A 64,195-nucleotide genomic window follows, 5' to 3' on the forward strand; every position below is an offset into this window, starting at 1 on the left:
GACTATACAGACCCCATAGTGGTACATAATGAGACCTTGACTATACAGACCCCATAGTGGTACATAATAAATGAGACCCTGCCTATACAGACTCCATAGTGGTCCATAATGAGACCTTGAATATACAGACCCCACATTGTTACATAATGTGACCTAGACTATATAGCCCCCATAGTGGTACATAATAAATGAGACCCTGCCTATACAGACTCCATAGTGGTCCATAATGAGACCTTGACTATACAGACCCCACATTGGTACATAATGTGACCTAGACTATGCAGACCCCATAGTGGTACATAATGAGACCTTGACTATACAGACCCCATAGTGGTACATAATGAGACCTTGACTATACAGACCCCATAGTGGTACATAATGAATGAGACCTTGACTATACAGATCCCATAGTGGTACATAATGTGACCCTGACTATACAGACCCCGTAGTGGTACATAATGAATGAGACCTTGACTATACATACCCCACAGTGGTAAATAATGAATGAGACCTTGACTATACAGATCCCATAGTGGTACATAATGTGACCCTGACTATACAGACCCCGTAGTGGTACATAATGAATGAGACCTTGACTATACATACCCCACAGTGGTACATAATGAATGAGACCTTGACTATACAGATCCCATAGTGGTACATAATGTGACCCTGACTATACAGACCCCGTAGTGGTACATAATGTGACCCTGACTATACAGACCCCATAGTGGTACATAATGAATGAGAACTTGACTATACAGATCCCATAGTGGTACATAATGAGACCTTGACTATACAGATCCCATAGTGGTACATAATGTGACCCTGACTATACAGACCCCATAGTGGTACATAATGTGATCAAATAGTGGTATGTAACACATTGCCTTACCATCCCACATACACTGCACATGTATATCACTTAAATGTCCTTGCTCTCTTCAGCAAGTCAGAAGTTATGTCCCCAAAATCTTATTTGTGAGCACAAAAAGGGAGGAAATAGTCCTAAATAATCCTATAGGGTATCAATAGATAAAACAACAGACTTCTGATTAACGTCACATAATTTATTGGTAAAAAAGGTTGGCTACATTTACAATGAAAGAGTGAATATTGAAGTTATCATCAAACGATGACATCATAATCACTCCAGATTGCAAATATGCACATTGATGATTTTCCTCTGTTGTGTAAATTTACCAGCCTGCAAAATACAAGCACCACACTATCTTTAGCTTAATGATTCAATACATAAAAGAAATCAATTGTATGAAGTTAGTAGATCAATGCTGGCTAATGTTGGCAGTACCCCCACAGCTACATACATTTAATAACTACAAGTCTGGTTTCATATACAGCTGACAGAACAATCATGTACATATTCAACTCTAGTATATGAAGTTAAATAAATAGATCGTAATATTCTCAGTTCTAAATCATACTAATAACTATAATGGCTTTAAATCTGTATCAAATGAAAATTTTGAAATGCCACTGATAATTAAAGTTTAGATAGGAAGACACTTAATTACAAGTCAGGGAGTCAACAACATACAACTAGTATGATACCTTTGGTATTTATCGGTAAATCAATCCAACTGAAACTGACATTATTGAGGTATATCTGGTTGCCAAGTCCAGACAGATGGACTCCATATTTTTTATAAAGATGAAGCTCCTTATCTACTCTCTATATCGCCCGTAGATGGTCTGGTATTGGTGCTGGATGCTTGTCCTCTGTGGGAGCCACTCTCCTGAAGCGCTGCCAATCACAACGGGAAAGAGAGTCAGCGATTACATTATCTCTACAAGGAATGTGCATCAGCAGGGAGCCGCATTTGCAATAGAATAGAATAGAATAGTATCAAACTCAATACCCAAAAATGTGAGTACCTGTGTAGGGCCGACAGTTTTCTCCTGTGCCAAGGGAACAGCCCATAACGCACAAGAGTCTTGAAATGTTTTCAAAGAATGAGCACACTGTTCTGAATTGTTTTCCCCACCCATTAAGAAGTCATTTAAGTAATGCAAAATATTAGAATCATGACTCCTTGAAGTACTAAACCAATGAAGGGCTGTGGCAAATTTCTCAAATAAAGTACAACTAATTGAGGCTCCCATGGGGAGGCATTTGTCAAAGTAGAAATTATCCTCAAAACAAAAACCTAACTGGTCAAAATCTGCCGGCCAAATGGGTAGTAGCCTAAAAGTTTCCCTCTCATCACTTCCGGGGCCTCCTTGACACTTTTAAAATTGTTAGAAAAAAATTGGGACCCGTAGGCCACTATACTGGAGTTTGAATCCAAATTTAAATCCCCTGACTACCTCCTGTGCTTTGTCTTGTAAAGGATAATTTCTCAGAGAATGTTCCATCATGTTCACTTTAATTGGTGTTTTTGGCCAAAATAAATAAAGGAGACAATACATGTAAATCGTCTTCAGATTTTAATCTATTTGGTACACTTTGCAACCGGAAGGGCACTGACAGATTTTGAAAAGGTGTGACTAAAGCGGCACATGGTGCCGAATCGACATTTCTCACCCTTGTCATAGGCCCAGCAGACTGGTTTATCCCATTTTTGAAAATGTTGATCCTTGTTGGTGGGAGTTACCCCCCTTTGACCTTTAGAATACTGGCCATGGGACCCTTGACTTTGATTAATGACTGATTCTGACTTGCGGCCACAAACATAAGCCAAAGTTCATTATCCAAGACCCCCAAGATGTGTGAGGTTGCCGGACTTTTCGGAGTCTGTATTGCTCGTCAGACTTTGCCCACCCGAGACCGGAACCCCGTTCAGCGGCAAGACGGGCATCATGCATGTACTTGACAAGTTCTTGAGCTTTATCTGGCCATTTTTCTAGCACAATACTCATAAAGAACATAAAGGTTTTTGTCCAGACATGAATAATAGTTATGAGTTTGCCTTTTTGTTTGACAGCGGTTAAACAACCATCTGTTACCACCAAATCGCCATCAAAATCAGACACGTGCTGTACCAATTCATCCCCGGTTTTTACTAGCAGCCAAAAATCAATGTATTCACCGGTCAATTTTGTTTCCCTAATTTTGTGTGGCACGTGACCACCAACTGGGTCAAAAATACCTGTAGGGATTTGACATGTTCAGTAAGAAATTGTTATATTATAAAAACATGGCCAATGCTCACCTGAAAAGTGTGATTTTTTTAAATGAATATAATCGATACATGAATATTTCCGCTTATTCCCAAACTTTTCAAACTCCTAAACATAGCTGTCTTCATTCGAAAAATTCCTTTTGGATTTCGTATTCCAGGTTATTCAAATAAACAATAATACTATTTTATTTCTAAAACCACATTGATTCTTTAAAAATGATTTTTGTTTATCACTTATACACCTGTAAGGTACTAATAAATACTTACATATTTGGTTTCCTCAGTAAATGACTAAGATATATACTAATATGCGTGTTGTGAAATTTAATTAATTGTGCTTTATAATTAAGTTATTCATCTATTATTGAAAGATCAGTTCAATTGATATTATATCAAATAATATATAGATCAGCTTGTTAATATCTTCAAAAATATCAAACTTAAAAAAATAAAATATCAAAAAAACAATCCCAAAATGTTGGCTGTTACAATATGGTCAAATCCATTCTCGACAGTCAGTGTTACTCGTTACTCCATCTTCAAGTCTCATAAAAAAAAATCAGGTGGCATAGGTCTAGTGGTTACTGATTGTATGAATTATATTTCTATGTAAGTGTAAAGCGCTTTAGAGTGGCTTAATCTAGCTAGATGGGGCGTTATATAAAATGTCGATATTATAACCATCATTATTATTATAGTATATATAATCTGGGGTCAGTACAGCCTATTTTATAGTGTAGTCAGTAAAGCTTACTTTATACTGTAGTCAGTACAGCCTACTTTATACTGTAGTCAGTATACATGTATCTTACTTTATACTGTAGTCAGTATATATTATCTGGGGTCAGTACAGCTTACTTTATACTGTAGTCAGTAAATAAAATATGGGGTCAGTACAGCTTACTTTATACTGTAGTCAGTAAATAAAATATGGGGTCAGTACAGCTTACTTTATACTGTAGTCAGTACAGCTTACTTTATACTGTAGTCAGTATATATAATCTGGGGTCAGTACAGTTTACTGTATACTGTAGTCAGTAAATAAAATCTGTGGTCAGTACAGCTTACTTTATACTGTAATTAGTAAAGCTTACTTTATACTGTAGTCAGTATACATGTAGCTTACTTTTTACAGTAGTCACGACAGCTTGCTTTATATTGTGGTTAGTATATATGATCTGTGGTCAGTGCAGCTCACTTTATACTGTAGTCAGTATATATAATCTGGGGTCAGTACAGTTTACTGTATACTGTAGTCAGTAAATAAAATCTGTGGTCAGTACAGCTTACTTTATACTGTAATTAGTAAAGCTTACTTTATACTGTAGTCAGTATACATGTAGCTTACTTTTTACAGTAGTCACGACAGCTTGCTTTATATTGTGGTTAGTATATATGATCTGTGGTCAGTGCAGCTCACTTTATACTGTAGTCAGTATATATAATCTGGGGTCAGTACAGTTTACTGTATACTGTAGTCAGTAAATAAAATCTGTGGTCAGTACAGCTTACTTTATACTGTAATTAGTAAAGCTTACTTTATACTGTAGTCAGTATACATGTAGCTTACTTTTTACAGTAGTCACGACAGCTTGCTTTATATTGTGGTTAGTATATATGATCTGTGGTCAGTGCAGCTCACTTTATACTGTAGTCTGTATGTTTTTCTTTATACTTTAGTCAGTATGTTTTTCTTTATACTTTAGTCAGTATAGCTTACCTTATACTGTAGTCAATACATATAATCTGTGGTCAGTACAGATTACTTTATAATGTAGTCAGTATATATCATCTGTGGTCAGTACTGATTATTTGATACTGTACTCAGTACAGCTTACTTTATACTGTAGTCAGTACATATGAGTGCACACTGTAGAAATACTGCAATGTAGAGTTACAGTCTGAGATAGACTTACACTGTAACTTCAAATGTTTGGCAATTGTTTAGCACTTTACTAAGTATATTATTCTGCATGAATCTGCTGACCATATCTACGTACACACATTCGGATTGTAAATGATCATCCTATTGATATTTAAAGAAAACCCAACCCAACCCATCTTAAAACAACGTTTACTTAATCGGTCATTCATATTTATAACCCTCCCGATAACTTGACCAATATTTATAAATTCAAGAAACATTGATTATGAATTTCAGAATTAAAGGAGTAACCTATCCCCCTTTCTCTTAATTAGGAAACAGGATAGCAATCCAACCAACTACCCCCAAACCAGGACCGGCGTGTCCTCCAATTCAACAACAACAACAACCGGTGTACGTTAACGTTCTCCCTGGCCAATCAGTGGATTATCATCCTTCTCCGACTACACACCAAATACCCGGACAAAGCTCGGCGTACCATCAGCCTCACCAACCTCCGACTACACACCAAATACCCGAACAAAGCTCGGCGTATCCTCAGCCTCACCAACCTCCGACTACACACCAAATACCCGGACAAAGCGCGGCGTATCCACAGCCTCACCAACCTCCCACTATACACCAAATACCCGGACAAAGCTAGGCGTATCCTCAGCCTCACCAACCTTCGATTACACACCAAATACCCGGACAAAGCTCGGCGTACCCTCAGCCTCCCCAACCTCCGACTACACACCAAATGCCCGGACAAAGCTCGGCGTACCCTCAGCCTCACCAACCTTCGTTTAATTCTATACTAGAATCTTGTTATTTTCCTTTTAATTGGTCGTCAGCCATAATTATTCCTGTCCGTAAGAAAGGTGTTTTAAATGACCCTAATAACTTTAGAGGTATCAGTTTAATTAGTTGTCTTTGTAAACTGTTTACCTCTGTACTAAATAAACGTATTTTAGATGTGTGTACAAAATATGACCTTATTACTGATGCGCAATTCGGATTTCGTCCAGAACTTAGCACGATTGATGCAATGTTCGCATTACATTCTATTATAACGAAAACTTTATCTTCAAAGAAACGTTTGTACTGTTGCTTTGTGGACTTTCGCAAAGCGTTTGATTTTGTTGATAGATTAAGCTTATGGCGTAAGCTGACTAAGCTTGGTATTCGAGGGAAAATGTTATCCGTCATAAAATCATTTTACAAATCAGTTAAATCTTGTGTATCAACTAACGGTAAATGTTCTAATTATTTTGAGTGCAGTGTTGGAATTAATGCAAGGGGAAATATTATCGCCTTTACTGTTCTCAGTTTTTGTTAATGATTTTGAAACCTCATTTATTGAAAATGGTGCAACGGACTATGACTTTGGTGAATAAAGTTTGTTTTTGTTAATGTATGCAGATGACTTAGTATTGTTTTCCGAAACTATTGAAGGTTTACAGAGTCTTTTAGATAATCTGAATGTGTATTCTACTAAATGGAAATTAACAGTTAACACTGAGAAAACCAAAGTAGTTGTATTTAGAAACGGTGGTAGTATACGAGATAGAGAAAGATGGATGTATAATGGTTTGGAGGTGGAAGTTGTAGATGTTTTCAGCTACCTAGGAGTAAAACTGAAATTCAATAATAAATTTAATCATATACAGAAACAGTTATCTGACCAAGGAAGAAAGGCCATGTATGCTCTTTTTTCAAGCTCTTCTAACTTGAGCCTAAACTGTACAACGTTATTGCATTTATTTGATACGTATGTTTGTAGTATATTGCATTACGCATGTGAAGTATGGGGATCTACAAAAGGTACGGATATTGAGAGGTTACACCTACACTTTTGTAAGAAGATTTTAAAAGTTAAGAAGTCGACTTGCAACGCAATGGTTTATTTTGAATTAGGTCGACATCCTTTGGAAAATATAAGAAAATTCAGAATGATAAAATATTGGTTAAAACTAATGGATTCGAAAAATTGTATTTTGCAAACTGCGTATTCCTTTTTAAGTAGTAGCAATACAGGCAATTGCTTTAACTGGGTTAAGTATGTCAAACATTGTCTTTTTTCTCTCGGATTCGCAGATGTATGGACAAATTATTATTCATATAACCATAAAAGTATTTTGTACATGATAAAGCAAAGAATATTTGATCAAAGTCAACAATATCTGAGAGGGCTATTAGAAACCTCACCTAAATGTATTTTATATAAGCACTTAGCAAATCACCATACTCTTCAATACTATTTGACAAAGTATATTCCAATGAAATACCGGATCTGTTTATCTAAACTTCGTCTTTCTGCACATAATTTAGCTATTGAGACTGGTAGATACAATAACATAACGAGAGAACAAAGACACTGTATGAGCTGCATTTCAGATATTGAAGACGAATATCATTTTATTTTAATATGTAACAATTTTCATATTCTGAGAGTAAAATACATAAAACCATATTACTGGCGAAATCCTTCAATGTTTAAACTTGTACAGTTACTAAGTGCTGATAATATCAGCGTTATTCGTAAACTTGCTAGATACATTTTTGAGGCAAATAAGGCACGAGTGACGTAAACATGCACATCAATATAATTTATATAAATGTCTATTTATGTATTATTGACATTTGTATCATTACGGAATACATGTTGTTGTTGTTAATGTCAGATGTAAATGATGCTGATGATGATGATGATGAAGAGGATGGTGATGATGATGATGATGATGATGATGATGATGTGAGAGCGTTAATGATTGTTGAGTGCACAATAATGATGTGGGAGTGATAATGAGTGTTGATTGCACAATACATATACGTATATATCATTTGTAATTTATTGTAAGGTATAGTTATCCAATAAGTTGTCAAACTTAAGGAATAAAAGTTGAATTGTGTATGTGTGTGTGTGTGTGTGAGTGCTTAGGTGTGTATGTGTGTGTGTATCATATTGTATGTTGTCTCTGTATTGTTTTGTATATATGTTATGACTTGAACTTGTATCGTATTACGCAGTCCCGCTACAGACGTATGGACGAGTATTACAGGATAGTATTACGCAGTCCCGCTACAGACGTATCAACGAGTATTACAGTATAGTATTACGCAGTCCCGCTACAGACGTATGGACGAGGACTGCTACAGAAGTATGAACGAGTATTACAGTATAGTATTACGCAGTCCCGCTACAGACGTATGAACGAGGACTACAGTACCGTATTCCGCAGTCGCGCTACAGACGTATGAACGAGTATTACAGTATCGTATTACGCAGTCCCGCTATGGATGAGTAGTACAGTATCGTATTAGGCAGCCCCGCTACAGACGTATGGACCAGTATTACAGTACAGAATTCCGCAGTCCCGCTACAGACGTATGGACGAGTATTACAGTATCGTATTACGCAGTCCCGCTACAGACGTATGGATGAGTAGTACAGTATCGTATTAGGCAGTCCCGCTACAGACGTATGGACCAGTATTACAGTACAGTATTCCGCAGTCCCGCTACAGACGTATGGACGAGTATTACAGTATAGTATTACGCAGTACCGCTACAGACGTATGGATGAGTAGTACATTACCGTATTCCGCAGTCCCGCTACAGACGTATGGATGAGTAGTACAGTATCGTATTACGCAGTCCCGCTACAGACGTATGGACGAGTATTACAGTACCGTATTCCGCAGTCCCGCTACATACGTATGGACGAGTATTACAGTATAGTATTACGCAGTCCCGCTACAGACGTATGGAGGAGTTTAACAGTACCGTATTCCGAATTCCCGCTACAGACGTATGGACGAGTATTACAGTACCGTATTCCGCAGTCCCGCTACAGACGTATCGACGAGTACTACAGTATAGTATTACGCAGTCCCGCTACAGACGTATCGACGAGTATTACAGAATAGTATTACGCAGTCCCGCTACAGACGTATGGAGGAGTTTAACAGTACCGTATTCCGAATTTCCGCTACAGACGTATGGACGAGTATTACAGTACCGTATTACGCAGTCCCGCTACAGACGTACATGTATGGACGAGGATTACAGTATCGTATTACGCAGTCCCGCTACAGACGTATCGACGAGGATTACAGTATAGTATTACGCAGTCCCGCTACAGACGTATCGACGAGTATTATAGATCAGTATGGTAGAGTATTACAGTACCGTATTACGCAGTCCCGCTACAGACATACATGTATGGACGAGTATTACAGTATCGTATTACGCAGTCCCGCTACAGATGTATAGACGAGTATTACATAACAGTATGGACGAGTATTACAGTATAGGCATTACGCAGTCCCGCTACAGACGTGTGGACGAGTATTACAGTATAGTATTACGCAGTCCCGCTACAGACGTATAGACGAGTATTACAGTATCGTATTCCGCAATCCCGCTACAGACGTATAGACGAGTATTACAGTATCGTATTCCACAATCCCGCTACAGACGTATAGACGAGTATTACAGTATCGTATTCCACAATCCCGCTACAGACGTATAGACGAGTATTACAGTATAGTATTACGCAGTCCCGCTACAGACGTATCGACGAGTATTATAGATCAGTATGGTAGAGTATTACAGTACCGTATTACGCAGTCCCGCTACAGACATACATGTATGGACGAGTATTACAGTATCGTATTACGCAGTCCCGCTACAGACGTATCGACGAGTATTACAGTATAGTATTACGCAGTCCCGCTACAGACGTATGGACGAGGACTACAGTACCGGATACCTCAATCCCGCTACAGACGTATGGACGAGTATTACATTACCGTATTCCGCAGTCCCGCTACAGACGTATGGACGAGTATTACAGTACCATATTATGCAGTCCCGCTACAGACGTATAGACGAGTTTTAAAAAACGGTAATGACGAGTATTGCAGTATCGTTTTACGCAATCCCGCTACAGACGTATAGACGAGTATTACAGTATCGTATTACGCAATCCCGCTACAGACGTATGTACGAGTATTACAGTATCGTATTCCGCAGTCCCGCTTCAGTCGTATAGACGAGTATTACAGAACAGTATGGACGAGTATTACAGTACCGTATTCCGCACTCCCACTATAAACGTATAGACGAGTATTACTGTATCGTATTACGCAGTCCCGCTACAAACGTATCGACGAGTATTACAGTACAGTATTACGCAGTCCCGCTACAGACGTATCGACGAGTATTACAGTCGTATGGACGAGTATTACATAACAGTATGGACTAGTATTACAGTATCGCATTACGCAATCCAGCTACAGACGTATGGACGAATATTACAGTACCGTATTTCGCAGTCCCGCCACAGATGTATCGACGAGTATGACAGTATCGTATTACCCAGTCCCGCTTCAGACCTATGGACGAGTATTACAGTATCGTATGCCGCAGTCCCGCTACTGATGTATAGACGAGTATTACAAAACAGTATGGAGGAGTATTGCAGTATCGTATTACGCTGTCCCGCTACAGACGTATGGACGAGTATTACAGTATCGTATTACGCAGTCCCGCTACAGACGTATGGACGAGTATTACAGTATCGTATTCAGCAGTCCCGCTACAGACGTAGACGAGTATTACAGAACAGTATGGACGAGTATTACAGTATCGTATTACGCAGTCCCGCTACAGACGTATCGACGAGTATTGCAGTATTGTATTACGCAGTCTCGCTACAGACGTATGGACGAGTATTACAGTACCGTATTCCGCAGTCCCGCTAAAGACGTATAGACGAGTATATATTTTAATGTTAAAAAAGGAGACTTAATCCAATTTTCCTGCGCTGTAAAGGGCGGGGGAGGAAAACGGATCCATGTTAACATCCACTGTAGTAGGCGCAGACAGTCACGTCCGATCATGGTAAACTTCCGCTTTAGTAGGCGCAGACAGCCACGTGGGATCCGGGTAAACATCCACTGTAGTAGGCGCAGACATCCATGTGCGATCCAAGTAAAAATCCGCTTTAGTAGGCGCAGACATCCACGTGCGATCCAAGTTAACATCCGCTTTAGTAGGCGCAGATCTTGACATCCACTTGCGATCCAAGTAAACATCCACTTTAGTAGGCGCAGATCTAGACATCCACGTGCGATCCAAGTAAACATCCGCTTTAGTTGGCGCAGACAGCCACGTGAGATCCGGCTAAACATCCACTGTAATAGACAGCCCCTTGAAATAAATGTCACGTCAAGCCAGGCCTTACCTTAAATGTAATACGAACAATTATAATTGACTATTTTTGTTCTTATTTATATTCATGTGGCCACAAGAATGTCCTGGATTTGGCGCGAAAAAATATGTATACAGTAACAATTTACGCGCTAAATAGAACGTTGTGATTATGACGTCATTTTCTTATGACGTAGTGTTTCTTGAATACAGTGAAAAGAATGCAAAAAACCCGGGTCATAAATCGAGACTCGTGAATAGAAACAGCGCAGATACAAAATGGCCTCTGTCGGATATCTACTGGGAATTTTATGTGAGTATTAACTCCAGTCTCACTATTGACATTTACTAAAATGTAATGGCCGTATGATGTGCAGAGAGTCTGTCATATTTGTCCCGTTTTAAATAATAATTGTATTTGATAATCAACAATTAATATGTTGTGTCGGATGTGTGATCACAGGAATCTTACAGTTGTGGGATCGCACAACGTTACACGATGTGTGGTGTGCGCACGATGTGTGCACGATGTGAGAACGATAAATAACTAGACGATCATTGCTTGCGCAAATCTGTGCGCACGATAGACGAACGTTGTGCGATAACAATCGTGGTTGGTGTAAATTGAGGAATGCCTTAACAATATATACGGTTTCGTGTTTAAACATATAAACTGGATTGTTACGTGTGTTTCTATATTCTAGCTACATCTACATGTATAAGCTTATCTTTCTGTCTATTCATTCTTATATTTATAAATTGTGTTTTCGGCGTTTTTGACCTGTATTAATTTTAATGCTTATTCACGCTTTTGGTCATTTTCAAGGGCTTTTTAAAGACATATATCTAATTTAAGGGGTTTTCAAGACCTGTGCGACCACTGTTTTTAAAACAGAATTAGGTACCTGAACTCAAACTATTTCATGATTTATGAAGAATGAATAGTTTATGTAAACTATTACCTGTTGGTGTGCCGAATTATTTCCTTCATCAGTGTCTCGGGAAAAAGAGTCATGAAATATGAAAATGGACGAGTATCACTGGGTGGCACATGAAGAAGCCTAGGAGCTTCGTAAAAGCCAGGACCCCTGTCGGGTTCAGGTGGAAACATCCGCATCCATGGAACGGCAATTACTACAGATGCTTTCGAAACAATAATGACGTCACTTTGACTAAAGATGACGTCAATATTACATACCTTTTACTTCATCATTTTTCGCGATGAAAGACGTCATGTAACCCAACGTCATAATTTTGATACCAATCAAGAAGAGGTGACATGTGATATAGAAACATTCAACAAAATAAACAACAAACTCTATTTATATACATGTAGAATCGGCCCCATCGGCCCCTGGCACTCTGAGACCTTTGTAATCGGCCCGATCGGCCCCCTGACACTCTGAGACCTATGCAATCGGCCCCATCGGCCCCCTGGCACTCTGAGATACATGTGATCGGCCCCCATCGGCCCCCTGGCACTGAAAAGGTTAAAGTTACAATATCACTGTCGTATCATCATATATTTTAGGTGTTGCTTTACAGGGATATCACAACACAGCATATCTGTTTACATACACCACTTCCCACAAGTGTATTTCTAACACTATTGCAATACAAACAATGTAATAAAGAGAAAATATTGTACTTATAACCTTGATCGACAACTGTGTGTAAAGAAGGAAGAATCCAAGTTTCACGGGTTCTGTGATGAGTACGTCTATTGATTGTTTATTCAACCTTATAGATATGTATTTTGGCTATAGATATTATATTTTCTGTACAAAATTCGCATGCTACCCTGTAAGTATATTTACCTAACAAAATGTAACGTGCCGCCATTTAAAAAAAAAACATATATATATTCTTCTCTCATTTTTCAACTGAATGATCATTACGTAACTTCACCTTATTTTTAGGTTACCTTAGGTCTTACGTGTCCTCAATCATATATTTGTACCATTGTCACCTCTAGAGACCCGTTCTCTATCATAATGAGACTATTAGTTCTACCGTCTTGACCCTCGCGACAGATGAGCGCCCACAAAATAGACAAACTAATCAGCTCTGTCTTGGATAGAAAGGAGGTTGAAACAAACAGGCTGAGATCTAAACCGATACTTGTTTCAGACAGCAAAGGTCTTTCGCTACGTAATGCCTACATAGCTAAATACCCCGAGGTCTACGTTTATCCATGTGAATTATGGTGCTCACCTGGAGCCACTACTAAGCAGTTGTGTGCTACTATCAGGGATCGTATACACAAGGCCAGAAGGAGACACTCTAACATTACGATGTATTTATGGAGCGGAACATGTGATCTATCCAACAAGGACAACCATAGTAAAAAACTACATTTAGCGTGTTGGGATGATTCGGTCGTCGAAAATATTATTGACGAACTTATAAAAATTAACTCGTCTCTAAATTGGACTCGGTAACTCTGAAAATTATCGACTGTCCACAATACTCAATTTCAGCCTGGAATGAGTGGAAGGGATACCCAGCAGACACGGACCTAGCAACACTCCAGGATCGTGAATTAAACCGGCGAATTAACCAGCTGAAAGACACAAAAAAATGGAAAACAATGTCAACAGCCTCCTCTTCAACAATTGTCTTACCCGCTCACGCGGTACAGCATCAATTTGAAGCTTTATAGGGACGGTATCCATCCCGGAAATAAACTAGCAGACGCTTGGACGTCTGGTTCGTGATGTTGATGTCTACTGTTGCGTCTCCACAGAACAGATAAAGGGTGATGTATTGGACATCACTGTAGGGTGTGACCAGGTTTAGTCTAACCATTTTCAAAACCGAGTCGGCAAGGTAACACTCTCCCTTGAAAGATGAGGCTAGTACACAGTGTTTACCTGGTTGGTTATAATCGGGAGGGTAACCCTGCCATAACTAGACCTTTCTCCCAGATTTAGACAACACTGTAGGGTACGATCTGGTGTACATTGATCATATTCAAATTTGTGAGTCGGCAAGGTAACCTTGCCACTCTCATATGAATTGATTGATCACGTATACAGTGTCTACTAAGTTGGATGCACTCGGCAGGGTGACCCTGCCAGTTCTAGTTCTGACTCTCGTAGACACTGTCCCTCGAGACAACACCTGTAAGATTATAAACAGTATCCCCATAGATAGACTAACATCCACCCTCAAATATGGAGTGTGCTTTGAAACCAAGTACCCTTACACATGAACTTAAGGTTAGGAAAAGACAAAGAAAACGATAAGTCTTTGTTGGCCTGCAACAAATGTGATTGCATTCTAGACATTAAACTCATCGAGTGTAACATGTGTAATCTGATATATTGTTACAAATGCAAAGGGCTGTCAAATGGACTTATCCAGTGTCTCGAGGCAGGGGACTTAGAGGACTTCAAATGGTTGTGTAAATGTTGTAACCAGACGGAACCCACACTGGCTCGGATTGAAACCTCCCTTCAGAAGATGCAGATCCAAACAGAGACTAGAATGATCAGAAAAGAGAAAAAAAAACAGCGAAGTAGAAGCAGCTCAAGATACTAAAATTGAAGAAGGTATAACTGACATGAGAGGATCTGTTATGGAAGAACTCAAAAAGGACATAGTAGACCTGGTTGATAACAGAACCAAAGAGCTACATAATCGTAAGCAAAGGCAGACAAATATAATTCTTTTTAACTTCCCAGAATCGAAAAAAGAAATCGGATTAGAACGGAAATCACCTAAGGAGGCTGGCATCACAACTTCGTATTGAAGATTTAGAAATTGCGACTCAATTCCGAATTGGCAAACAATCCACAGAAAAAAATCGTTCATTAAAGGTGATTCTAGGTAGCAAAAGCCAACGTAAAATATTACTGGAAAAAGCACCATCAATAAAAACAAATGTCAATCCCAGATTCAAACCTTGTTATCCTCACCAGGGACCTTAAAGATGACCAGCAAGAGGAAAGGAGGAAAAAAGAGGCCTAACAATCCCCCCAAAAAGTGACAATGTAGAAATAAAAAACAACGGACCTAGAAGAATGGAATCCGTAGATGTGTAATGGAAACAACCAACCAAGTACCTCCAAGTCCCATACCACTATCTCAAGAACTGTCACATTTGATGAGTGAGTCGAAATACGACCATGGTAAGGAAACTACTCTGGTTTACAGTCATCCCACTGTAGTTTACAGCCATCCTACATCTCCTTGCATCAACAGAGACTAGGATACTTGTTTTAACGAGGATTTTAAATCTGTAAATAGCGGAAATTTTAGCCATCTTGAAACACAGAATTCTCTCCACATTTTTTATTCAAATGTTGATGTATTGACACAGAACAAGATATCTGAACTTGAGGAATTCATCACTAACAACAACTCTGACATCATAGCCTTGACAGAGATCCATTACAAAAATCCAGGTATGACAAATAACTCAGACTTCTATAATATACCAGGATACGACACCCACCTAGATATGTCCATTAAAAAAGGTATGTGTGATCATATTCGCCAAATCTAAACTACAAGCAATAACAGTCCAACCAATGGTCGTTTTTTCAGAACAAGTTTGGTGCAATATTGATCTCGAGAACAGCGACAATCTCCTAATTGGAACCATCTATAGAAGTCCCAACAGTGACATTGATAACTCGATTGCTCTACACGATGTGATTGCCGGCATGAGCCGTCAACGTCATAGTCACATAGTCATCATGGGGGACTTTAATTACAAGGATATCAATTGGACAAACACCTGGCTACACATTTTTTAGAATGCACAAGAAATGAATTCCTTTATCAACATGCTACCAAACCTACTAGAATTAGAGAAGGTTATCAACCCACCACCTTAGATCTTGTTTTTACTAATGAGGAGGGAATGCTAGTAGAAATAAACTATGAACCCGGACTTGGACTAAGCGATCATCTCTCTCTGAACTTCGAACTTTGCCTATACACTGAAAATGTTACCAGCAAAGTAGAGAGATTGAATTACCACAAAGGCGACTACACAAAGATCAGAGAGAAAATCAATGATGTTAACTGGCCAGATCTGCTGTCTGTCAAAAATGTAGATGAGTCATGGAAGGTCTTTGCAGAGACTTTATCAATTATCATAACAGAACACATACCAGTGAGAAAGACCAAAAACGACAAGTTTACCCTTAGATCACCACTTGACAGGGAGGCAGTACATGCTATCAGGCACAAGAAAACCAGATGGAAAAAGTACCTTCATTGTAAAAACGATAAGAACTGGAACGAATACAAAAAAGCTAGAAACCAAGCTCTGAAACAAATTAGAACATCTAAATACAACTATGAAAGGAGCATGGCCATGGACATCAAATCAAATAGCAAGACATCTGGAAATACATTAGATCGAAGACCAAGAACAAAAATACAATAGGAAGTATCAAAGACGCCAATGGTGACTTGACATCTAACAACAAAGACAAAGCTGAGATCATGAACAAATACTTCACAAGTGTTTTCACTGTTGAAACAAATGAACCACTACCAGTGTTCAACAGAAGAAACTATCGGGAACCAATCAACGATATTGACATCACGGAAGACAAGATATTATCGGCAATAAAGCTACTAAATCCAAATAAGACGGGAGGTCCCGACCTATTCCATCCGAAACTACTATTAGAGTCGGCTAACGAGCTTGTCACACCAATTCATCATCTTTTTTTTAAATCTCTGAATGAGGGGAAACTACCTCAGGATTGGAAAAATGCCATTGTGACCCCCATACATACTTAATCCGGATCCAAAACCAGTCCAGAAAATTACAGACTAATCAGCTTAACATCGGTTCTGGGAAAACTAATATCCAATACCAGGAATGTAACCAGTGGTGTCCCACAAGGGAGTGTCCAAGGACCTCTTTTATTCCTGATATTTGTCAACGATATGCCGGAAGTCGTACAATCCATAATTAAACTATTTGCTGATGACACAAAATTATACTTCGGAATTTCGAACGACGAAGATAGGAATTCTCTACAGGATGATATCCACAGATTATGTGACTGGACAAAAGTCTGTAACATGAAACTAAATGGGAAAAAATATAAACACATGTCAGTAGGAAATCAAACCATAGACTCGGCTTATACAACATCAAATGGACAAATCGAAGTAACCATTGACAAAGTGATCAAAGAATAGAATTTGGGAGTTATATATGACCATAAACTAAATTTTAGTGACCATGTCAACGAGTGTGTCTCTAAAGCTAACAGAATCCTCGGACTAATATTTCGGTCATTTTCATTTATAAACAAAGACATGTTTATTCAATTGTATAAAAGTTTAGTGCGGCCACACTTGGAATATGCCACCTGCATATGGTCTCCAATGCTCAAAAAGGATCAAATTGCCATTGAAAATGTCCAACGTAGGGCAAAAGGACGCCTACCATTCCTAACAGGAAAATAATATTGTGAAAGACTTTGTATGCTGGGCCTCCCAGTCTAGAGTACCGACGATTGAGAGGAGATATCATGCATTTTTTTTCAAAATCAGGTATGACATTGACATTCTGGATAAGGACAACATTATTAAAATGGCAACATTGGCTACAACAAGAGGAACTTCCAAAAAACTCTTCAAGAGAAGGATGATGCTCAATGTAACGAGGAACCCGTACAGCAGTAGGGTCGTGGACGTGTGTCACTCTCTACCAAATAAAGTTGTAGAGGCCCCCTCCCTAAATATTTTTAAATCTCGGTTAAACAACTACTGGCGTCATCATCACCAAATATTTGTACCAACCTGTTACTCACAACCGAACGTGATTAGAGAACAGTATATAGATGCGTCTCAAGAAGCTGGATCAGCTTACGTCGACGTCAACATTACATGAAAACTACATGAAAACATGTAAAATTACAACAGAGTCCCGTATACAGGTAAACATAACCACTAGGCAAACGAATGCAAATAACAAATAATATTCATCAGGGTCATACGGTATCGAACATCAGCTCTGTGTTAGGCACAGGCCAGGTAAAACTCCGGTCACTAATCATTTTTTTTACCTGCTCTGTTACCTTGGAACCAAACCCATTCTTGACAGCATTACTGTCGCTGTAATACACCATTGTAAAATTTTACATAATTATTGTGATGAGAAATATACACAGTATACATTATTGCCTACGATCCTTCCGTATTTTTGTCAGTCCGTAATATTGATCTACAAATTGTACTGTTATGTATATGCTATACATAATGTGCACACTAGATACTGTGTAAGGGGAAGTAACTCCAAAATATGTGTTTATTGTAAGTCTTCATGTGAGGAGGCACATTTGAAAGCGTAAGAAATGATTAAAAAGGAGCACATGTTAGACATGTTTCCGGTATGTTATTTCTACATAAAACCGGAACATGGTGGAGAATCCAAGTCATAAAACCAGCTAAAGGTAAACAGACATATTGTACTGGTTTTTTTTTCGCGAAGGCTGAATTCCCCGTCAGTTGACTACAGTTTTATGAAAGAGGTGGATATTGAATCTTCGACTCCTCATCAGGCGCGTCATCCCACAAATATGGCGGCTGCATACGGCGGAAACATGCCATTTTTTGCCAGACCTTTACAAACTTTTCATGATTATGCTCATGAGGATTCATCCAAATTTTTACAAGAATTTACATCATATGTTGTGTTACAAGGACTGGAAGACACGGATGCCCAGATTGTAGCTGCCTTTAACCTACAGTTAGGGAGCCCGGCACTCACGTGGTTCAACCAGTTATCGGAAACAACTGTTGTTACATGGAGGCGAGTGACTCAAGCTTTCGAGGTGCAGTATTTGTCAACAGACCCCAGTCTCAACCCACAGTTAATTGCAGACAGTGAACCTTTCAACACCCTTGTTGAAGGTAGGGCATCCCATAGAGGACTTTCATTCAATATTGGTGCAAAAAGGCCAGAGATTAAGGAAAACAGATATTGATATTATGAACAGATTTATTGATGGACTTACCGATCAGCTCAAACTGAATGTTCGCACAGGAAGACCTACATCTTTACATGAAGCATTGTCACAAGCGAAAATGGGGGAAGCTTACAAGTTGAGGTACTCGCCATATCCCTTTGCTACCACCACCCCGGTTCAATCAGTACCAACACAGGCTTCCCCCGTTACACAACCCCAACAACCAGCACCACCACTGGTCCAGGCTGCCATGATTCTTCAACAGGAAACAAATAATGCTTGTAAATATCTGGAGAAAAGGATGAAGGTTTTAGAGTCCCAAATCTCATCTTTTATTTCCCAGTCATCTCAGCAGTCATATCAAGGCAGTTCTAACAGGCGGACATATTACAAGTGTAAGGGACAGAAAAATGACCAAATCAAAGCTAACTGCAAATGGAATGGTAAAGAATTCAGTAACCCGGATGTGCAGTGTCAAATATGCGACCAATTTGGACATGCAGCACCAGCGTGTTTGGGAAACTGAAAGATCCCAGGCGACTACAGGCGCCATTGTTTGGGGAGAGATTTTGTAACTCTGAGCGTCATGATTGTCGCCAAGTATTGGCTGACCAGAATAATGCAAACATTTCTTCGGACACTGATGTACAATATGGTTATATTGATTCAGATGATAAGCAAGACAATTTTTCACATCTTTTGTTTATGCCTCTTAATATTGGTTGCATGAGAGTGTCAGCATTGTTAGATTCAGGAAGTTCAATTAACTTGATCTCTAGATATTCGTTTGAAAAAATACCCCATCATTGTAAAGGGGTAATAAACAGTTCAGCACATGAAACTATGAGATTAGCCAACAATCAGGTTTTTAATGTTAAAGGTCAAGCCAAGGTCAAGGTTAATATACATAGCCAGTGTAAATGTACAATTACAGTGTATATTATTGACCAGATATCGCATCAGCTTATTTTGGGTACACTTATTTGAAATCAAACAACATTATTTTAGATTTTTTTGAAAAATGTGTGAAATCATCAGAGTTTAATATCAAATGTAAACAAACAACTGAAATATTGCACAATAGTGAGGTGATTCTATGGGGCAAGACGCCCGAGGTACTAGGTTATGGCACCCAAGGTGTGTGTACTATAGGTTCTCATGTGTCAAAAGCAGGCCTGTTGGTGACCAATGCTGTAGTTACTGTTACTTTAAACCATATGGTTCCAGTGAAACTATTTAACCCTTCAAGTTATGTTGTTACTATGTATAGGGGTATCAATTCAGCTAAGTTAGCATTACTTGATAGTACGCATGGCATAGTATTAATGAACCACAACAAACATTACATGATGATCAATTGTGTGCACATGTACAAGAACATCAAAGTACTGAAAGTCCTGAAAGTGTTGACAGCAATGTAAAAAAAAGGTTTTCAGGAGTTTATTGACAATCTTGGTTTGTGTTATGACAATTTAAACAATGAATAGAATCAAAGTTTACAAGATTGTTTGTATAAACACAACGATTTGTTTGTAACCAAATGTAATCTGGATTTAGGATTTACCAATGTAGTTCAACATACCATACACTTGAAACCAGACACGAAAACCTCTTACCAGAGAGCACATCGCTTATCCCCAGACAAACGCGAGGTTTTGAGGCACCAATCAGAGAAACTGAACTGAACAGACAAGGTATCATATCACCTATAAGTGATGGTGAGGATAAGCCAATCACAAGTCCGTAGGGGTTAGTTTCCAAAACTAATAGGCAAGCTAATGGACACAACTCCTCAAAAACTAAGGGAGAAGCCTTGCGGTCATATCGTTTCTGTTGCGATTTTCGTTTCCTAAATTCACAGATGAAGGATTTCGTTTTACAATTCCTGATTTACAAGATTTAACAGAATAATTTACCGACCGCTTACCAAACTATTTTACCTCAAATGATTTGTCGTCTGGGGTTTTTCAACTATGGGAATCTCACCCGAACCAACCAAATACACTGCGTTTAATACATGTTTTGGAACGTACAAATTCCTGAGACTTCCAATGGGATTACGAACTTCTCCCAATTCTTTTCAACATTTGATGGACAAAGTGTTAAGTTGTCTCTCGTTTCTGGCAGCACTATGTTACCTGGACGATGTTGTTATTACTTTTGAACAGCATCTGACTGGAGGAAGTATTAAGTCGGTTACGTAAAGCCGGACTTAAATTAGGTCCAAGGAAATGCCGTTTTGCCCAGAATGAAATTGTGTTTTTGGGTCATTTGATTTCGTCGTCTGGTGTGTCACCACCTCCGGATCGTGTTGCTGCCAAAGAATCTTACCCACCATCAACCGATGTGAAATCGCTTCGTCGTTTCTTGGGATTGGTAGGTTGGTTCCGCAAATTATTTCCTAACTTCAGTGCAATAGCCTCACCACTCCATCATCTTCTCAAAAGAGATGTGAAGTTCACGTGGTCATATCAACATCAGTCATCATTTGAAGAGTTGAAGAGCCTGTTGCTCAAGCCACCAGTGTTGGCTTTTCCTGATTTAAACAAACAATTTCGTTTAGCGGTTGACACCTCCAGTCAAGGTATTGCATATATGTTGTATCAATACCACAGTGACAATTACATGGAAAATCCACGAGTGGTACGGTTTGGATCCAAAGCTCTTTCAAAATGGCAGCACTCCTATGGACCCACGAAACTCGAACTTGTATTGACAACAACTATTTTAGATTGTTCTTCATACTAACGAGGGAACAGATTCATCGGTGAGTGTGACCATCAGACATTACGTCCACTATTCCAACAAAAACTAAAAGGAGCCATTTCTGAACGTTGGTTAACAATTCTCCAACAGTTCAAGTTTGACATTCAGTACAAACTGGCATCACAAATGATAGTGGCTGACGCTTTATCTCGTTGGATGACCCAAACAGACAATGTCATGTTTGAAAGTCCTGATGAAGAAGATCCACACTTCTCATATGTTCAAGACTCCACTGGACACATTCGACTCCCGTATGGTCAGCAAATATCAGATTTGTTAGGCAACAATACTATGGTATCTACTACCAGTGGTAATTTGGTTAACAGTGGTGACCCCAAAGGTCACGAAGCAAACCTTGTCACTGCCCTACTACTACAAGTGGCATTGCAAACGGACATTGATTGTGGATATGATGGGGATACAGATGAGTGTTCAGTTGAGCAGGAAAGTTGTCATGTAAAACGTCGACACATGCATCAGAAATGTGTAAATGATTTTAATGTTGGACCACACTTGAACATTAGCAATAGTTTAACTGGTAGAAATGGAGTGAAACTGACCGGACCAAAGAAATTAAGAAAATTTAGCTTGTCTGCGTGGGAACGTCGACTTCAAAGTGTGACTGAAACTGAACGAGAAGAATATTGAACACTTCTAACATTAACCCTGTATCTCGGTCAGTGCCAAAGGTCAATACGCATGAACTACCAGTCTTCTACTTTATCTGTGAGGGATTATGCGGACAAAATGGATATAAATGCTGCTCCAACAGATGTGGACGTTAAGAATGATACTCATTCAGACTGTTCAGAGGTTGATAACAATGTAAAATCATGGTTCGACAAACCTACAGAGGTTGACTCAACTACTGAACCGGACCAAATTACTCCACAGGCCAGTGAGAGTTCCATTTCTGACGCGGGTAGTGTGTCAACGGAAAATGTACAAAAAGTGCTTGATTTGGCATCTAGGCTCCACATGACGGAACAACAAATCGGAGAATTCCAGCATTTGGATCCAAAGTTAAAACCATTGATTGTATATTTATAGGAAGGTACGCTTCCGTCATCTCAGAAAGTATCTCGTCAGACATTGTTGGAGTCTAATGACTTTATTTTAGTGAACAATGTCTTGCTTTATTCACGAATACCAAAGTCGCGGCGTGCTAAACAGCTTCAAGCGTATCAGCTGGTCGTCCCATAGGTGTTACAAAAGACTATTCTTAATCTATACCACGACTCGTCACTTGCTTGCCATGGGGCTATCCAAGATACCTTGGATAAGGTGAAAGAACATTATTTCTTCAAGCAAATGTACATTATCATTCGTAAATATGTGCGGTAATGTCAGCGACGAAAACTCAAACGACGTCGGACTAACAACAGCATTTCGGCTTTTCCTTCTCCTCATGCCCCATTTCAAGTGGGGGAAGCTGATCTGTTTGGACCCTTGCTGATTAGTGACAAAGGCAGTTCTTACATTTGTTCTGCGTTGGATATGCATAGCAAATTTCATTGATATAAAATACTGATAGTGACGTTTATTGTAACTGTGGAATATGTATCTGTGAGTGATGTAACGGTGATATAAATCAAGTACTGGTAGTGACGTTTATTGTAACTGTAGAATAATATATGTGAGAGGTGTTAGAGTGATATAAAATACTGGTAGTGAGTTTTGTTGTAACTGTGGAATATGTATCTGTGAGTGATGTTACAGTGATATAAAACACTGGTAGTGACGTTAATTGTTACTGTGGAATATGTATCTGTGAGAGGTGTAACAATGATATACAAAACTGGTAGTGACGTTTATTGTTACTGTGGAATATGTATCTGTGAGTGATGTCACAGTGATATAAAACACTGGTATTGACTTTTATTGTTACTGTGGAATATGTATCTGTGAGTGATGTCACAGCGATATAAAACACTGGTAGTGACGTTTATTGTTACTGTGGAATATGTATCTGTGAGAGGTGTTAGAGTGATATAAAAAAAAAACTGGTAGTGACGTTAATTGTAATTCTTGAATATATATCTGTGAGAGGTGTTATAGTGAAATAAAACACTGGTAGTGACGTTTATTGTAACTGTTGATTATGTATCTGTGAGAGGTGTTAGAGCGATATAAAATATTGGAAGTGACGTTAATTGATACTGTGGAATATGTATCTGTGAGAGGTGTTAGAGTGATATAAAAAAAAACTGGTAGTGACGTTGATTGTTACTGTGGAATATGTATATATGAGTGATGTAACAGTGATATAAAACACTGGTAGTGATGTTTATTGTAACTTTGAAATATGATACTGGTTCTGATGCATAAATCAAATTAAAATACTGGTAACGACAGAAAATGTAACCTATCCCGGTATTGATGTAATAGTTAGTTACACGTAACGACAATGACGAAGCATGTGTTTAAAGGTCTTGACATTGTGGTTTATAAAAACGTGACATTCATTGTTATATTATTTACATTTGCATGGCATTGTCACTATATAGCCTCTTTGAAATCTGTGTCGTTGATGGGACTTTAATTACCATGCATCACGAGACACAATTCTTTGCGTATTTATACAACGCTGACCGGAACTACAATATCCAATATAATTAAACATGACGGCTGAAATATCGCTGGGCATTGTGAGATTTGACAATGTCATTGTAAATTTATGTGCAAAATAAAAAATAAAACAAAAAACAACGAAAACAAAACCGAAGATCTGCAATATCGTACAAAATGCACATCGGTTGAAATCACCAATGCCGGCAATGGAAACAATTTTAACGCTCATACAATTTATCATGTCTGAAATACACATATTCTATAGACCTACTGACACATATGTCACAGACCAACTGATATGAGTCACAGCACACATAAACATTTCAGACATTTTGTAACGAACCTGTGCTCCGTCGCAAGATCACTCACTCCAAACGCTATCAGTTTCACGCGTCTCGCATCCATGGTTCCTGATTTCTGACATGTCAAATAACGAGGCCGTTATAAAATCTACCGACTGGTGTCAGGTTCCCATATAATCCACAAATAAATTCACGCCTAGATTCTTCACAAAATGAGCGAAGAGAAAAGTTCGAACTAACTTCCAAAAATAACTCCCTCGTGGAGGGCAAGGTCGGATTTACGGTGTTCATTGTATTTGTCCATGAGCAAAATTTGTACCGGGGAAAAATCGAAACAATTTCAAATCTAACTTTCAGATCAAAGTTCTATTGATAAACTTAAATCACTCTATAGACATATCATACGCAATTGTATTGATACTGAATTTTGGAATAAAATTTAATTGTTTGTTAAAATTTCAAAGTGCTACTTTGTTCGCCAATCAGCACGCGACAATACGCTGTTCAAACTATTGAACGAAATCGTGTGGACTGTCGATAAGGCGGGCATTTTTAATTTCAAATATAAATTATAAGTTAAAAATGAACATAAGAGGAAGAGAAAACGTAAATACAAGTATTGAACTGTTTTTGTATGGTAATACACAGCTTTGCAAGCAGACAAATCATAATGCGCTAGCGCGCATTATGTTGTATACTTGAAAGCTGTGTCATTCAAATAGATCATAAATACCTTACAAAAACAGTTCAATGCTTAAATGAAAATGAGGGTTATTGAAATGCAATTGTACGAGTTATAATTGAAATAAGTGTTATAGAAACGTGACATGAAGTGTTTTTTATTACAATGAGCGATATATAACTGTGACAACGTGTTCTTATAACAAAAAAGGTTAATAAAATGTAATATTACGTGCTACAATACAATTAGGGATATTGAAATGTGACGTTAAAAGTACATTTGATAGGAATTTGACATTGAGATATAGAAAATAATCAAAACCAGTTGTAGGGATTTGACATTTTCGATAAGGAAATTGTGATATTTAAAAACAAATAAGAATGTTACATATTTGTTGTTAACAAGTAACATTTGACTAGACTTTGAGATTTATAGAGACGCTACAGTAAAGGTCATGCTGATTTTTCAATTAAGGATTGCATCTTGATTTGGTAAATTGCATGCGTGATGAATCGAGTTTGTCTTGAAGCAAATGTTATGAACTGCGAAGAAACCTTATATTTCAATCAACATTTGTTTTTCAATGACCGAAACTTGTGCAAGTCCATTATGATAGTTTGTCCTACATTCTGGACCTTGTGCAAGTCTACGTATTGACGTAATGTAAACAAACATAGTCTGCCATTGAAGGGCAATTATATAATATGATAGTGTGTGCTGATAGTTCAATACAGCCAACATATGAGGAAACAAAACACAAAAACATATTTAAATGTCATATCAATTTATACCTTATGATATTAAATGTTATGACACGTCATCGCGGAAGTATAGTGTATAGATGCAGTACGCAGGCTCGGCTATGAGTTTACGGCAGCAATCTTTTTACTAGCTCGAAGTGAAGAGCCGCTAAATTTCGAGGTTCTACATCTTCTGGAATAGGGAGCTGTAGAAATTGAATGGTTGTTTGACCCGCGTTGTTTTCGAATTGTACAGGGATTGACACTGACACAAGGGGCAGAATTGGTAGCTGGAGGGAGAAGTTCTAGGGCAGTACATGACTTGTCACTAACGTTAGCAAAAGCTGCTGATATTTTTGATTGATCGTTTACATTTACATTTACATTGGATACGTCGTAGTTACCAATAATGGCGTGACACGACGGGAGAGAGAGAATATGTTATTTACCTTGGGTGTTGTTTTGAAAGGGCTGATCTAAATCCCTCTACGCTTTCTGCGCACACTACTATATCATCCAGTTGGTTCCACTCAAGCGGTGTTTTGATGAAGAAGGAGTTCTTGTATGCTTCCTGTTTGTATCCTGGGATGATTAATGGCCTTGGGTTGTTGACAATGTTCCAGGTTAATGTTGCTGATGTTTCATGGTTCTCATAACGCTTTGTGTTTGTTTTTCCAGAGTGCTGGCTTATCTGATCTGGGGGTGGGGCTGTATTAACCCCTCAACTACTTTGTACATGAATACTAGTCTGTGATTTCCTTCTGTTTTGTAGGGTTGGCAGTTTTAGGTGTTGTATCATTTCTGTGACACATCCTTCATCCCGACTTTTGTAATTTCCAGTAATTAGGCGAGCTTCTCTCATTTGTATTCTCTCTAGTTTTTCAATGTCTGATTTCAGATGAGTGTCCCAAAAAATACTGCCATAGTCCAGAATTGATCTAACAAGTGATTTATATGCTGTTTTCTTATACTCTTTTGGGCAGTGTTTTTAATTTCTTCTCAGAAAGCCTAAAGTTGAGCTCGCTTTCCTCGTGATGTTGCTTATATGAGTACTCCATTTGAGGTCGTTTGATATCTGGAGTCCTGGGTTCTGATGTTAGTGACACTGGGCGATAGTTTTCCGCAGAGTGTTTGTCTCCCTTTTTAAATATGCATGAGATGTAGGCATTTCTCCAGTCTGCTGGAAGTTCTCCCGAGTCGAGTGTTTTTTGAAATATTTGTATGAGTCCTAATGATATTTCTGTTGCGCATTCTTGGAGGATTCTGTTTGATGTTTCATCTGGTCCTGAAGCTTTTGATATGTTTAAGTTCCTGAGTAGTTTCGCAACACCGTTTGTATATATGTATAGTTTCGGAATTGTTTCCTGTACACGTTTTGTTGTTTCTGGTATGTTGGTGTCTTTGTCGATGGTGAATACCGATTTAAATTGTTGGACTAATATATCCGCCTTTGACTGACTGTCACTGATGAGAGTACCTTTGATTTTTAGGGGGGATACTCCTATTGAGTCTTGATTTTTTTATTTGATATATTTCCAAAACGGTTTGTTGTTATTATTTTCGAGACCTTTAAGAATGTTGGTGTTAATGTACTCCCATTCTGCTCTCCTGAGGTTTCATTTGTATTCCCTTTGATGGTGTCTATAATTCTTCCAATCATTAGTTCTTTTGGCCTGCTGGTAAAGCTTTTCTTTTTTCCTAATCATTTTCCGCTCTTTAGATTTCATCCATGGTAGTTTGTTTCGTGTTCGTGCAATTTTTGATGGTATGTGGGTGCCCATAGCGTTACGCACGTCTTCTTTAAATGTTCTCCAGAGGTCATTGACATTTGCATCATTTTGGTAGTCATGATCTAATTTATTCGATGTTTTGGTGATGTCTTCTTTAAGTTTATCCCAAGATGCACGTGAATATTGATAGAACTTCCTCGCTGGTGAGGAATTGTAGTGAGGTTTTCTTTGAATGGCCGTAACTACCATTTCATGGTTTGATATTCCTGGTACACTGTACGAGCTCTTGGCAAGGCTTGGGTTTGTAGTAAATATGAGGTCTAGCATGTTGTTTTTGGTTTTCGTTTTTGGTTGCTTGAACGATTTTTGTGAAGCTTCAATAAAAATGTAAAAAAATCAAACCACTATCTACTTTTTGTTTAAATGTTAATAGTTTTCTCCCTTCGTGATTCATATGTACAGGCAATGTTAATCTGGTCAAAGTTATTGTCAAATGACACAGATAACATTTGGTAGTTGCATCCAGTCCAACTCTCCAATTCAACGACGATTCAATGGCCGGTAATTACAATTATAAAAGTTCAACAATGCCTGACCGTTTTATTAAAGTATGATCTCACTGAAGGTAGTGATTTTTAACATTTAATATATATTAAAAAAACCAATGCAGTGTTCTTTGACTAACAGAATATTTACCATCGGGACTTGATAAACATAATATAAACGACGATAAGCTGGATTTGCTCTCCCCTCGTCGATTGATGCTTCGAAGTGTCGGGCTGTGTAGGAATTTCTTTAGTGTGATACATTTGTGCATAAACGTTTGCAAACATTGTGTTGAAAAAAAATCACACACCAATTTATGCCAAATGATTCTTTTATTTAATTTTGCTTTTTGTTGTTTCCAGCGACATTGGTGCCGTCTGTCCTTGGCGGAAGGTACTGCCGATGGTCGTACGGTTATTTCGGATACAGCTACTATATTTATTGTCCTGAGAAATGTTGTGGGCCAAGCTCAAGCCAATATTGCTGTGATTTTGATTGGTAAGTGCCACCGGGTCAAGTTGTAGGTCCTCTTATTGTCAATATTGCTGTGATTATAATTGGTAAGTGGCACAGGGTCATGTTGTGGGTCCTACTCCTGTTATTATTGCTGTGATTATAATTGGTAAGTGACACACGGTCATGTTGTGGGTCCTACTCCTGCTAAAATTGCTGGGAGTATAACTGGTAAATGACACTGGGTCATGTTGTTGGTCTTACTACAGCAAATTATGCTGGGAATATAATTGGTAAGTGACACAGGGTCATGTTGTAGGTCCTACTCCTGTCAATATTGCTGGGATTATAATTGGTAAGTGACACAGGGTCTTGTTGTTGGTCCTATTCCTGTCAATATTTATGGGACTATAATTGGTAAGTGACACAGGGTCATGTTGTAGGTCTTATTACAGCAAATTATGCTGTGATTATATTTGGTAAGTGACACAGGGTCATGTAATGGGTCCTACTCCTGTAAATATTGCTTGGATTATATTTGGTAAGTGACACAGGGTCTTGTTGTTGGTCCTATTCCTGTCAATATTTATGGGACTATAATTGGTAAGTGACACAGGGTCATGTTGTAGGTCTTACTACAGCAAATTATGCTGTGATTATATTTGGTAAGTGACACAGGGTCATGTAATGGGTCCTACTCCTGTAAATATTGCTTGGATTATATTTGGTAAGTGACACACGGTCATGTTGTTGGTCCTACATTTGTACTCCTGTCAATATTGCTGTGATTATAATTGATAAATGACACCGTGTCATATTGTTGGTCCTACTGTCAATATTGCAGTGATTATATAATGGGAGTTCTTTTTACACAACCAATACCATTTTTTATGAGACATTTTGATGACTGGTACGATATGTACATTGTTACCTTCATCAGACAAATGACCAATGAAGCGTATTCACACAAAGGTGTAAAACGTGTACGAGTTGTCCATAAAATCGATGTTGATAAAAATCATTATCAGATACATCGGGTAGAATTTATTTCGGTGTTATGGATTGATGGTTTCAGCCATGTTTCATTTGCTGATATAATGTCTGGGTGGTAAGTGTCTAAGAAGTTCCAGAAGCTATGCTTTTTAGCATTGCTACTTTGACAGTTTATGGATGCAAACTTCATGTTGGGATTAAGAGTCAAGCTGCTCTTTTGTCCAAGGTTTGACGTAGGACTAGAAATATGCAGTGGGACGCTCATGTTGGGGTTGTCGATTGATGTGTTACTGAGGCTAGACGAAATGGTCGAGGTATCAAAGCTTGTGTCAAACAGGGTACTAGAGACGTTTGGATCGCCACAGGTACAAAACGTCCAAGATGAATTGGTTGACTACGGGGCTTTATAAAAATAGTGTTCATGACCATGCATTTTGCGTGATTATAATTGGTAACGACATTAGTGTATTGGAAGTTTGCTATTATGTTCTCTACATGGGGACAGAGAATGTGACACAAAATAGATATGCTGCATCCATTGGAACAACTTCTCAATTGTGGCCTCAGTGCTAAACGTTCGCTCAATTGTCGAGGCTAATGAGTGCTGTTCCTAGGCCGGTATACATCAAAACCATTTTAAAGGCTTGTTGTTACTCCTTGCTAATGAAAACGACAGGTTAACCCAAAGTCATTATAATTTGACCGGATTGAATGCTATGATTGATGCCTTCTCTCTTCTGGTATGTCAATAAGGTGGTTTCAGATCAGCTCTGACACAAGGAGTCAAATACATAGACCAGCGTATCATTAACCCACCTTGCCATTTTACAATTGTGTACCATGAATAATATATTTCACACGTCAGACATTTCGTCACTTACAAAATGTGTGTTAGATGTTATTTGCAATATAAACAACAAGAGAAAAGAATATATTTGGTAGTCAAACTGCTAATAAAGGATTGTATAATTATATCCCTTTTCTACCGATATAACAGGAACGATGGTTCCATAGCTGGTGTGGTGATCGGGAGTATTGTGGGCCTAGCTATGCTGATAACACTGCTTGTGTGCCTGTGTAAGTCGTGTAACAAGAATAGGCACACGACAGGACAAGTTGTCTATCCTAGCACCGAACAACCAACTGTGGCTATTGTCGATACCAACACCCATACAGGTATAACTCCGAGCAGCATCCCTCATTGGCTTTACCCAATACCAGTGTAGGTATAGCACCCTACAAAACCCACATTGGTGTTTGTCAACACCAGTACCCTCACATCTCAAACTCCAAGAGACAGCCCTCGGTGGTACCTTTTTGAACTACAAGTGTAAATGCTATTTTTTATAAATTAATTGTTTTTTTCGTTATGGTATTATGAAATATTTGCAAAATTGAAAAAAAAAGAACAATGATTTACTTTAGTTGGCTTTCATGGTAAATATGAATGCCAACTGGAAATTACAACTTCAACAAGAATCGTAGGCGCGCTTCATGGAATTTGTTCTTTCTAGATTGGATTCTTATTATCTTTGAGTGCCAACTGAAATGAGTTCAACATATTTATTTACGTCTGTATTATATCATCATTCTAGGTCATGGAGCTGCCTACCCTCATCAAGGAACGATTCATCCTCCTCCTTTTCCTTCTCAAGGACCAGCCTTTCCTCCTCATGGACCAGCTTATCCTCCTCACGGACCAGCTAATCCTCCTCAAGGACCAACCTTTCCTCCTCAAGGACCAGCTTATCCTCCTCAAGGACCAGCCAATCCTCCTCAAGGACCAACCTTTAACCCGCTTCCACCAGCTTACGTCCCTCAAGGACCAGCGTATCCCCCACCTCCACCAGTGTACCACCCTCAAGAACCAGACTATCCCCCGTCGATTCCAGGCCAGTTTGTACCTCCGCTGAAATTTTAAGATCAATGTTTATCTCCGTCAATATACCGTCTCTTTATTATTTATTGATATGTTGTATGTCTGTACCCCTCTTGGTAATCACTGTGGTTATTAAATTGTATAAAACTTGACATTTGGCCCTCGGATCATAACAGAACCTAAAGTTTAAGGTTTTGATTACCCATTCACGAATGACATCATATTTCATGACATTATTGGTGATTGGTTAAGTAAACCATGAAGACAAGTTTAGACTCTAGATCGTGTCATGGTTTCGGAACCTGATCAACTGTGATATAATTATCTTTTATACTTAATTAAGGAATCCGGAATCTATGATCATGGTTTATCCTAACAAATTAGTATTCAGATTCGAATGCGTCAAACGCTAAGCCAAAACGTCATCACTTATATTCAGTCGACCTACATGTATGTTGTTATGAACGCACCCTAAATTTGCTATGTAATAATGGTAAGCATTAAGGCAGTACAGTGACCGATGCGTCTTCTTAAAGTGAGTATTGTGAAACAGAGCATAAGTAATCTAATAATGAGGAACATGATGTCACTTTCAGTTTTTTTTAGTATAAGCATGTCTTGGTAACTGAAAGACTTTCCATTGGTGACAGTTAAACCTGTTCTCCAAGACCCATTTATCTCAACGAAACTGATGCTTAAAGCAAGCCCCTGTGAATGAACTGTGATTAAGTATCCTTAATATAATATTTTGATACACAAATGACTATTCTTGTTTTGAGTAATATAATATTGAATGATTGGGAAGGTTTCACATTTCTTTCTTCAGTAGTTCCTTGCAAACTTACAATCTGATGACAGTTTCCTAACTAATATTAACGAAATGCTTCATATCCCTGAGTTTTATATAGAGAGGACAATCGGACTTTGGCCTCGATGAGGGTAAATTATTTTAATACAAGGATCACATCTTTATTTGTAACTGATGAAGTTAACATCAGAACTAATTCCGCCAATGAACCAGGTGCTCCAAAGTCTAACAGAACGGGTCTTATTGTCCCTTCATACAAACATACATACCATACCATACATACATACATACATACGCATGCACGCACGCACGCATGCACGCACGCATAGAAGTTCCCTCCACGATTTAACGAGTTGTTACTACTGGAATATAAATGTCCAATAATTCCCTGTAGATCACAGTCCTCCGTTATCTTACATATATATGCATATATTACTCGTGTATGTCATTCTTGCTTGTGTTTTGTCTCTGATTAACGATGAATTAAGTATAACAAATTGTAGCTGTGTCACCGAGCCTAATGAAAAAGTTTTTTTTAATTTTTTTTTTTAAACTGATTTATTACGAATTAGTATATGTTTTAATCGATTTCAGACTGAACGCCATGAGTGGCGTCTAACGTATACAGCATTACTAAACAGGAAGGATGTGGTATAAAGAGGACCGTCTATTCATAGGTCGGTTATTACAGTTACACATGGATCTTGCTCTCCGTAGTTGGTTTTCAAAAGTAATAAAAAGTCGGATTATCTTGTTGTATATTAAAAATACCTACGGTAAATCTCATCAAAAAAGCAAAATCGGTAAATGTTGAGTCTTTAATTCTAAAAATCGAGCGGTATATCTCTTTTGTTAATTAGAAAATGAGCTTAATTGATAGAGATGAGTACGAAAAGGAACCGTTACTCGTTTTGGGAGCCTCTCGATTCATGTACGTTATTGTAATGCTTATAGTGTGTGTGTCACTGCACCAATACTACCCACAGTATATCAACGTAGTATGTACCACTCTAAATGTAGTATATAGCTATGATTGTAAGTTCCTATACTTCATTTTGCTAAAAGACTACATATGCTTCTATATGTTTTATACTGTGATATTGAATCATTATTCCATGCTAAAAATACCAAATTTAAGGTTTCGGACATGTGTATTTCAGTTAACTGAACATCAACAATGCTAGAAGCAATAGTATTAAAGTGTTAATTGTGTCATGATTCGTGTGTCTTGTGTTTTATTTTTTTAATATTGTTTGCAAAAAAACTATATACTTTTTGAATCTTTGTAACCGCTCCATTAAAATGATAATTTTGAATTGATTTGTATTGTTTGTTATCAATACAGTTGTGTCATGCTATTTATAATGTTGGGACACATTGTACACGTAAAACCTGTGAGTCGTTACATCCTACGTTATTGTTCCCCAGTTCAAATCACACACCGCTTATTTCACTTTTATTGTAGCTGTGGTACAGTGGTGGATCATTCGGTGGAGTCCATCTTTCCACGTTCACTTTTATTGTAGCTGTGGTACAGCGGTGGATCATTCGGTGGAGTCCATCTTTCCACTTTCACTTTTATTGTAGTTGTGGTACAGTGGTGGATCATTCGGTAGAGTCTATCTTTCCACTTTCACTTTCCATGCACGATTATTAAACTGACGGTATCAACAAAGGTTAAGATAAACCCACCTTTCATTCTAATTTTAGATACACGGTTGTCATTTAAATAAAACAACCTCATACATTTATTTTCACTATTTAACCGCGGAATATTAATGAACCACTTTCTAACGCATTATTATATGTTACTTAGAAGTGTAGAGAAATAGTTTAAGCCAAGTTAACATTATACTTTCAGTTTACAGAATAACCTGTGGTGATTAAATATTAATCTGGTTTCTAATTGACATATTCAATGCTCAATGTGGTACGGTTATGTGAATGTGTACCAGTCTGGGTGATGTAGGACTACTAGTGTAGCTGTGTACCAGTCTGGATGATGTAGGACTACTAGTGTAGCTGTGTACCAGTCAGGGTGATATAGGACTACTAGTGTAGCTGTTGCTGCAGGGTGATGGACACTATGGACAAGTTGTATGGTTGCAGTCAGGTTCTTGTAGAGAAATATGCTATCTCTTTGTATGGTATAAAGGTCGATGTTTTTTTATTATGCTATTTAGTGTGCCTTGTAATGTTGTCACTTCACGAGTTCTCGGTTTTAGGACCTGACACTACTTACATGTATTTTCGAATAAGATTTACATGGCGGGTGTCGTAGACAAGCAAAACACGCGTATTATCTTTGTACGTTGGCAATAGCCAAACAGGTATTGTTTTTAATATAATACTAATATACAACATTTGATATAGCTCCCTATCTAGCTAACATAAGCCACTCTAAAGGGCTTTACAATACGTAGATATACAATTTATACTATCAGCATATCATTAATCAATACAATTATGAGGAATTAGCAGGAGCCTTATCAGGCGCTAACTACTAGGCATATCCTACCTGGCTAATATCTCCCTATGTGTGTATGCCTGAATGTGTGCTGGAGATGTAATGTGTTCTCTTTGTAGTGGAACCGTGCTTCCAACAGCATCATTTATAGTGCTACCTCACTTGAATGCTACAGCACAGATACCGTAACATCCACCCAAGACCAATTTATACTCCACCTGGGTTGTTGGAGTTGTGTTGGAGGAGGAGATAAACACTTTCTCTGAATATCCATGCGTACGAGGACCGAACTCAGGCCGCCTGCGTGGAAGTCCGGAGTGTTAACCACTCGACTAACCACAATCAGACTGTAACACACTGAATACAATATGGCATAGCATCATCTAACAATATTACATACTATAAACAATTGTTTCGTATACACTAACATTTGTGTGTGAATTCTAATCTGGTATGTAAAACAATAATTTTTGGTAAGTTTATTTTAAGCTGACTATTCTTAATATGGAATATCAATCGTTAATACCTTGAGTCAGCTGATACAAATGGTTTAGCCTGCAAGCGTTACGTGGTTAACAGCGTGTGTTCCAGAAGACAAATGCTGTATTGGGGATAGCTAAATTAAAACTTATTTCAAACAGGTTATGTTGTGAGAGATGTTTCATCGACATAAGCCTTCATGTCAACAGACACACACGCAGGTAGATGCATAGTGTGACAAGGTATCAAGGTTCAAAGTCTATGTAAACACAAAAGTTATCTTTGTTAGAGAGTAGACGGCAGAAAACAGTCAAACGAATGTGGTTAACAAGCGGGTTCACTGTGTACATGGATGTCTGTTATTTGAAGGCAAATATAACTTATTAAGGGTAATATTAGGACGCCAACAACGTCAAAACAATTCATTCTATATATATATCTTTCTCTATAAAAATGACATCACTAATATAGTTACTAGTAACATTAAACTTTTTGTAGATGATACCTCCCTCTATATTATTGTTAATGATAATCCCATTCAAGCAGCACAAAATATCACTAATGACTTGCAGAATATATGTTCTTGGGCTATATCTTGGGATATAAAATGTAATTCATCCAAAACTTAAAATATGATCTTCAAACGGAAAAAAAGTAATTAATCACCCTCCAATCTTCTTTTCTTATCAACCAATAACCGACAGTACTAACCATAAACATTTAGGTCTTACTTTTAATGAAGATGGTAAACGGGGTCAACATATCCAAAATATTTATGATATAGCATATAGAGGAATTAATATATTAAGAAGTCTTAAAACCTCACTTGATAGAAGTACACTTAACACTATGTATATGTCATATATTAGACCAATTTTAGAATATGCTAATGTAGTTTGCGATAATTGCACTGAACAATCAAAATTATTTTTAGAATCAGTCCAACTAGATGTTGCTAGAGTAGTGACAGGCTTCGTAGAGGTACATCACACCATAAATTGTACAAAGAATTGAGATGGGAAAACTTAGCAGATAGGAGGGGGGGGGGGGAATTAACTGTATTGTATACAATATAGCACAATATATCACCAAAGTACCTTAATGATATAGTTGATCCTTTTTTAAATTATTTAACAAATGTCAGATATCAGCTTAGACTAAATAGAGTTTGTTAACCCCCCTGTATGCAGAAATGATAGCTATTTTATTAGTTTCTTTCCCTCAACCTTTCTACTTTACAATCAGTTAGACCCAGATATTTTAAATGCTCAATCTCTTACCCACTTTAAGAAACTAATTAACATAACTAATAATGATACTCAGACAGTGGTAAAACACTCTGGTGATAGAAAAATCAATAGTATACTATGTCAAATTAGAAATAATGCTAGCAACTTAAACTTTAATCTCTTTAATGACCATCTATTAGAATCTGCTTCATGTGTGTGTGGTTATATACAGGAAACAGGTTATCATTACTTCTTTGACTGTGCCAGACAAAACAATCACAGACAAGTGCTCTCTGCTACTCTACTCAATAATAATCTCTCGCGCTGTACTTTACATACTTTACTAAATGGTTGTAACCATTGTGACAATGAAACCAATAAAAATATCCTAGAGAGTGTCTCAACCTTTATTTTGAACTCAAAAAGATTTATATAACTAGAATTATCTATATAAACTTATATTATAATGTACTATACATAATCTAATATTGTAAACATGAACAGAAAACATGCGCTTGGTAATTAATATCATCGCTTACTTTAAACACTTCCTTTTAGGTCCTGATATGGATGTGTAACAGAATGTTTGATAGCATGTATTTGTCTATGTGGTAGTCGTAGAAATAGCTGCCTGCTGATTTGGCCTTCTGTTGTGGAATGTTACCCCGCCAGTTTCCTCCAGCTTACGGCACATCTTACGGCAAGCTGCACAACAGGTACCCACTAATAAGAGGCTTGTTACGATTCCAGATATAACTCCAGCAGTCCTAAACAATTACACACACAAAAAGAAACTAAGATTGCAAGTGTTTAGATATCGATTTTTTTAATAAGCATCTGTCAAAAGTTTTCATTTGTAGCTTAACTATTGTTATTGAACAAATCACCAATATGTTCACTTGGAAACTCTTTTTAACACAGACTTAATTGATTTTCTTCTCTCTCCAAATAAATGCTGAAAATAAATAACTAATATTTGCATGGAAATGGTGTGGTCACACTTTATTTCAACGGGATAATTCAAATACAAATACAAATATAATGTATGTTTTTTTTAAGATGTAATATATAATGTCTTTACTTCTTATATATATACATGTATATATCTTAGACAGATTCATTTCGAATTTCGCATCATATACTGACAACAAATTATTTTTTATCTAAAGTAGGTATCTCAGATAATCCTCTATGTACTTTTTGTAATCCAGCTGAAGAAACTTTAGTGCACTTATTATGGGAATGCCAAGAAGTTCAGTCTTTTTTGCAAAGTTTTGAACCTATCCTAGATGCATTGCTTATTCCTTTCCAATACAATAAAATCACTTTCATATTAGGATTGTTTACACAAACAGAACGGTTTAATAAGAACGATAATGAAATACTTTTAATAATTAAGCAATACATTTATAGTTCTAGATGTAACAATAGAATGTTAAATAACAACTCTTTAATTCTTAAAATCAAGGACCATTACACTGTACAAAGTTATATTTCAACTGCTTAAAGGCGAATGCTATATGCAGAGATTTAATGCATACTGGGAAAAATGGATGCGGCTAATAGAGCTGGTGGACTAATTTTAAATACAAGTGTAGTTATAAAGATGTACGTACATACATACACATGTATATTTTGAATATTTGTTGATTATGAATTAATTATATTGAAACTGCCCAGTACTCTGGCAATATATTTTGTTGGTTCTGGTAATATTTTTTAAGTAATATATGAGTATAGTTTGACATCCCTGTCTTTGGCATCTATCCTTAGAATTCATTAATATGATATGTTTGCAACAGAATATCTATGCCTATTCATTCCTTTTCTTTTTCCTTTCTTCTCTCTTATTTCTCTTTCCTTCCTTTTCGACAATATTATACACATATCAGTAATAGCAATTACAGGAGTTTTATCTACAGTGCTACAGTACATAGTGGTCCCCGTGGACGACCGACATCTAACGGCTTCAGTTGGTACAGTCAATCCTACGGTAATTCGATATCATGTATTCCTACTTAATATCGTTATCATAATTCCTTCATATTTTTGTTTTTCTTTTAAGCATTTTCAAACTCTAGTCCATTGCTGGCTTTTATAATATTGAGAACCAATAAATAACACACAACAAAAATAAAATAATCGTTTGATCAGTACAATAAATCAACAGTGAATCAGCAGGTTGAAACAAACCTAGAGGACCACTTGATAGAATTACGAGCGGTGTAGCACGTGACGAAGCCAAACGCAATACAATATTTGGGTACTGTTTTTAATAGTTTTTGTGTTGAATGTTTATGTTAGGCAAAAGCGTGCCATTGCATGACAAAAATAATGTAAATTTAAGTTCAAAGATTCACAGAAAATCTACATTGGAGGAACAAATATGTATATCCCACTGAACTGTGTTCAAGTTTTGTATCACATAAACGCAATTCAATATATCATACGCATTCTGAAAAATAGCAAAGTGTCAATAAAACTGTAATTTGATTTATCTTCCTGAATGTTTTGCTGTGTGATTATTTTAAGCATATGAAATAGTTTTCCCTGATTTCTTTAAGTCATGTTTTAAAATTTAGCTGGTCTTTAATAGTGAATTATATTTCAGGAATGTCTTCAGTATTATTTAAATAGTAAAAACGTATACACTACTTTTTTTGTAGAAGTGAATTGCTTAGTTTGAATGTCCATTTTCTGACATAATTTAACGTTACTATCAAGAAAGGAAAATCACCTATAGTTAAAACGTTGCAGAAACACATATACTTTCCGTAAAACTTTCGTTATTTCTTTCTTTTCATTTAATTACATGTACTTTCATTATTCTCTTGTCTCCTACGTTTTGTTGCAGATTTTATGTTTTCTGATAACCCATCCTACATGAAATCCATTGGATACAGGCCCAAAAGTTCTCGTATATAAACACATGGGCCATTCATCCACTGCATATTCACAGATAGAAGTTTAGATGTGATACATGTTGACAGAAACAAAACTGTAGTAATAAGTTTTAGTTCTACAAAGGAGGGATTGAAAATACGGTTATTTCTTAGCGGATATGTTACATTTATATTATCGTAAAGGTCTGGTTAAATGATGGCTTCTAATATTATAGGTTTTATAGAGACAACGAGTACAACTTAAGATATTACAGATATTAAAACAATTCACTCTAGAGGTTTATGTTCTATAACACACAGTTACAACTATAATCAACAATATTGTGTATCGCATGTAACAAATAAATATAGTATTATATCATACATACAAAACACAATATAACATGTATTCAATTACAGTTAAACAAAACATCTTTATATATGCAAAAATCACAAATATTGGAATATATTACATAAAACCTACAACAATATAGGGAGAATGTATCTGACCACTAAATCAAGATACGTGTATCATAGGAACAGTATTCTAAGTGTCAAGCGTGACAGAACCCTTGCTTACGAATAGGGCAAAACGTCTTTCGTGGAAGAAAGGTAAGAGATATTGAATGATGTTAGAGATGTGAAAGTGTATCAGATTGTTAGACAATATCACAGTTTTTAAGTTTTGTTCATTTCAAATGAAAATTCTATATCTTAATTCTATAAATACAAAGACTTTTCTTCTTTCATACCTTCATATGCTTTTTCTATTTTTGGTTCATCACATAAATTATGTGTATTAATTAACTGTATGTTGAAGTACTTCTTTAATGTAATATCATTTCAAGGGAGATGGCTGTATATACGATTTAAAATCTTGTTGCCAGATCCTAATAATATTCCTATTAATCTGTTTACTTATTATATACGCTGAATGAAATAAATATTGTTTAAGTCAAAGGTATATATTAGTCGTTTGAAGTGGAATGGTGACTCCATATTTTCAAATAAATGATAAGTAATGTATTGTTTTGACCGTGCCATTATTTGAACAATAATAATTGTGGTTATCAAGGTTACAGCAAATCAAAGAAATCCATCAGCATAGTCAACCTCCTTACACTTTGGAAGATGAACGTATCACGAACACAGTAGGCCAAAATTGAATAACACAGCATCATAACGCTTTTCCCTCCCTGTAGGACTCATCGCTAAGGACCAAAAGGTTGGAAATACAAATTGGTCTTAAACTTCTTTGGAACAGAACTGTAGGTGCGTTAAACCGCTTAATTAATAGAGTTCTAAAAATTAAAAAAAACACTGTTGTCTTTAGAAAGAAAATTGATTCCTAAACAACATTTCCTCCTAACTTCCTGATATTATAGATGAACATAGCATACGCTAAATATTGGTCCTCCTGAATAAGTAATTACAAAAATGACTATGAGATAAAGGAAATACATCGATTCAATGTCACCATTTTTGTATCCAGAACTGCAGTAAATGATTGGAAGATTCCCATTATTTCCTCATTAAACAAATTTGGCAATACCTTATTACAAGTTGTCAGTGTAAGCCAATTTATCGATACATTGTAACTGTTCATGTTTAATTTGTTTTAGGTTCATTGTACAGTTATTATGAGAGAATATCAATTCTTTCGTATGTATCTTAATATGTTCAAATATCCATTGAGCTGGTCCTTTATAAATGCCATTAAACGTCTTTATATCTTCATGATCTCAGTCCCACTGCAGTAAACACTGGAGTATCACATTTTAGTTATTCGTATACACAGTAACCTTCTCTTTATTTAGTTTTTTGATACTGAAACACAATATGGTTAAAGTACTTTCGTTGACCAGGAAACTCAGTTGGTCAGAGCGACGGTGGTCTTACTTAATGTTCACCACATGACATTGAATAGCTGAGAAATGGTATCAGATGTAAAAGGATAAAAAAGGAAAGATTTAAAAATATTTCTGATTTGATATCCCTAAATTATAACGACTTTTTTTCTTCTTCAAAACTCGCTGACGTTAAATGAGTTGTTTTTTCCATGGAGTAAATGTAACATAAGTTAATCAAGTAGGTTTAGTAATAAATGAACCACCCGGGGTTAATCTATATCAAGAAAAAGTCGTTAGTTACGTTCAAACGTCTTACTTCTGGATTCGTACTGTTCTGTTGGCAATGCTGGTGTATTTGCTGTTTCTAAATAAATGAATCTGCAAACGTCATTGAATTATTCAACGGCATATCAACAAATTGCTTTCTTATAAAAATGGTGTTATCGACTAGTCGACCCACACAGCGATTTATCCGTCAACTTCCTCAATGATAAGATCAAATACCTATTTCATGTATCTAGGTATTGAAACATCTCTGTCACTCTGTACACAACCCTTGATAGCTTCGTAGCTTTTTTCTCTTCACATTAAAATATCTTTATTTTTATATAGCACGGCCAGTTGAAGTAAGTTCATTGTAACAACATAACTGCTAATTAACGCGAAAATGAAAATTTCGTAGAATACGAGATACTTACATCATATATAGAGGATATTCAATGGTGTCTTCATTAATAACAAATATATTCACGAGTGTGGCTAATATTTTGATGTCTTACAATCTTTATATTTACTTCTATATCAGATTATTACATATTTACGACAGTTTACGAAACTACACGCTCGGGCTATCTCTCTCCGCTCCAAACCGTCTGACTCCTGTTGGAGTTTTTAGTCCAGTAACCCCCCCTGTGTCCCAACAGTAGTTTAGACCTAATGCGATTTCCATGTTTTGGTCCCATGCATCGGCGATGGGTCCTTGATAGTCGAAACTGATGCATGGTGTGGTGGTGCTTAGTTCTTTCTTAATTCTGGATTCGTACTAGTCCTATTGACAATGCTTATGTATTTGATGTTTCTAAGTAAATGAATCTGCACACGTCATTGAATATATTCACCCACATTTCAACAAACTGCTTTCTTATCTTATTAATGATGTTATCGATTAGTCGACCCACACAGCAATTTATCCGTCAACTTCTTTAATGATAAGATCATATACCTACTACATGTATCTAGGTATTTAAACATCTCTGTCACTCTGTACACAACACTTGATAGCTTCGTAGCTTTTTTCACCTCACATTAAAATATCATTATTTTTATAAAGCAAGGCCAGTTGAAGTAAGTAACAACATAACTTAATGTATTACAATCTTTGTATTTATTTCTATATCAGATTATTACATATTTACGACAGTTTACGAAACTACACGCTCGGGCTATCTCTCTCCGCTCCAAACCTCCTGACTTCTATCGGAGTTTTTAGTCCAGTACCTCAAAATGTTTCTGAAATCTATGTAAGTAATAGTTTACCGCACCTCCTCTTGTGTTCCAACAGTAGTTTAGACCTAATGTGATTTTCTTTTTTGGTCCCAGACCTCGGCGATGGGTCCTAGATAGTCGAAACAGATGCATGGTGTGGTGCTTAGTTCTGCAAAGTTATACACAGTACCTCAAGGAAAAGACAAACCCTCAAAGAAGGGATTCCAATATGGGCCTCCGGGTGGCTATCACAGATACATGTACATATACATTTTATCTTTTCCATATATATACCTTGAGAGTATGCCGTCAGGATATAACCTGAAATTAGACATTAAGGTCAGCTCCAAGACTATTTCGAAATATGAGGGGGTACATTAGGGGCCTCCATTTTCCCCCTTAATTATCAACATAAGTACACATCAAAAACATAAACAAATCGTGCAATCACCATTTTTAGATACGCCAAGCTGATACATGTAAGACTTGCTGTTTCCCACTGCCTATTATTGAAAAAAAAAGATAATGTGGGAAGGGAAATACGTCCCATTAAATCTTTTTTTCTTTCCTACTCAATATTTGTTCTCTATGCGGTTTTTTTCAATTTACCTTTTCTGTTACGAGAATGTTGAATCTCAAATGAACACAATATCGGTAAATTTATACAATACTACTGTTATTATTACTTCTGGGACTTAAGCAAGGCAAAAGCATGATATGTTTCAAATGAATTCTGTTTATGTTCGTATGCATTTATATGAGATTTTATTTTACGTTTATGAATATGTAGATCTATTTTACCCACATGTGATCCAGTGTTTGTACTGATATTTTTAGGGAAGAGGAAGCTGATACATCTTCACAGTATCTTGGATAGTTTTATCAGAGATGTAAATTTCGATTTGGGACAATTATGTCAATGATAGACACTGTTCAGAGTTCCAGATCCTTTAAGTGTTGAACTAGTTTCCTGAACGATATCAAGACCTGCATCAATTTGAAGGTACTTTTATCATCCTCTGCCGTCCATTTTAGTACGGTCCATTAAAATAAAGTCTACCCACATAAATAGAGCCACCTTGTACATAGATTGATTGTATTCCGATACCAGGTAGATAGGAGAGGTTATCATGTTACAGACTACACAAAATGTGTACGTACATATTTGTATGTCAAAGACCTTCTACTATATGGTGCAAACCAAGCTGCTCGTTTTCACCATTTCTGACGCTGTAGGAATATGTACTTGTTCTATTCATAGATAATTATATATGTCTCATAATTTGTATCTATAATTCATTTAAATATACGAGAATCGATAAAAACCTGAGAAGATTCATCATGTCCGCTGCCTGAGCGTGAGTTTTTGTATGTTCAGCAGCTTTGCACATCCTGCCTTGTTGAAAGGCACTGTCTTCAATATTTCGCCTGAAATCCACAAGCTTCATTTTCAGTCGCAATTTGGTTTTTCAACTCGAAAATGTAAAGTACCGTCAACATACAAAATGAACCCTGGAACGATTTGCAAAAACTAATTTAATACATAATCAGGATTAGGTCGATGAATCGTTCTGATTGTGAGCTTTGCACATTTTAAGTAATTCAAGAGGTTAAAAAGAAACTGTTTTGCTCGTTTTACACTGCATACTGGCAAGTTCTAATTAAAATTCTTTTTCCCGTCGATTTGATTTGAAACAAAAGAGTGTTATGCTGCGTTATACATGCGTGATAGTTTGGAGTTTAATAAAACCCGGTAGTAACTTCAACCTTGACTTTCTCGTCACCATTCTTATCACTGAGAGTCACGTGGGCCATCCATCACGACAGACGCCGATCTCTGAGTAATGTTTTATGCATTCACTCTATGATTGTCACAGTCTGTAGGGAGCGTGGTGTGAGCTGACATGGGTTGGGGGAGCGTTATTCGTGGTGCTAGTGCCGCTGCAAGCGGTTCGCTGTAAGTATGCATACCAAATCATCTATAGCTGTTATAATTAACGTTCGTATAACAAAGAAAACGCTACTTGATTTATAAGATAATTTCTAGGTTTCAGTTTTATTTTGAAACTCCTGTAATATCCAGTCAAATTGTTTCTGTACAAAGCTACAAAACAATAGATTATCAAGATTAGCACACTTCATAAAATACTCAACATCAAACGGAAAGCGATTGGTTCATACGGTATATATAAACCGGTTGACAAAATATGTTTTGCCTAAGTATCATTTAGAAGGAGGTAATATTTGAAAGGATACTTTTAATATTCATATTTACAAAATCGATAAGATATTATTATTGTTTAATTTTACTCATTACGGTTAAGTCTTTCAAATCTGCATGTTATCGGTCAATGCAAATTAGATTAAAATGTAACAATAACAATATTTTACAAATTGTAGTCGAACTCTTAGTGACGTAGTCATGATTTATAATATAAATTTGTACGAAATATGACATTAGATAATATTACGAGATATGATATTATAACGAAATATTTTATTGAATATTATAACGAGATATGACATTATAACGAATTACAGTTTATGATAGTAAATATTATAACGAGAAATGATGTGAAATATTATAACGAGACATACTATAAAATATTGTTATATTGCAATACCGGTTAAGCAAACATTCTCAACACTATTATGTAGATAAAAGAAAGCATTTTAATCGATTCAAGGTGAATTTCTTATTACATTAGTTAAAATACTATTCTTGTGTCTGGACGATTTTTTTATCATTATCATTAGGATTCAATTGCTCATTGTTATATCTGATATATGTAACTGTTGTATGTATCATATACGTTACCTCGACTCCAGGATGCGGGGTTAAAAGTTTATTATGTTATCAACTCAGTTATTATTTTCGTTAGAACATTATATTAATTCTAAAATTATATAATACACAAGCAATGTCTCTTTCGTTATCATATATATATATTACAAATTAAGAGGACTTATACTTATACAAACATCGACACTAAAGGCTAAGTTTGTTTTGAAACACAAACAGGAATTCGAGGGACTGCCTGTAGTATTAGAGTGCAATTGAGCGAAATGTCTCTATACTTTTTGACAGCTAACTTTACTGATTCCGCCGACTGTGGCTGAGTGACTTGTTTTCATCCGTTTAAAGTCGAGACACCGCTTATTTACACTCTTTGCTTGACAAAGGAAATAGACGTTTCGAAAGCCCACAATTCCTGTTTGTGTTCAAAACAAAATTAGCCTTTATTATTCATACCAAATTGATTATTCTTATTCCGAAAATATCGACACTTTCAGATCCGGAGGCGCAATCGCAGGAATAGTGATTGGATCTATAATAGGATTCGGTTTACTGATTGGAATCCTGAGCGTTATAATTCCGTATTGCTGTGACAAATGCGACACGTCTAGCGTGCAACCTCAAACGGTACAAGTTGTTAAACATTCAGGTAACTCTCAAGGTAATTGTCTGATTCAAAAAGTAGTGATTTTGAACTCATACAATAAGCTAAATAACGACTGTTAAAATATAACCCTATTGCAAGTTTGAATATTACGTAAACTACTATTTGTGTATTACGTTTACTGCTGTTTGTGTGTTACGTATACTACTGTTTGTATGTTACGTATACTGCTGTTTGCGTATTACGTATACTGCTGTTTGTGTATTACATTTACTGCTGTTTGTGTGTTACGTTTACTGCTGTTTGTGTATTACGTATACTGCTGTTTGTGTGTTACGTATACTGCTGTTTGTGTATTACGTATACAACTGTTTATGTGTTACGTATACTACTGTTTGTGTGTTACGTATACCGCTGTTTGTGTGTTACGTTTAATGCTGTTTGTGTGTTACGTATACTACTGTTTGTGTATTACGTTTACTGCTGTTTGTGTGTTACGTATACTGCTGTTTGTGTATTACGTTTACTGCTGCTTGTGTGTTACGTATAATACTGTTTGTGTATTACGTTTACTGCTATTTTTGCGTTACGTATACTGCTGTTTGTGTATTGCGTATACTGCTGTTTGTGTATCACGTATACATCTGTTTGTGTACTACCTATACTACTGTTTGTATGCTACGTATACTGCTGATTGCGTATTACGTATACTGTTGTTTGTGTATTACGTATACTACTGTTTGTGTGCTACGTATACTGCTGTTTGTGTTTAACGTATACTACTGTTTGTGTATTACGTAGTATATATATACATATATTACTGTGTGTGCATTGCGTATACTACTGTGTGTGTATTACCTTTACTATTAAGTATTTGTCCTACTACATTTTTGTATATTGTACTTCTATATTGAGTATATTATACATTTTGTACGTAGAAATTTACTTCTCAAGCTTTTGCAGTCAGATGTGTTATATCAGAATGAGTTGCTTAAACAGGATGCTTTTTGCATGCAAAATGATTCACTATTTACGTCAAACGATATATATTTAATTTGCTTCGAAATCCACTCAAAATTAGTTATTTATAACATAAAGAGCCTTTTTATTATATTTAAAAATGTAATAGTGTATACATGTACAGATTTGCTCTACATACTGCATTTCACTATTCCTCAATGTTTAAATATCAACAAATACAAAAAATAGTATAGAATACCGCTTTAAATACTTAATGGTGATTTTTTCTGTCTTTTAAAGGTATGAGCAATCCCGCTGTACCTCGATAAACGACATCTGCCGGAATAACCTCTGTATTACCTTCCGCAGTATGAGAAAGAACAGTTTTGTTGCAATAGCAAGTTTGGAACAGTAATAATGTCACCGTGATTTTATAGAGCGCTTTTTATACCCAATAGAAAATGAACTAAATCATACAATGTTTAACTGATATATCAATAATATTATCTCGTTTGCTTGTCCATCAGGTTAGAATAGAAAAAATCAAGATACTGCGAAACCATCCATTCATCATTGAATTAATGTAAACTAAAATAAGAATTTCAGATACAAATGACTATAATGTGTAGTGTGTACTGTGACTGATCTGATTATGGAGTATATATTAAATGCATGCACATGAATACTTTGGAATTATATGTTAGAGTTGAAAACCATGAGCGTCTGATGTTTGTCAGGACTTTTTCACTGACTGTGAGTGTTGGATATCTACATAATTCGGAATTAATTATATCACTGAGAGAAAGGCTAGTAATAAACATGAGACCGGCACGTCTCCAGCAACATGTTACAGCTACCCTTCGAAGTTATCAGCCTGTCCCCAAACATGTCACAGACACCCCTCGAGGTTATCAGCATGTCCCCAAACATGTCACAGACACCCCTCCAAGTGATCAGCATGTCCCCAAACATGTTACAGACACCCCTCGAAGTTATCAGCATGTCCCCAAACATGTCACAGACACCCCTCGAAGTTATCAGCATGTCCCCAAACATGTCACAGACACCCCTCGAAGTTATCAGCATGTCCCCAAACATGTTATAGACACCCCTCGAAGTTATCAGCATGTCCCCAAACATGTCACAGACACCCCTCGAAGTTATCAGCATGTCCCCAAACATGTCACAGACACCCCTCCAAGTTATCAGCATGTCCCCAAACATGTTACAGACACCCCTCGAAGTAAACAGTTAGTAACATATTAGTACAAAACAAAATTAAGACTCGATGGCACTTAGACATCGTATTTTCCCCCTTTAAATCAAAGAAACAGTACAGTTGTGCATCAATTTCATACTTATATTTTGTTAAAACAACATTTATAGGACGTATGTCAGTCAGTCAAAGGAGATAGAGGTGACATCATAGTCAGATAACAACAAGAATAGTATAATAAGGACTAAGTATTAGACAATCATGTATTTGACCAACTGTATTATATCCCTGAGTTATAAGTAACAAGGTAATGTATTTTCGATGAAAACCAACACAACAAACGTTAAAAAAATGTGTTCAATGTTAATGAACAAAACCTTTGGGATTTATGCTATCGGCAATATTTCTATAGTTATAATATAAACTTTATTTATTTTACCACAATTATGAAACAAGTTATTTCAACGTATATAATCACCCTTGTTGGCCCTGATGTTAGCACGTGGGGGGTCTTAGTGTGGAAGGAAAACGGCATACCCGGAGAAAACCCACGTAGTCGGGCAGATGACTCCAACCTTTTCACGTCCGATCGGGGTATCGAACCCCGGTCGCCTTGGTGAAAGGCAAGTGCGCTATCAACTGCACCACCCGACCACCCAATATTTCTATAATTACGCATTAATGTCTAACATCCAGATAAGTACTTGTTCTTTTGATTGTGATAGCATTGGCATTTTTGGTATTTTTTTTAATTGAACTAAACTGTCAAACTAATATAAGTTAATAGCAATAAATTACGTTCTCGTGACAGTTTTGTTAACGCTTTCCAGAACAACGTTGTCATTTCGTCAACAACTTCCTTCATGTTAAAGACATATATCTAATACATGTGCCAAGGTATTGAAGCAGGACAGTCACTCGTAACACCGTAGCTGGTAGTTTCGTAGGTTTTCTCTAAACATTAAACAAATAGTGATATGTAAAGGACCCTTTCTAGTTTAATGAATTAACAACACGAATAAATGTTTCTAATCAATGTTTCTTAACAATAGTCAAAGGTGACGTATCTACACTTACAGACACCAGTCCCCGGGTCCTCCAAGTTTGGTTAACTTATCCAGTAACTACATTTACAGACACCAGACTCCGGGTCCTCAAAGTTTGGTTAACTTATCACGTGGTTAAAGAAAAATACAAATATTCGTCAAAACGACTTTAAAAGCAAAGCAAAATCCTTAAAACACATCCATCTGATCTGTCTCACCAAATCTATAAAGAAAATGAAAATTAGATGTTCTTGAGATTTGTTGTGTTCATTTTTTTTAACTTCCTAACCACTAGTTGACTGTAACCAGCCTATGAGCCACAAGGGCCAGACCCTCAGTCACTTACTCTATTATTTTTATAAACGCTCTATTTACGTCCTTAAGATCCTAAAAGATTAAAACAAATCCTCGAATTCGAAGGATGAGTGATTCTTTCGAGGGACGATAATAAGATCAAAGCGTGATCCCAACACATGGGAATGAGCACACGTACGTCTACCGCCACAATATTGACACCTGCAGAGGTAATTTTCCATTAGCAAGAGGACAATCCAACCATTTATCTTTAACTTGACGTATCATACTTTTCTCACACATCGCAATTTTACTTACGAACACAAAGCGTTCTCCTAAAGATACAATTGTCTAGGCCAGTAATCCTTACACACAAACTATTAAAACACAGGACTTTTAACTCAATCATACATGTGCGAACAAATAATCATACCACAAACTCCCAGAACATTTAACTACTACTACAGGACACACGGGCAAATTATGAATTGTAATTGGAACAAATGGAATTATACATCAGAAACGTAATAACAATTTTAAATTTTAAAAGCTATATTTATAATAAATATAAAAACAACAACAAAAATACCGAAGTGTGAAAAAAAATAAAAAATCTAACTCAAAATCGATAAATTTTGGACATAATATGAACAAAGGAAAAGTGTACAAGTAGACCGCAAGGAAAAGCGTCTTAGGTTTAACCGCGCCATGTACATCTAAGATTAATCACAATAATGTCACGTCCTCACATCGATAGTAAAACAAATTCACAGGGATATTTAATGAGCATAATCAAAACCGCCGACCTTCATATCACTCAAAAAATGCATATGCTCTTGGAGGATCCTGATGGCGACCATAAAAACGTATCCATAGTCTTCCGCAGCCTGATATTTAGAAATCCAGTGTTGTCAGGTTATATACCAGTAGTCGAATCACGGATTTAATGATATTGATAAGTTCTTCAGTACTGAATCAACTGCTTAAATGTAATCATCAAAAAACTAGGCAAGCAGGAATGTTGCTATCCAGAAAGGAAAAGTTCACGATCAGAATATTGAAATTGTCCCGCTGGACGTCCTTGTTGGTTATGCTGTAAGTAAAGATCGAGAAAAGCGGCTGAACTTGAAGCAACTGTGGTGTCATTGATTTCAAGCGCTGGAGGGTACAATTCATATACGATCGATGTGGTCAATTAATTTCTTGTTATTCAAAGAAATCGTCAATATATCTGAATGTGAAATTGGAGGACTTGGCAAGATTCATTATACTAACCATGCATTGTAAATAATGTGTTACTCAAAACTGCGACTTACAAACTCAAAATTTCGTGAAATTATCTCGAAATTTCTAGTTATTTAATCGAAATTTTAAGTAATCAACATGGATTTACAAAGTTGATTTAATGTCAATTTAAACAAACTCAAGTTCAAAGGTTAATAATGTCAAACCGTTGTGTGATAAGTGAAAAATACTTTAGATAACTAATCACACTTAACTTTCTGGTTAAGATTGAGCTATCAAATAACACATTCATCAAGCTTTTCTTTATTAGGTCGCGAACACCTACATTTATTCAAAAAGTGGTACGTATATCTGACTCACTTTAGTTGAAACGACAATTTCCCTTCCTGCTGTACCATAATGAGTTTGTGCCAGAATTTACTTATTGGATGTGTATTGATTGCAATTTGTAAGTACACTAATTAACTCAGCTATTATGTGTTTATCCGATTGAAGGAAATTATTATACAAATTCTAATATATTGTATTGGTCGAACAATACAAGCTGTTGTTTTTTTGGTTACCATTGTAATGTGCATTATAAGGTCTGGTGTTGAAGAACTAATACTTTAATTTCGATACATCATAGTGTGGTGTTATAGAATTTACATTTACCGAGGAGTACTTCATGTTTTCTTGCGTTATAGAATGAATAGCCATATCAATTAGCAATTGATATATAATAGTGTCTGGTTTTGTAGAACTTATATTTACCTGGGTGTATATCATATATTCCGATCTTCTGGAAAGCCGAAAAAGACGCACACAAGAGGTCGAAATTGAGGGTGGAATAAAAAGACCCCGCGGAAAACTCGCGTGCCCGGGCAAGGTGAACCCATTCCACCGTTTCTACTTTAGTACATAAAAAAATTGTACCTGTACGGTATCTAAATCGTTCAGATCCTTAATCAACAAACCCCCATGTAGAGAGCGAGCTTACAGGTGACATTCCTATGTCACTTGTGTTTGTAAAGTGGCACGCATATTGAAAAAATGACTTTGATTTCAAACTACAAAAGGAATTCAGCAACAGGCAATGCAGATATAAGCCTTATTCTTTATCTTTATATAATGCAATATATCATTTAACATAGGTTACAAATAATTACTAGTAATACAAACAAATGAATGCAAAAGCTTAAGTAAACATTTTACTGAATTAACAAATTCTGGTTACAACAGATACTTTATACTTTAACTACTACTTCATGCTAACACTGCCAGAATAAGTTCGAGTTTCAAACGGCCAGCCTCGGGGACAGATGGTCCACCAGCAGACCAGCCTCCTTATTGCACAAATTAACCAACAGTAATCAAAGGAATGATGCTCTTCCACACCGAGAAATTTTTGAATAACATTTTTTATATTATGTCTTCGCAAGGAATTCACAATGTATGCGTTTAAAGACGAACGAACGTTAGACACACATGTATGTTTGCACCGAAACAATCTTTAAAAAGTGGGTATGGATACAATATGACATAAATGAACTACACTGCAACAAACAGCTGTTTCGCCCTTCTACATCATTAATACTAGGGGCCAAAAAGTGAAAATCAACTCCTTGATAATAAAAATGAAAAAAGGTGAGCGAAGAGAGGATAAAAAAACATAGGTAGGCTTCATATAAAATCAAAAACAAATAGTTGATATAAAATAAAAGTTATAAATCGATATAGTTTATGAAAGAGAGTGAGATGTATGGAAGCCATGAATCAGAGTGAGTTGTATTGAAGCCATGAAAGAGAGTGCGGTGTATGGAAGCCCTCCTACGTAAAGGCACTTTTTGTTAATTTTTAACATGCTGGTGAAAACAAATTACCTGATTTCTGATCAATTTATAATTTATGATAAGTAACGTATGTATATATTAAGAATTCTGCCACTACTTAGAAGGGGAAATTGTTGTCATCAAGGTAACCGAACACCTAAGGGGGACACAGTTATCTACCAACAGAGTATACCACCTTGTATCTTAAAAGATAGGTGTAAGACTCACACATCTAATCGCTCCTAAAATAAATGGCAAACAAGTAGTAGGTCACAATTAATTACACTGCAACCTACAGCTGTTTCGTCTTTATTGGATTCATAGGTGATGATAGGAGCCGAAACAATGGAAATCCAAACGGTCTCAACTACTGTTAAACAGACGGGAAGGTTCGATAACACCTTAATTATACTAATTTTAATTTCGAATTGATAATGAGTAAAGTATATATATAATGATCCTAGCCACTAATCAAAAGACAAATTGATAAGTATGTACATTATGAACGCAGCCACTAATCAAAAGAAAAATTGATAAGTATGTATATAATTAACACAGTCACTAATCAAAAGACAAATTGATATGTATGAATATAAAAAACAGTCACTAATCAAAAGACAAATTGATAAGTATGTATATAATGAACCCAGCCACTAATCAAAAGACAAATTGATATGTATGTATATAAAAAAACAGCCACAAATCAAAAGACAAATTGATAAGTATATATATAATGAACACAGCCACTAATCAAAAGACAAATTGATATGTATGAATATAACAAACAGTCACTAATCAAAAGACAAATTGATATGTATGAATATAACAAACAGTCACTAATCAAAAGACAAAATGATTAGTATGTATATAATGAACCCAGCCACTAATCAAAAGACAAATTGATAAGTATGTATATAATGAACACAGTCACTAATCAAAAAACAAATTGATAAGTATGTATATAATGAACACAGCCACTAATCAAAAGAAAATTTGATAAGTATGTATATAAAAAACAGCCACTAATCAAAAGACAAATTGATAAGTATGTATATAATGACCCCAGCCACTAATCAAAAGACAAATTGATATGTATGTATATAAAAAAACAGCCACTAATCAAAAGACAAATTGATAAGTATATATATAATGAACACAGTCACTAATCAAAAAACAAATTGATAAGTATGTATATAATGAACCCAGCCGCTAATCAAAAGATAAATTGATAAGTATGTATATAATGAACACAGTCAGTAATCAAAAGACAAATTGATAAGTATGTATATAAGGAACACAGCCACTAATCAAAAGACAAATTGATAAGTATGTATATAATTAACACAGTCACTAATCAAAAGACAAAATGATTAGTATGTATATAATGAACCCAGCCACTAATCAAAAGACAAATTGATAAGTATATATATAATGAACACAGTCACTAATCAAAAGACAAATTGATAAGTATGTATGTAATGAACACAGGCACTAATCAAAAGACAAAATGATAAGTGTGTATATAATGAACACAGCCACTAATCAAAAGACAAATTGATAAGTATGTATATAATGAACCCAGCCGCTAATCAAAAGACAAATTGATAAGTATGTATATAATGAACACAGTCAGTAATCAAAAAACAAATTGATATGTATGTATATAAAAAACGAGCCACTAATCAAAAGACAAATTGTTATGTATGTATATAATGAACCCAGCCACTAATCCAAAGACAAATTGATAAGTATGTATATAATGAACCCAGCCACTAATCAAAAGAGAAAACAAATGTGGCCACAGGAGTTACGACTAACTCGGTATTAAAATAATCCACCAACAGAGTGAACAACTTTGTAACTTAAACGATGAACGTAAGACACACACAGTGTGATTACACCTTAACAAAGAAATCGATAAACAAAATGGTTACTCCTATTCTTCACGACCCGAATTATTTCGAGACTCCTTTCTGGCATATTAATACAGTAACCAATTGATCAGGTAGTGGAGGAAGATGGGGTAGGTTCACTGTGAGCCTTGTTCTGTTCCCCAAGGTTTACGTCTGTATTTCAATCTTTTAAATAAATCTGGCGATTGCTGTAATGGAAGGGATGGGATTGAGTTATTGCAGTACAGTTACTCATGGATCAAGGAGTGGATGGAGGTTGTGATGGACTATTATGAGCCTTACTTTATTTCCACATGACTATGTCTGTTTTAGAATATTTTTGCTCTCCTACCAATTGCCTTGTTCCATTTTGAAAGGTTTATGTATTTCAAACATTTGTAACATGTTTTCTCTCTTTTTTCATAGATGTGACCAAGCATATAGTGGGAGGGAGGTGGAGTCCGATTATAGTGAGCATTGTTCTATTACCCAAGGTTTACGTCTTCTTACTATTACTTTTCTCTCTTCTCAATAGATGTAACCACGCCTGTAAGCAGCGACTAATAGGTTATCAAACATCGTTATAATTGAGTGTTGAGTGCATGCTCTAATTGAACCTGTTCGTTTTTATTCAAAACCAAATGTGAACAGAAAGATCTGATATTATGATACTTATTATTCTACCAACAGAGTATACCACCTTGTATCTTAAAAGATAGGTGTAAGAATCACACATGTAATCGCTCCTAAAATAAATGGCAAAACAAGTAGTAGGTCACAATTAATTACACTGCAACCTACAGCTGTTTCGTCTTTATTGGATTCATAGATGATGAGAGGAGCCGAAACAATGGAAATCCAAACGGTCTCAACTACTGTTAAACAGACATTTACTAATTTTAAAACTATATGACTTCTGATCAATTTCGAATTGATAATGAGTAAAGTATATATATAATAAACCTAGCCACTAATCAAAAGACAAATTGATAAGTATGTATATAATGAACCCATCCACTAATCAAAAAACAAATTGATATGTATGTATATAAAAAACCAGCCACTAATCAAAAGACAAATTAATAAGTATGTATATAATGAACCCAGCCACTAATCAAAAGACAAATTGCGATGTATTGTGTAAAATATGTGTTATGTGTGAACTCAAGACTCATAACGGACACTGTGGTGTTGTCGGTCGACAGCGTAGTGCTTCAATCCGGATATTGCCCTATTTCGGTCGTAGCTACTTTTATCACCGGCTTTCCAAACGATGAAACAGACTACACTGGACGTTGGCTTCAGTTCATGTCATTGCTAACTGTATACATTTTCGTTAGGAGATACATGTTTTTAGTGTAGACTTGATTTTCAGGTTGTCTTATTATATTTATTGTTATTTTACTAGAGAGTCCCTTTAAGTCCCTTGACTAGATTACTCTATTTTCCCGATCGTTAACTTCCCATTTTTCAGTAGTAGCTTAAAAATGTACCAGTTTGTTGTGTTTTAACCTTCATTTCCCTCTGTAATAACATACCAGCTTTTTCCGTTGTAACCTTCATTTCCCTCTGAAATAACACACCAGCTTTTTCTGTTGTAACCTTTATTTCCCTCTAAAATAACGTACCAGCTTTTTCCGTTTCAATCTTCATTTCCCTCTGTAATAACATATCAGCTTTTTTCTGTTTTAACCCTCATTCCCTATGTAATAATATACCAGCTTTTTCTGTTTTAACCTTCATTTCCATATGTAATAACATACCAGCTTTTTCTGTTTTAACCTTCATTTCCCTATGTAATAACATTCCAGCTTTTTTCTGTTTTAACCTTAATTTTCCTATGTAATAACATACCAGCTTTTTCTGTTTTAACCTTCATTTCCCTATGTAATAACATACCAGCTTTTTTCTGTTTTAACCTTAATTTCCCTCTGTAATTACATACCAGCTTTTTCTGTTTTAACCTTTACTTCCCTCTGTAATAATATACCAGCTTTTTCTGTTTTAACCCTCATTCCCTATGTAATAACATACCAGCTTTTTCTGTTTTAACCTTCATTTCCCTCTGTAATAATATACCAGCTTTTTTCTGTTTTAACCCTCATTTCCCTCTGTAATAACATACCAGCTTTTTCTTTTTTAACCTTCATTTCCTTCTGAAATAACATACTAGCTTTTTCTTTTTTAACCTTCAATTCCCTCTAAAATAACATACTAACTTTTTCTGTTTCAGCTATTCATTCATCAGCAGTTACATACCAGCCTCTTGTTTCAAAACTGTATCCCTCAGTAGTAACATACCAGTCTAACCTGCCCTATTTTAACTTTCCATCTCCCAGTAGTTACATACCAGTCTCCTATATTTTAACTTTTCATCCCTCAGTAGTAACATACATGTACCCATCACCCCTGATGTAACTTATCATCCCTCAATAGTAACATACTAGTACAAACCGTCCCTGTTTTAACTTTCCAATCCTCAGCTGCAGCATATATGCCTATTCTGTTTTAGCTTTTTTCTTATTTTCTTTTGTAACATAATATCCTCTTCTGTTTTAACTTTTTATATTTTCTTTAGTTACATACTATCCTCTTCTGTTTTAACTTTCTTATTTTTTTAGTAGCATACACACAGTTGTGGGATCGCACAACGTTACACGATGTGCGGTGTGGGCACGATGTGTGCACGGTGTGTGCACGATGTGTGCACGATGTTTGCACGATGTGCGAACGATACAAATTTGGGCGATCATATCTTCCGCACATATGTGTGCACGATGGAGGAACGTTGTGCGATAACAATCGTGGTTGGTGTAAATTGAGGAATGCTTAACAATATATAAGGTTTCGTATTTAAACATATTAACCTTGATTTTGACGTATGTTTCTATATTCTACCTACACCTATAAACTTATCTTTATATCTTTACTTTCTTAAATTTAGAAATTGTGTTTTCGGTATTTTTTGAATGACCTTAACTGACACCTGTGAAATCACAACAAAATCCCGTATACAGGTAAGCATAGCCACTCGCCTTGCATGAACCTGGACGGTAGTTTTTCCCCGCCCGGGGCGCTTACGTATTCCGTCGGGTAGGGCCAGGGGTGTGAAAACAGGTGAAGGGGAGCTATAGACAAACCGAATGCAAATAATAAATACTAAACGTTCAGCTGTGTTTTCATTACGGTCATACGGTATCGCATATCAGCTATATGTGTCAGGTACAGGCCCGGTCAAACCCCGGTAACTCTGTAATGCTGTGTTACACGCATTTTAAAACTGTACATAACCTTCATTACTGTGATTAGAAATTACAATAATACATACAGTTTTCATTATTGCATACAAGATTTCCGTAATATTGATCTACAAATTGTACCCAATCGCACAGTTGTGCGGAGAAAAGCGCATAACGGGGCGAACGATTGTCAAATCGCACAGTTGTGCGCACCATGTGTGGACGATGTGCGGACGGTGTGTGAACGATGTATGCACGGTGTGCGCACGTTGTTTTTGGTGCATTGTGCGGTCACACAACTGTATTATCCTCTTCTGTTTTAACTTTCCATTTTCCTTAGTAACATACTATCCTTTTTCTTTTAATTTTCCTTTTCCTTAGTAACATACTATCCTTTTTCTTTTTCCTTTCCTTTTTTTCTTAGTAACATATTATCCTTTTCTGTTTTAACTTTCCTTTTTCCTTAGTAACATATTATCCTCTTCTGTTTTAACTTTCGTTTTTTCCTTAGTACCATACTATCTTCTTCTGTTTTAACTTTCGTTTTTTCCTTAGTACCATACTATCCTCTTCTGTTTTAACTTTCGTGTTTTCCTTAGTACCATACTATCCTCTTCTGTTTTAACTTTCGTTTTTTCCTTAGTACCATACTATCCTCTTCTGTTTTAACATTCGTGTTTTCCTTAGTAACATACATACCTCTTCTGTTTTGCCTGGCCTTTCTTGCTTAGTAACAAACCATCCTCTTTTGCGTTATTTTTTCTTTGCTTTATAGTAGCATATCAGTCTATTTATTTATTGATTACGCATATCACAATGGATGCGCTATCATTAATAATGGTTTTAAGTAACGACATATTACAACATACGTCCTGATAACAAATAAACTACATGTATCTAGCTGTGGTTTGTACAGAAGAGACTTAAATTCACACAGGAAGTATCACATTGTCATTATCGTATGATGTTTGGTTTAAATGTCGTACATGTATTTATGTGTTTCCACTCAAACGTTGTCTATTTAAAGTAAAAACAGATTTGTTCAATACCCCATTTTCTATACCCATCGTGTCCATTTGATGTTCTTGTAACAGACATAAACCTCTACACCGGGAGAGATAAAAGGGACTTTGATAAATTCGGAGAAAGCGTGGTAGCAGTAAACATGATAGTTGTACCTAGTTCTGCTTGTGTTATGAAATGTAGCATAAAGGCAGGTGTTTATTGGTTTAAGGTCAAATAGAGATGGCATAGGGTACTAACCATATTTATAGAATGATTATAATTAGAAGATATAAATTTAATAATTTATATTGTTTTTGATATAGAATAAAAATATCGTATTTGTATAAATGCAAATATCCCGAGTCGTCGGTCTACGGAATCTGGATTCGTGGGGCAGACAACAGGAACCGTCGGGGTGACCTTGAAACCACCAGTGACTAAAGACGTGTAACAACCATGGTAAAGCCACGGCGAGCGGATGGCAGAGTACATCGCGCACTCGCCTTTTCACCAAGACGGCCGTGATTCGATTCCCCGTGAAAAGATATGGGCCATCTTCCCGACCACTTTGTGTTTTTTTTCGGGTACTCCGGTTTCTTCCCACAATAAGTTCCCCATTGCGTTAGCAACTGGGCCAACAAAAAGGTGATTAATATAATCATTTGACATAATTTGTTTCATAACTGTTGTAAAAAATACAAAGTTATGCTTATAAAAGCAGGGTATTTACCATTTTTAATTTATTTGAACACAGAATAAAAACCTTTTTTAATGTTTCCGATTAGTTTGGCAAAAGTGTGTCTGCAGACATTGTAGGTTCAATTATTTAAAAATCTATCAAAGAGTATATTAGAGGTTAAAACTCACATTTACCATATCATTAAATATGACCATATCGTATTATTGAAAGCGATATCGTGACATTAGAAAATATTCTAATATTTCTACGAGCGCGTTCTAGTAAAAAGAAAAACAGGAAAATACTTAAGTGTTGTTCCAAATCGATAAAACTAGGCAAAATATTAGCAATGGTAATAATTACATAAAGACATTTACAAACGTTCGAGTTGATATAAATTCAACTTTCTATGAAAAGAAAATGAGACGATGTACTCCGAAAAAGTAAGCGTCCCCTGTTTCATCGATGACACCAGACATGTAAAAGTCGAATTCAAGTAATGTCTCGTCCTAACATCGATAAATGTACAAATATATTTGATGAGTATAATCAAAACCATCGTCTTTTATATCACACAAAGAAAAAGCATATCCTGAGAAACCCTGATGGAGAGCATGGATAGATTTTATTCTTAATTTATAAAACAACAAGTTCAAAAGGTTAATAATGGCAAACTGTTGTCTAATAAGTATAATGCATTATAGATCGTAAATCACACTGTACTATCAAGCTTTTCGTTGTTATGTCGCGAACATCTATATGCATTAGGTCGCGAACAGCTACATGTATTCAATAACACACAATGTATGGTCTTGCATACGTTATTTACACGTGGCCACATTTAAAAAACTCTTATACATATTTCAGGAAAGTTGGGTTGAATGTAACATTGCTAAAGGTATACATGACGACGACCTAAATGTTTTCTTTACTTAGCACGTTAACAAATGAAGTATTTTGTTATTTCGAGTTACTTAGAGTCACGTTTGTCCCCTTTTAAATGACCTTAGATATTACACTCCTCCTGGCCAGCTGTCGCCAACGACTGATTTGATTATCTGCAAAACATGGCCCCATTTAAATTTCTTCGTAAATTATAAATTTCGCAAATATCCTTAGCGTTTTCTTGATGCTTATCAGCTTACATTTCCACCGTTTTTTATCTACATTTCTTTTATTTTCTTGAAAGACTTTCCATACATATTTAAGATATGACCTCACCTGCAAACAGCGACCTATGCCGAATATATTAGTTAATACTGCCAAGTGTCCAGTTACTGATGTAAAACATGTTAAAAATAGTTACACAAATAAAACTGCTTCGGCGGTAGTTACACTGGCAGCCACAACAAACGTTCGAACTTCACATCAATCTCAATAAAGCTGATAGATAAGTAATAACTACACATTTCGCATAATTAATATCTCACAAATACACACTGCATACTATGAATGTTCGAATGCACAGTGGATAGCGCACTCGCTTGTTACATGACAACCGGGGTTCGATTTCCAGGTACACATAAGCTTCAGGTATGGGGTCATCTGCGTGACTTCCTAGGTTCCCCCGGTACTCCAGTTTCCTGTTACATTAAGAATCTTGCATGCTTCCATAAAAAATAAGGGCAGATGAGAGGGATTGATATTATTTGATGTCTCCCGTTTCATTATTATTGTAAAATAAATAAAGATTTCCATAAAGGTTCTTGATTACGTTTAGAAACTTGCTTGGAAAATTTATGGAGACTTCAGTAAAATCATTGATAATGTTGCACAAAATCCACTCTTTCAGACTGATTGCGGAGATAGTCGCAACTCTGCAAAATATCCTATTGACATCAAATATATCCCACATCAAACTAGCATACTACCGTATTTTGAGTACAAAAGTACATTGATTTTTATCATACTGTACCTAATCATTTCTCTAATTCTAGCGAGAACTGTGTAGGGACAATAACACAAAATGGATATTCCTGAACATAATTATAAATATCAGACTCCTATCTCACAGAGATGTAGCATATTTCTAAATGGAATCATTGTGGCGACTATGTAACCTTTCTTTATTTTTCATCAATGACCTGCTTTATTACAGATAATGTGTTGTAAGTTCGTCCATCAGCAGCCGACATCTGTCTCTTAAGTAATGAAACTAGGAGTTAGCTCTTGTAAGCTTAATCGATTGTGGCATATATTTGCGAAGCAGGGATGTTTATATCAAGAAGGAGAAAGTTCACGATCGGAAATTTGAAACCGTCCCGCTAGTCGTACAGCTTAGTAATTGGCCGTCCCTGTTAGTCATGGTTTAGGTAAAACATAAACAACCAAAAGAATATATGAGTGAAAAGGGTCACAGTATGGTGACCTTTATTATATTTTCAAACAAATAATACTCAAACATGACGATGCCAAACATCTGACAAGTACAGCATAGCATTATCATATATAAAGTAAAACAAAAGCATTAGTTGGTGGCCATAAGCCAGAGTGGGGGTTGGCAAACTCCGCCGCTAAACCAAGATGTGCAACATTGAAGGTTTCCCCGCAAAGGCGAAAGGCAAAGCCAAGTAAAAAAGCAAAGAAATATTTCCTTGCACATACAAGTGTATAACATGTAAAAGGTGGCATCACTTTATGAAAGAAACAAGTTAAGCAACAAATGCAGCGGGACATAGTTATAAGCAATTATGATACATAATGAAGCCGGCTAAAGCTGACATCATGTAGACAGGCATGTAATTAAATAGCTGCAGTTGTTAAGGTTTACATCAGTGTTAACTGGTTGAACACAAGTACCAAAATATGCTACAAACACATAAATTCAAATTTGCAACAAGGCAAAAATTGTCAAAACCACAGACATTTGTAGGCTTCAAAACAAGGTTAGCAAAGCTAGTTGTTAGAAATCCTATCTACCATGTTGCTTAAAGTCAAAAACTAATATTAACAAAATAACATAGTTATAAAGAGTTCAAAGGCAAATTCATGCTGCATGTTGCATGTATAGTCTTACATGAGTTAAGATATNTGAACATTAGTGATGGCTACACACTGGACATAAAAGCAGGTGAAAAGTGAAATGTACTGGGGAGACTGGCCCAAGCAAGCCTCATACCTGCACAATCACATGGTGTGGATACCTATTTTTTATTTATTCAAATAAAGTGGTTATGTGCACGACTCCAGATGCATAAAATAAGCTAAGTGCTTAGCTGCCTTTTACTTCAGGGGGAATAATAAATACGATCGACACGGTCAATCGTTTGTTTGCTATTGTCGATATATCTGAATGAGTTATTAACGAACTTCAGTAGGTTGTTGTTATCATATACCCTGATTTGCCTGCAATTTTCTTATCGATTGAATGACATAACACATGAGAACGTCACACTCCAGGCATGGCAAACGTGGTACATATATCTGACTCACTTTAGTTGGAACGACAATTTCCCTTCCTGCTGTATCATAATGAGTTCGTGCCAGAATTTACTTATTGGATGTGTATTTATGGCAATATATAAGTACAATAATTAACTCGGCTATTATGTGTTTATCCGATTGAAGGAAATTAATTTACAAATTCTAATATATTGTATTGGTCGAACAATGCAAGCTGTTTTTGTTTTGTTACCATTGTAATGTGCATTATAAGGTCTGGTGTTGAGGAACTAATAAGTTTCTATCGATACATCATATAGGGAGGTGTTATAGAGTTTACATTTACCGAGGAATGCTTCTTATATTCTTGCGTTATAGAAATAATAGCCACATCACTAAGCAATTGTTATATCATAGTATCTGGTTTTGTAGAACTTATATTTGCATGGGTGTGTATCATATATTCCGATCTTGTATAGTTATATCAACATGTGGTGAGTTTCGATCTAATTATCAACAAAAACTAAATAATTGAATGATATGTTATATCATCTAAAAATATGTCTGCATATATTCTCTGGAAAGCCGGAAAAAGACGCACACAAGAGGTCGTAATTGAGGGTGGAATCCAAAGACCCCGCGGAAAACTCGCGTGCCCGGGCAGGTGACTCCATTTCACCGTTTCTACTTAGGTACATCAAAATGAATTGTACCTGTACGGTCAATATCTAAATCGATCAGATCCTTAATCAGCAAACCCCCAGGTAGAGAGCAAGCTTACAGGTGACATCCGTATGTCAGTTGTGTTTGTAAAGTGGCAAGCATATTGAAAAAGCGACTTTGATTTCAAAATACAAAAGGAATTCAGCAACAGGCAAAGCAGATATAAACCATATTCTTTTTCCTTTATATAATGAAATATATCATTTAACATAGGTTACAAATAATAACTAGTAATACAAACAAGTGAAGAACTAATCTGAAAAAAACAAAT

General features: G+C 36.3%; 1 protein-coding gene and 2 long non-coding RNA genes across 3 annotated transcripts in view; all 3 read left to right on the top strand.

The window, feature by feature from the left end:
* Window positions 1-6,209, top strand: part of LOC110447566 — a 12,461-nt gene extending 6,252 nt beyond the window's left edge. The window contains exons 3-4 of the long non-coding RNA XR_002462612.1: window positions 1,709-1,888; window positions 5,343-6,209. This is a non-coding gene — a long non-coding RNA (uncharacterized LOC110447566). The remainder of the gene's footprint in view (window positions 1-1,708; window positions 1,889-5,342) is intronic.
* Window positions 6,210-11,410: 5,201 nt separating this feature from the next.
* LOC110447571 (protein shisa-4-like) lies at window positions 11,411-33,936 on the top strand. Its single transcript, XM_021493354.1, has 4 exons — window positions 11,411-11,536; window positions 28,869-29,004; window positions 30,950-31,128; window positions 31,548-33,936. The coding sequence occupies exons 1-4, from the start codon at window positions 11,503-11,505 to the stop codon at window positions 31,871-31,873; spliced, it is 675 nt and encodes a 224-aa protein (XP_021349029.1). The 5' UTR covers window positions 11,411-11,502; the 3' UTR covers window positions 31,874-33,936.
* Window positions 33,937-44,884: 10,948 nt separating this feature from the next.
* Window positions 44,885-48,065, top strand: LOC110447579. Its single transcript, XR_002462613.1, has 3 exons — window positions 44,885-44,989; window positions 46,327-46,490; window positions 47,694-48,065. It is a non-coding gene; the product is annotated as an uncharacterized LOC110447579 (long non-coding RNA).
* The last annotated feature ends 16,130 nt before the right edge of the window (window positions 48,066-64,195 follow it).

The sequence above is a fragment of the Mizuhopecten yessoensis genome, unplaced genomic scaffold (assembly GCF_002113885.1).
Source record: "Mizuhopecten yessoensis strain PY_sf001 unplaced genomic scaffold, ASM211388v2 scaffold399, whole genome shotgun sequence".
NCBI classification, from domain to species: Eukaryota; Metazoa; Mollusca; class Bivalvia; order Pectinida; family Pectinidae; genus Mizuhopecten; species Mizuhopecten yessoensis.

Coding starts and splice junctions, on each gene's coding strand:
- LOC110447571 (XM_021493354.1), top strand. CDS start 11,503: ATGGCCTCTGTCGGATATCTACTGGGAATTTTAT. Junction 29,005..30,949: donor TATTGCTGTGATTTTGATTG/GTAAGTGCCACC, acceptor CCGATATAACAG/GAACGATGGTTCCATAGCTG. Junction 31,129..31,547: donor CGATACCAACACCCATACAG/GTATAACTCCGA, acceptor TCATCATTCTAG/GTCATGGAGCTGCCTACCCT.